General features: G+C 38.3%; 2 protein-coding genes and 1 long non-coding RNA gene across 5 annotated transcripts; 2 read left to right on the top strand and 1 right to left on the bottom strand.

The window, feature by feature from the left end:
- The first annotated feature begins 16,794 nt into the window (after positions 1–16,794).
- Positions 16,795–20,799, top strand: LOC118723165. Its single transcript, XR_004989182.2, has 2 exons — positions 16,795–17,077; positions 20,125–20,799. It is a non-coding gene; the product is annotated as an uncharacterized LOC118723165 (long non-coding RNA).
- CLDND1 (claudin domain containing 1) lies at positions 20,308–28,293 on the bottom strand. Of its 3 annotated transcripts, none has more exons than XM_036445210.2 (6): positions 28,158–28,242; positions 26,948–26,991; positions 26,401–26,707; positions 23,654–23,764; positions 21,838–21,975; positions 20,308–21,667 (listed from the first exon to the last, which is right to left on the bottom strand). In XM_036445210.2, the coding sequence occupies exons 1-6, from the start codon at positions 28,162–28,164 to the stop codon at positions 21,447–21,449; spliced, it is 828 nt and encodes a 275-aa protein (XP_036301103.1). In that variant the 5' UTR covers positions 28,165–28,242; the 3' UTR covers positions 20,308–21,446. The 3 variants fall into 3 exon arrangements, with proteins under 3 accessions (XP_036301103.1, XP_036301105.1, XP_036301104.1); XM_036445212.2 differs by having other exon boundaries at positions 26,948–26,998; positions 28,158–28,231; XM_036445211.2 differs by lacking the exon at positions 26,948–26,991 and having other exon boundaries at positions 28,158–28,293.
- A 6,656-nt stretch (positions 28,294–34,949) lies between these two features.
- Positions 34,950–37,427, top strand: GPR15 (G protein-coupled receptor 15). The gene has a single exon (XM_036445209.2). The coding sequence runs from the start codon at positions 35,062–35,064 to the stop codon at positions 36,148–36,150; it is 1,089 nt and encodes a 362-aa protein (XP_036301102.1). The 5' UTR covers positions 34,950–35,061; the 3' UTR covers positions 36,151–37,427.
- Positions 37,428–72,089: the final 34,662 nt, after the last annotated feature.

A 72,089-nucleotide genomic window follows, 5' to 3' on the forward strand; every position in this document is an offset into this window, starting at 1 on the left:
TTCCCTAGTGGGAGGGAGTCGGAAGCTCATGACTGCACTGAACCCCAGTTCCAACTGCACTGAACCCCAGTTCTGGGTGAGCCCCTGTGGACCCAGGCTCATACATGGGGAGTCTGGACTGTCAGATAGAGAGAAAGGCACATGAAGACTCTGGGGAGCCACGGAGGGCAGGGATCTGGAGGCGTGTGTGTGAGTGCATGCAGAGAAAACTGACTGCTGCGGTTGCCACTGGCTTTCCCTAGTGGGAGGGAGTCGGAAGCTCATGACTGCACTGAACCCCAGTTCCAACTGCACTGAACCCCAGTTCTGGGTGAGCCCCTGGGACCCAGGCTCTTACAGGGGGAATCTGGATGGTCAGGTGGAAACTCAGGGGAGCAGTAAAAGGCAAAAGTCTGGAGGCTCGCATGCAAGTGTGCACAGAAAGGACTGACTGCTGAATGTGCCACTGGCTTTCTCTAGTTGGAGGGAACTACAAGCTCCCGACTGTGCTGAACTCCAGTTCCAGATGAGAATCTGGGAATCCAGATTCATTGGGGGAGAAATTGAACTATCTGGCTGTGGGTGAAACTCGAGGGCAGCTTTCTCTCAGAGGTGCTTGCAACAATTACCGAGAAACATTGAGACCCAGGGGCTTCATAGGGCAAGGTTGATGGGAAGCCAAGACTGTCTGCTCAGCCCTGAGACTCTGCCCCATCCAAGCTGAGCACAGAGGCTTTTGCAATTTTGCAAGATAGTGTAAGAAGCCTCTGGGACAACTTCAAGTGAACCAATATCAGAATTATGGGGGTGCCAGAAGAGAGAGAGAGGAAGACACTGAAAACCTATTTGAAGAAATAATGATTGAATATTTCCTCCACCTGGTGAAAGAAATAGACTTACAAGTCCAGGAAGTGCAGAGATCCCCAAACAAAAGAAATTCAAAGAGGACCACACCAAGACACATCATAATTAAAATGCCAAGGGCAAAAGACAAAGAGAGAATATTAAGCAGCAAGAGAAAAGCAGTTTTCTACAAAGGAGTACTCATACATGCATTCCATGATTCATAGAGGCATTCTATTCAGGTTAGTTTTCTATGGATCTAACAACATCAACCACTTTTATTGTGATAGTGTTCCTTTAAACAGACTCTCCTGTGTTGACCCTTAGGTCAATGAACTGGTACTATTTGTCTTTTCAGGCTCAATTCAAGTCTTCACCATAGGTAGTGTCTTAATATCTTACCACTACGTTCTCTTTACTATTGTCAAAATGAAATCCAAAGAGGGAAAAGTTAAAGCCTTTTCTATCTGTGCATCCCACTTTCTGTCTGTTTCATTATTCTAAAGATCTCTCTTTTTTTTCATGTACATTAGACCAAATTTGATTGAAGAAGGAGAGAAAGATATACAAAGCTGCTATTTTGTTTAAAATAGTAGTTCCATTACTAAATCCTTTAACTTATAACCTGAGAAATAAAAAAATAACAAGTGTCTTGAGAAAAATTCTGGAGGAAAAAGGATCTCAAGAAAGTTTTTTTAAAAATGGCATCTACTGTAGCATAATGACAAGTGCGGAAAAAAACTTCCAGGTGGAATTGCACAGAGAAAATGCACAAATTGTATATAAAATTAAAGAAGCAGCAATGCATAAAGAAAAAAAAAAAATACATGCTAAGGAGTAACTGTGCTAAATCTTAACTAAAAAATAATAAATAAAAAAAAACAAGAATCAAACTGAATTCATTCAAGAAACAACTTAGTATGTTGCCAAGCTCATAGAATGTCAGCATTAGGGACTTATCAGAATCCAGAAGAACAATAAAATGGAGAGAGAAAAAATTAAAAAAAAATTTTGTCAAAAAAAAAGAAAAAGAAAAGAAAAGCAACAAAACTAGTGATTGGAAATATAAAAAAGAATTCTAGCAAACATTTGTACCCAACCCACATTAATATCTTGGAGCAAGAACACTCCAAAATCGAGGGTTTACTGTACTTGTAATTTTAACCCCAGGCAAACTACAAAACCTAAACTCTTGATTTTCGCATGAACATTCACAAAAGGTCATCCAGGATTGCACAGAAGTGGTTAGTTTAGCTCATGCAGTGCAGCACAGCAAAGTAGTTTTTTAAAATTAATTTTTAAAGTTTATCTTTATTTTTGAAAATATTACAGATGTCCCCCATTGCCCTCCTCCTCCCTCACTTGCACCCCCTTCCCTAGGCCTTCACTGAACTATTGTCTGTGTCCATCGGTTATGCATATCTATACTAATAAAAGGGTAATATGCTAATTAGATCTGGTCAACCGGCCATCTTCTGGATGTCCAGTTTCCTTCCGGACAAAGCCATGGTGGTGGGGGCCAAGGTAGAGGCAGTTAGGAGTGATCAGGCCAGCAAGGGAGAGCAGTTAGGGGTGAGATCAGGCTGGCAGGGGGTTAAGGGTGATCAGGTCAGCAGGGTAGGGCAGTTAGGGGCAACCAGTCTGGCAGGTGAGGGCAGTTGGGGTGACCAGGTTGGCAGGGGAGGGCAATTGGGGGAATAAAGCAGTCAGGCAAGTGAGTGGTTAGGAGTCAGTGGTCCTGGATTGTGAGAGGGATGTCTGACTGCCAATTTAATCCATGACCAAGAGGGTGCAGGTCGGGCCGAGGGAAACCATTCCTCCCCCACCCCCCATCTTGTGCACAAATTTTGTGTACTGGGCCTCTAGTCTATACTAATAAATGGGTAACATGCTAATTGGACTGGACATCTTTTGGATGTCCTTCCAGACAAAGCCAGGCAGAAGCGGTTAGGAGTGATCAGGCTGGAGGGGAGGGCAGTTAGGGGCAATGAGGCCAGCACGGGAGGGCAGTTAGGGGCCGCAGGGATTGGGCCTAAACCAGCAGTTGGACATCTCCTGAGAGGTCTCAGATTGGAGAAGGTACAGGCTGGTATGTGGGACCCCCTCCCCGTGCAAGAATTTCATGCACCAGGCCGTTAGTATGCATATAAATTCTTTGGTTAATTTTTCCCTGTTTGCCATACCTCCCTTCCCCTGGCTTCCCTCTGAGAATGGTCAATCTGTTTTCATGTTTCCATGTCTCAGAGTCTGTTTTTGTTTTTCAGTTTATTTTTTCATTAGATTCCACATATAAATGTGATCATGTGATATTTATCTTTCTCTGACCAGCTTATTTCACTTAGCATAATCCTCTCTAAGTCCCTCCATGTTGTCTCAAAGGTAGGAGATCCTTTTTTTTTTTTTTTTTTTTTACTGTGTCATAGTATTTATTGTATAAATGTACCACATCTTTTTTATCCACTCATCTACTAATGGGCACTTGGGCAGTATAGTACTTTTAAAAAATTAATTTAAAAATCAGGAGAATATTTATAAAAGCAAGTTTTAAGTTCTCTTAAAAAGTAGGAAGATCTGGCAACAATTAAATGTTTGTTTTTTTAATGCCACCTGCTTGGCCCCTCAGAGCATTTAAATATCTAAACTTATGTGATAGAATATTGCCTCTCATCATTCTTCATTATTTCAATACTCAGTTGTAGTAAAAACATTTACAAAATTGCTATTAGAAACTATAAAATAAGCTGATTTAAAAAATGTCTTACTGTCTCAGCTCTAAGCAATGTCTCAATACTAAGCAATGAAAGAAATGATCAAAATAGCATAGAAGGAGATAAATACATTAAGTTTTTAAAAGAAAAATCTTATACAGTAGACAGTTGACAACTGAATGTCAGTTTTTGAAAAAACAGTATTAAAAAGCTATTTCAGTTTTACTGGGCAGGAGGTTTAGGAATGAACTTCATAGAAATATGGTGGGACAATAGTTAATATAATTTATCTTAAATATTATCACTTTATTACTTATGAACTTACTAGTACTATTTTACCCAGTTTAAATTATCTTCATCTCTTTGTATTATAATTTTATGTTTTGTTTTTCTTGGTGAATTAATTTAATCCCAGGAGACAGAGAACAAAACTAGTCAGTCCTATTTACAGCATTAACAGAAAAGGCAATACTTTTTCATACAGAAACAAAAGCCAAACCCTAATGTGGGAAAGAGTGTATTATCAAATTAATATGCGAGTTTTGAAGAAATGCTACTATTAGGTCTAGTAATAATTAATGTCGTTTTCTAATACTTTTTTAAATCGAATTTATTTAAACAATACAACAAAATTTAATCAACAATATAGTTGCCGTTGTTTTCTACTACTTGTGCCCAATGCTCAGGAAGCATTTTAATCCCTCTGTTGTAAAATTCTTGTGATTTTGATGCAAAAAATTCGGTCAATGCATTTTTGAGGCATTCTTCATTATTAAATTTTTTTCCAAGAAGAAAGTTTTGCAAAGAACGAAACAAATGGTAAACGGAAGGGGCAATATCAGGAGAATGTGCAGGTTGAGGGAGAACTTCCCATTCCAACTGGCGCAGTTTTTCAGCAGTGATTTTTGCAGTATGCGGTCGTGCGTTATCGTGGTGAAGAATTACACCCTTCCGATTAATCAGCACGGGTTCTTTTTCTCTTAAAGCTTGGGCTAACCTTTCCAAATGGGCACTATACACTGCACTTGTAATGGTTTGGTTAGATGGTAAAAGTTCATAATGAAGAATTCCTTTAAAATTCCACTAAACACACAACATCACTTTTTTCGCATGCAAGTCAGGTTTTGGCATGGGCTGTGGAGCCTCATTTTTGTCCAACCATTGAGGCCCCCTTTTCAAATTAACATACAGCACCCATTGTTCATCTCCGGTAACAATTTGCTCTAAAAACGGCAAACGGTTTTGACGAGAGAGGAGCAAACTGCAAATTGTGACTCTTTGATTACGGTTGTTGTCTGTCAACTCATGAGGAACCCATTTTCCAAACTTTTGGACTTTGCCAAGTGCACGCAATTGATTGGAAATTGTTTTTTGTGAACAATTTAAAGTTGTCGCAAGCTCTTGTTGGGTAATTTGAGGATTTTGTACCAAAAGAGCTTGAAGAGTTTCTTGATCAAAATTGGACACACGGCCTCGACCACTCTTGTCATCTAACGAAAAATTTCCCTTGCGAAATTTCTCAAACCAACGCTGGCATTTTCTGGCGCTAACTGCATCTTGACCAAGAGCACTACAGATGTTTTTTGCAGCCTCACTTGCTTTTCTTCCTAATTGGAACTCATAAAGCATGCAGTGCCGAATATGCTCTTCATCCGCCATCTTCTTAGCCCTAGTTTGGCAACAAAAACCAAACCAAACACAAACTTTTTCAAGCAAAACTTGTTAATTGCACTTCACACGTTCTGTAGATACCACGTGTTTGAAGGTTATGTCAATACAAGTCAATGCCAAGCAAGATTTTAAATGAATGTTAAAAACGACATTAATTATTACTAGACCCGATATTACATAATTATATTACTTACATATAGTTTTCCTTTAATACTTCCTTTAGAAGATAAGGATAAAAGAAGATATATGAAATAAAGGAAAATTGACCAAGATAAAAATCCAAAATTTTCTATGAAGAGAAAAAAACCTTCTGGAAATAAAAATAAATAAATAAATAAATAACCCACAAAAACAAAATAGGATATCATGCAGATATATGTACCTGTGTTGAACTAGTTCCTCATAAAGCCAGAGAAGGAACATGAGAAAAAAACAAAACCCTTTGGTTGTGACATCCTGACAGGGCAGGTTAGGACATCTAAGTACAGGTACCTACATTTACTGGTATGGCATCTACATGTAGGGTAGGGGACAGAAGTTGGGCATGCTTACAATAAATCTGGAACATAAATGAGTTACTTGAAATTACAACAACAGGATAATGAAAAAAATAAATAAAAAACAGGACAAAATTGATCTATTCATCCCTGGAAGACAATTATATTTAGATAAGCTCTATGAGTAGATAAAGTATTGTGATTTGAGGGGCCCCAAACTATTCTCCTAGTCAAAATATTTCTTCATCTCTATAGCAACGACATACTCCATCATTAGAATGTTGAAACAAACATGTTGAATAGATTTTATTTTTCTTGCCAAATTAGCAAGAGCATGACTGATGACTAAGTGTATTATTCATAGACTAAAAAAAAAAAAAAAAAAAAAAAAAAAAAAAAAAATGAAATGTGTTACTCTCTCATATTAAAGAAAATGATTTGCTGTGTTTTGAGTGGCAGCCTATGTTCCACATGACTCTCTTGATGGCAGGGATCCGATGTGCATTCCTAGGGCCTATACAATTCCTGACACCAACTGAGATGTTCAAACTGTATGCTGAGAAAAAAAAGAAGGGAGAAGAACAAGAAAAGAAAAAAAAAAAAAAAAGATTAAGGACTTAAAAGTCCAGGTGTTAAAACAGAAACAACTTACTTGGAAGGTATGACTCCTTATCTCAGTAGTACAAATCAGTTCAATAGCTGTTTTGCCAGCTATTCACAGGAAATAGCCCAGAGGAATGAGGCACAAATCTAGGAAGCCATTACTCTCTCACACACACTAAAGGCCAGATCATGCCCTAAATATGAATCTAGAAATCTATGGGCATTAGACTGAGAATCCTGAGCTGTACAGGAAGAAGCAGAACTAAAAGTGGGAGGGTCCCAACACAAGTTGTCTGCTCAGTTTGATGTTGACTAAACTAAGAGCGTGACTCTCCAAAGAATGTGTCACCTGAGCACTCTCTAAGACTTATACGGGGACAAGAAACAAATGTGAAGACTGAAATTTCTCATGACAAGAACTCTTGGAGAAGCAAACTCTGAGCACCAAAGAGATGAAATCTTTGGCATGATTTCCTCATTCACCTGAGGGCTGTCCTCCTTTGTAACATTCTCCCCCGCGTACTCCTCATCCTCCTGCAAAGCGAGTCACCTTTTTTCCTGTCATCCCAGAAAAGTATGTACTGGGTTTTGTTCTTCTTAGTGTAAGAAATGACATGGGGTAACACAGTAAAAAGAATTGCATAAGCTTCTTAGAAATTCATCTAATATAATATATTAAAAAGAAAAGAAAATTACATAGAATATTTATAGTGCATGAAATATAATTGGCATAGTGAACTAAACAGAGCTTCATTCGCCACAGTATTCCTCACTTTCATAATTGTTGTTTATTTAACTTTATATTTAAACATGAAGTCCCTGTATATAGGAAAATACTAAATTTTTTTAGCTATAGTACTCTCCTCCTGAGGAAATATACATCAAGAAAATAACTTATTTCTTTGAAGCTCAAAATATATTAGAGATGTGTATATGCATGTATTTGCATCTGAAAAATAAGTATTGTGGGTAATCATACTTAAAAGATTAGCTCCTACAGCCAACAAAATATTCAATGAGCGAATCTAAAACCATTTTCCCCAAGAACAGGAACAAGACTGGGATGTCCACTTTCACCACTTTTGTTCAACATAGTTCTGGAAGTTCTAGGGGTCAGACAAGAAGAGGAAATAGAAGGCATTCAAACTGGAAAGGAAGAAGTAGAACTCTCATTATTCACAGATGATATGATATTGAACATAGAAAACCCTAAAGACTCCATAAAAACTACTATATTTAAGCAATGAATTCAGAAAAATAGCAGGATACAAAATTAACACACCCAAATCCATCGCATTTTTGTACACCAATAGTGAACTCTCAGAAAGAGAAAGCCAAAACAATTTCCTTTACCATTGCATCAATTAACCAAGGAGGTAAAAGATTTACACTCAGAAAACTATAGGATGTTGAAAAAAGAGATAGAGGATGATATAAACAAGTGGAAGAATATACCGTATTTATGGATTGGTAGAATCAATATCATTAAAATGTTGTACACAAAGCAATTCATAGATTCAATGCAATCGCTATTAAAATAGCAATGGCATATTTCACAGACCTACAACAAACACTCCAAAAATTTATATGGAACCCAAAATGACCTTGAATAGCTGCAGCAATCTTGATAAAAAGAACAAAGTTGGAAGAATAACAATACAGTGGCTTTATACTATAAAGCTACTGTGCAAAAAAGAGCCTGGTATGCCACAAGAACAGGCATATAGATCAATGGAACAGAACTGAGAACCCAGAAATCGACCCAAGCCACTATACTCAATTAATACTTGACATAGGAGGCAAAAACATACATTGGAGCAGAGACAGTCTCTTCAATAAATTGTGTTGGAAAAATTGGACAGGTATATGGAAAAAATAAAACTAAAAACCAATTTACATCATTCACAAGAATAAACTCAAAATGGATAAAAGACTTACATGTAATATGTGAAACTATAAAGTTCTTAGGAAAACCATAGGCACCAAAATTTCAGACGTCTCTTGTAGCACTATGCTCATTAATACATCTCCTAGGACATTGAAACTAAGGAGAAAATAAACAAATGGGACTACATCAAAATAAAAAGCTTCTTCACTGCAAAATAAACCATCAACAAAATGTAAAGTAAGTCCACTACATGGGAGAAAATATTTGCCAATGATACATGTGATAAAAGGTTAATATCCAAAGTATATAGGGAACTCATACAACTTAACAAAAGGAAGATAAACAACCCAATTAAGAAATGGGCAAAGGACCTAAATTGACACCTCTCCAAAGTGGATATACAGAAAGCCAAGAGACATATGAAAAAATGCTCAGTCACTAATCATCTGAGAGATGCAAATCAAAACAACAATGAGATATCACCTCACACCTGTCAGAATCACTATCATCAACAAATCAACCAACAAGTGTTGATGAGGTGGTGGAGAAAGGGGAACACTAGTACATTGCAGGTGGAAATGCAGACTGGTGCAGCCACTAAGGAAAACAGTATGGGTTTCCTTAAAAAATTAAAAATGGAACTCCCATTTGACCCAGTCATCCCACTTCTAGGAATATATCCTAAAAAACCTGAAACACTCATCAGAAAGAATATCTGCATCCCTATTATCATAGCAGTGGAATTTACAATAACTGACTTGGAAACAGCCTAAGTGCCCATTAGCAGATGAGTGGATAAAAAAAAATATGGTACATTTACACAGTGGGATTTAAAAAAAAAAAAAATCCCAAGAAACTAGAAACACCAATCAGAAAGGATATATGCAACCTATGTTCATAGCAGCACAATTCATTATAGCTATGTGGCTGCTACTACAGCTATAGGCACAGTGACCCAGCACTAACTGCTGAGGGGATTGCAAATTAGGCCTGGAGAGAGGCCTGAAGAGAGAAGCAGGGTCTGATCCATAGCTTTTGTGGTAGATGTTGATCAGCACTTGCCTCTCTTTTTCTCTCTGGGCCTGACCAGGAGCTGCTCCTCCATTTCTTTTCAGGTCTCCACCATGGCTGCTGATCAGTCCCGCCTTTCTGATCAGGCCTCAATGATAGGCCCAGAGATGCTGACTGGCATAGAAACTGGCCAATCAAAACCAAATCTGGGTGAACTGCGAGAAGCCAAAGGCTGCCTACGAGGTGGAGCTTTTGATGCTGACTGGCATAGAAACTGACCAATCAAAACCAAATTGGCTGGCAGAGGAGGGTAGTTGGGGGTGAGATCATGCCAGCAGAGGAGGGCAGTTGGGTGATCAGACTGGCAGGGGAGGGCAGTTGGGGGCCATCATGCCAATAAGGGAAGGCAGTTGGGGGGAATCAGGCTGGCAGGGGAGGGCAGTTGGGGGTGGCAAGGCCAGCAGGGGTGGGCAGTTGGGGGCCATATCAAGCCAGCAGTGGAGGGCAATTGGAGGTGAGATCAGGCCAGCAGGGGAGGACTGTTAGGAGGGACCAGACTTGCAGGGGAGGGCTTTTGGGGGCAATAGGGCTGGCAGGGGAGCAGTTAGATGTCAAAAAGGCTGGCAGGGGAGCAGTTCAAGGGTAATCAAGCTGGCAGGCAGGCGAGCAGTTAGGAGCCAGCAGACCCAGATTGTGGGATCTGGCCTAAACTGGCAGTTGGACATTCCCTGAGGGGTCCTAGATTGGAGAGGGTGCAGGCTGGGCTGAGGAATCCCCACCACCACCAGTGCACAAATTTCATGCACCAGTCCTCTAATTGATTATATAAATAAGGCAAAGGGCCAGGAGGAGTCAAAGATGATGTCACTATTGAAAGTCTAGCTGATGGGAGAAACATAAAGAAAATGGGGATTGGAGAAACTATGAGAAGATGTGGCCATATCAAGTTTTGGGTATCATGAGAATATTCAAAAGGAACTGTTTTGAAGGCAGTTAGAAACTTAGGTATTAAGTTTAGAAGAGAAGGCAGGGATGGGGATTTGAAATCATCTGCAGATTAATATCAGCATTTATTGAAAGCTTAAGTTGTGCTGGACACGGTGCTAAGTACTTTCCATGCATTATCTTATTTAAGCCTTACAGTAAACAAGTGAACATTATATCCCACTGAGACCTAAAGAAGTGATATAACTTGCCCAAAGTTTCTAAACCAGTAAAAGGAAGAGCTGGGGTTGCAAACAAGGTATGACTAAATCTAGAGCAGATCTGTTGAATGCTATCTAGTCCATGATGGTGCCCATACCTCCCTTCGGTGATGGAGGAGAGGGAGAGGTCACAGCACCCTCCACTCAAATATTCAGTTTTATTCTTCCTTCCCTTTCTCCAGTCATCTTATTTCAAACTAGAGTCCCAGTGCATAAAATTCGTGTACTCAGGAGGGTCCCTCAATCTGGCCTGCACTCTCTCACAATCCAGGAGCCCTTTGGGGATATCTGATTGCTGGCTTAGGCCCACTCCCTGTGGCTCCCACCACTGCTGCTGCACTTGCCAGCTGTGAGCCTGGCTTCTGGCTGAGTGGCGCTCCCCCTGTGGGAGTGCACTGACCACCAGGAGGCAGCTCCTGTGTTGAGCATCTGCCCCCTGGTGGTCAGTGCATGTCATTGCGATTGGTCGTTTGCAGTTCAGTTGATTTTCATATTAGCTTTTTATTATATAGGAAGGATGGGGAGGGAAGGGAAGCACTGTCTGGAGTGATAGTTGGGTAGTTAGATTAAAATTGCCCCCAAATGAGTCCTGAAAGGGTTTTAGTCCCATGTGTTAGAATTCACTCTGGAATTTTAAAAGATCACTTTTTACCTTTTATATCTTTGAATCCTCCAGAGCAACAAAAGTGCCACTGTACATCTTATAGATCATGAGTAATATCCAGTGGTTGAACTTATGGTGTGCATCCCTGAAATCTCCTGCCAAAGCCTGCCAAAGACTCACAGATACAGAGAACAAACTGATGGTTGCCCCGGGTGTGTGTGTGTGTGTGTGTGTGTGTGAGAGAGAGAGAGAGAGAGAGAGAGAGAGAGATTGGGTAGCTGCGTAAAAAAGGTGAAAGGGAATGAGAAGTACAAATTTCCAGTTATAAAATAAATAAGTCATGGGGATAAAATGAACGGCATAAGGAATATAGTCAATAATATTGTAATAACTAGAGGCCTGGTGCAGGAAAATTCATTTGTGTGTGGGGGGCGGGAGGGTCCCTCAGCCCGGCCTGCGCCCTCTCGCAGTCCGGGACCTGTCGGGGAATGTCTTATGGCTTAGGCTCACTCCCCAGGGGATCGGGCCTAAGCTGGCAGTCAGACATTTCTCTGGCAGCCGGAGAGTCCTCGGGGAATGTCCAACTAACAGCTTAGTCGGACATTCTTAGTGCTGCTGCAGCAGAATAGGCTCTGGCAAACCATAAGCCAACTTCTGGCTGAGAGGCACTCTCCCTATGGAAGCGCACTGACCACCAGGGGGAAACTCCTGCAGGGAGCGTCTCCCTGATGGTTAGTGCGCATCATAGCGACTTGTTGTTCCCACTCCTTCAGCCATTAGGGTCAATTTGCATATTACCTTTTTATTATATAGGATTGTGTATGGTGACAGTGCTCACATCGTAAGTTATATAAATGCTGAATCACTATGTTGTACACCTGAAACTACTATTATGTCAACTACTATAATTTCTAAAAAATTAACCGTCCAAATCAAAATTGCATGTGGAAGTAGTTGATTTCAGGAGCCAGAGAACAAGCCATAGGAATCCTGGTTCCTCCCATCCCTCAATGGAGCTGAATCCAATTTAAACAGAATAAAGACAGATTTTTTTTTATGCAGCTCATCTTGAATAATCAACTGACCCTTAGCAAAACTATCAAAAGACCCAAAATCCCACACTTGTATGGTCCTGTTTGAGAAAAAGGGTAAAAACGCAAGCTTTAAAAAAAACATAAAAAGCACGTGTAGCAAGTTTGATTAAAAATCCTATGTAATTAAGCTGTCTGTTTTGACATTAACCTTAAGTAGAAACTAGACTCACCCAATAATGTAGCACCAGCCCTGGCTCTAATCCCCGTGGGTGTGTAGCCACACAAGCCACCACAGCTCAATCCCTGTATTTACTGATCACACAGGCCAGGCAAAGGCCGGCTCCTCCCTGTGAGCCGTCTTAGCCTCTGCATTACAAAACCCAACATTTATTGAGCTCTTCCGGTTCAGGATCTGTGTACCTTCTTATTTAACCCTCACAATAACCTATCAAGGCAGATACTGGCTATCGCATTATCTATGTCCATTCTCAGAAAATTTCTGGCTCGTGTAGAGGTTTATGTTAATCACTTATGCATCTGTCCTTACTGGTTCAAACCAAAAGAGTAGGAATGCAATGTACCAATAAGCAGTCAGGGATCAACGTTTTCATGTACTTTATGGAGGCTAATTACACCGCTATAGGGTCCCTACAAATGCTGGGTTAGAGAAATTTGGAATTGAAACCAAAACAAACAAGGCTTCCTATTCCCTCCTGCCAAATCTGAACCTTCAGACCAGCCACTGGAGTGTAGACTCTTCAACACATCTCCAGCCAGCAGGGTGTGATGGATGGGGCCGACTCACACAACCCATCACCAGCAGCAGAGAATGTGCTGGGTCTATCTACTTGTGTTAGAACTCACTCTAACAATATGCCTGGGAGAGAAACTATAAAGCAATTCTGATTTTAAATAAAGCTTTCATGCATATTTTTCAAACATAATATCCCACTGGCATCATTTAGATAACCTATTCCCTCTTTATGCCTCCAGTCATAAGTAGCATTTTTTTGAGTGGCTTCTTTTACCTAAGCTGACAAAATCTCCATCGTAACAAGGCAGATATAATAACATTTCACAGATGGGAAGAGTGGAGCTCAGAAAAGCTAAGTGACAGACCTGGGATTGCAAATGTAGTATTGTCTCCTGAGCTGGATATTTAACCACTATACACTTTTTTTTTATTTTTTATTTTTTTTGTCGCTTTTTCTGGATGCCCTGATCCCAGCAATCTCTCCAATCAGATCATACAATTTTTCCTTTTGTAGGGAGGAGCAAGTCAGATTTGGAGAAACTGGAACAGTTCATTCCAATACTCCCTCATTAAAGAATACACTCCTTGGGAAGTTTCAATCAAGCAAGTTTCCATCAGTGTGGGCAGGCTCCCACCAATAGCACCCAGCAACCAACATGACCACCACAAGCCAGTCCCTTTTCCCTGTGCTCAGTCATTTTGATTCCTAGTCTAAGATCCACTGACCCCACAAAACCTCATCATGAGAGTAATAAACTTATTCATACTCTCCTGGTATGTGGTGAGTCACCAACAGTGTGAACATCTGAAACCAATTTTGGGTGGCTCCACCCTGACTATGCAAGCTGGTCACCACCATTGACATTGTGAGCAATTTCCCAGATATGAAGTGCACCCACCAGAGCGTCCTCTGGCTTTATGTGGTAACACACCCTGGCTCCTTGCAGTGTGTGCTGCATTTTCCAAGTTCTATGGTGTCTGTGTTATAGATTTAACTTCCTTTGGTCAAGTTTCTACAAGAAAAACATATTTACTATTTATTATCTCCCATGTAATTTTTTGGGAATTCTAGTTGTCTTGATTTTGTCTCATGTTTTACAAAAATTTAATGTAAGGGCTGAGCTAACTCTGGTTGACAGTAGTGTTATAAATATGTACAGTAATTATAGGAACAAGTAATACAAGATAAACTTTTGCCTGCTAACTGTAAACATATTTTTTAATTTTCACCTGATGATGTTTATTGATAGAGAGAGGAAGGGAGACAGAGACAGACAGAGAGAAACATCAATGTGAAAGAGAAGCATCCATCAGATGCTTCCCATACTTACCTTGACCAGGGATTGAACCTGAAACCTTTGTATCCTGACTGGAATGAAATTTGCAAACATTTTGGTGAATGACCAGACATTCCAATGAACTGAGGCCCCTGGCCAGGGCTGTAAACCTGCCTTTGACAATCACTGTATGACCTCCAAAGGCCACATACTCATTTTTGACATTATGTGAAATTGTCAACCTTTGAAACATGCTTCTGTATGAATGTCTGTATGATATTGTTTACAATGTTTGGAAATAAAGTAGTTTGCATATCTCTAAAAGAAAGAAAGAAACAAAAGAAGGAAGGAAGGAAGGAAGGAAGGAAGGAAGGAAGGAAGGAAGGAAGGAAGGAAGGAAGGAAGGAAGGAAGGAAGGAAGGAAAGAAGGAAAATTTTCACATAGTGAATTTGCAGGACATTAGCATGTCATGTGATCCAAGGGGAATATGTGTGGTCAGGAGAATCTCATGACAATATGTATTGGAACAGACAGAAAGAAAGAATACACTCTTTTTGTGGAAGTTAAGGAAGAACTCTAGATTCTACTAGCGATTTTGGAAAATGTGTGGTAGGGAGTACTAATCAATAGTCAGAGATGGTTACAATTGTCAAGCAGCTAACACCAAACAGCACAATCTTTTAACAGAATTGCTTTGTATTTTTCAACAGCCATTCTTGATATCTTCAGACTGAAAATAAGAAAACTGGATAGCACATATGAAGATAAGGCTAAGAATCCTAAAAAAGAGGCCAAGGGAAATTATGGGGATAAAAGAATCAAAGTTCCTTGTGAACTACCAATGACCTTACAAGCTGAGTTGAGAAAACCAAGAAAAGAAGCCTAAAAGACTGAGAGGGGCTGAAAGGCTGCGGAAGAGGTAAGGTAAAGTTCACAGTCTGAGGCAGAGTCAGAAGAGGAAAGGTCATGCATTACCCAATATCTCAGATATTTTAAAAGGCAGAGATAAAATAATTAATTTTTCTCTCCTTTTTTTTATATTTTTAAACTCAGCAAAAATAAATATATAAATTGGATCTCTTTATACAAGCTTGCTGAAAGTATGTACAGGAAATGCTAATTTCAAATAATGCATTAATTTTTCTAAGAGAAATTCTAGCACTGAAGATTTACTAGTAAGTAATGTTTAGGGTAACTTCTGTATTGCAAACAATCATTCTAACTTATTCTTTTTGCAAGTTAGAATTTTCACATAGTGAATTTGCAGGACATTGGCATGTCATGTGATCCAAGGGGAATATGTGTGGTCAGGAGAATCTCATGACAATATGTATTGGAACAGTTGATGAGCAACAGACAACAGAATTCCTGTCCATAGATGTGCTTCCTTGTTTTAATTCTTTCTTTCTAAGCTATGAATCCTTATTCCTGAATGAGTAGAAAGCTGAAAGGAGGACAAGACTCCATCTGTGCCAGGACAAAGCTGCATCCAGCTTGGGAAATCATCTGCATCTGCAGGACTGCACCCATTACCTGCTCCTTTGCTGCTAGGAAACGCCGGGAAGTGTTACAACTGGAAAATCGGGTTAATTCAACAGGCTGTTTTCATTTCTGATGAAAGCCAACACAGGGTTACATTTTAAAATGCCCTCACATTATGTATTTTATAGTCAATTGAAGATGAATGGATCTATATTTTAAGTTTTAACTGCCAATCTACAATTTGATGTCATCTTTGGGATAGGAAAACAAACTAAAATTGATTTGTTGTATGATCATATCCTTCTTCTCACTTGTGTGACTAAAGCAGATCACCTATAAATGACTTATCAAGTCTATCCTCCCCCCAACACACACACACACACACACACACACACACACACACACACCAGACATACACTAAAATTTAGAGCAGGTAAAACTTTAACTCATTACTATTAAATTCTTGAGACTCTGGTGTATTATGACATGGATAGCAAGCACTTAGTTAACTGAACAAGTAAATTCTTCTAAAATAATGCCATTTTGTTGTTTTAACTTTTACTATTTTTATGGCTAACCCTAAGACATTTTGAAAAGAGTCTTTTGCTAAAAAGCATATAGAACATATTCACATCATTTAGTTATTAGGTTAGAAACCATAAAATTAAGATTTTTAAAACAGGTTTCTTAAGTTGCCATAAAGCTCATGTTCTGAAAAATCTGAAATTTATTTTTTTACTTTGGGCGTTAATTTCAAAGATTAGGTGAAAAGAGATCAATAGGACTTTATTTGCCACTCACTTTATGTATTAGTTTAACTTTAAAAGTAGTCAAATATCAGTAATTCATATGATTCTACCTCTTTAGAATCACGGGGCAGCTGAAAAACTGTAGTTTTCATATAAAATGAAACGACATGGCACTATGTATTCCACAGAATAAAGTCCTCACAGGAGAGGATGACCTCAGCTACTCTGCAATGGGCTTCAAGTATCAACTACCACACACAGTTAGCACTAGGGCTTGTGGTGCTAGCTTTCCATATTACAGGATGCTACTGGTGAGGCTGAGGCACAGAAGGCCAGTTCTGACTGAGTTTCCAGACTCCAATGACAGTCACAGGTAACTTTGGAGTGACAAGAAGCAAGGACCACTGTTTAAAATAATTCCCAACACAAAAATGCCCTGTTATTCAACAATGTAAAAAACCTATTCCCAAAAGTGTTTTGTTTGCTCAGTTAGCTTTTCTGCTGTCTATAGGACTGAAGGGCAATGACACTTCAAGAGTTAGGAAGAGAGAGGGGAGTGAGCAGCAAGTCATTTCATAGGCAACAATCAGCTGCAGAGCAATACTGGCTTTACTGGAAATCCAAAGCTGACTTGATTATTTCTTTAATATACAACACAAATCCACAGCCATTAAGGGAACTTATGAAAAACTAGCCACACTAAGTATGATAGAAGTCACAATACTACTTTGAAAACATGTTTTAAATCTGTGAAATAGAAACCAAGAGTTGGTTCTTTTGAAAGGATAAATGAGATTGATGAATCTCTAGCCAGTCTCACCAAGAAGCAAAGAGAGAGGACCCAAATAAACAAAATCAGAAACGAAAAGAGGCAAGATAACAACAGACCCCACAGAAATACGAAGAACCGTAAAAAAATAAAATGAGCAAGTACTCCACCAAACTGATCAACCTAGAAAAAATGGACATATACCTAAAAAAATATGACCTTCCAAAACTCAACCAGGAGGAATAAAAAAATCTGACCAGGCCAATAACCATGGAGGAAATTGAAGCAGTAATCAAAAAACTTCCAACAAACAAAAGCCCTAGACTAGAAGAAATAAAACCTGTCTTCCTCAGACTATTCCAAAAAAATTCAAGAGGAAGGAGCAATTCAAGCTCATTCTATGAAACCAGCATTACCCTAATCCCATAACCAGATCAAGACAATACAAAGAAAATTACAGGCCAATATCCCCCATGAACACAGACACCAAAATCCTCAACAAAATTCTAGCAAATCGAATCCAGCATTACATTAAAAAGATCATATGATACACCATATAAACCAACTGAGATAAAAATCATATAATCATCTTACCTAATAATAGACAAACATGTAAATACTATGCCCACAGTGAAACAGAGTATGCAAATTAACCCAACAAAAATGGGTTAATTTGTATATACAGGCACAGACCAGCCGGGAGGGGCAGGACTCCTGCTACGAGGGGGAGGGCGGTGGAGGGAGCTGCAGAAGCGGTGCTCCGTGCAGAAGCGAGGACAGAATCGAGGGCGTGCTGGTTCCCAGGCGACTGGGAGTGAAGCCAGGAGAAGGAAGGCTGATTCTTGCACAAATATCATGCAACGGGCCTCTAATATAATCATATCCATTGATGCAGAAAAAAATTTGACAAAATCCAATACCCTTTCTTGATACAAACCCTCAGCAAGACAGGAATAGAAGGATCATACCTCAACATAATAAAAACCATACATGATAAACTCACAGCCATTATCATACTCAATGGGCAAAAACTAAAACTATTTCCCCTAAGAAAAGAAATAAGACAGGAATGCCCACTCTCACCACTCCTGTTTGACATAGTACTGGAAGTACTAGCCATTGCTATCAGACAAGAAGACATAAAAGGCATCCAAATAGGAAAAGAAGTAAAACTGTCCTTATTCGCAGATGACATGATATTGTACAAGAAAATCCCAAAGACTCCATCAAAAAAACTACGAGACTTAATAAATGAATTTGGCAATGTAGCAGGATACAAAATTAACACGCGGAAGTCTATAGTTTTTCTATTGTATATACCAATAATGATCTCACAGAAAAATTAAAAAAGCAATCCCATTTTCCATTGCAACAAAAAATTAAGATACCTAGGAATAAACTTAACCAAGGAGATAAAGGGCCTGTACTCAGAAAATTTTGTAACACTGAAAAGAGAGCTAGAGGAAGACATAAACAAATGGAAGAATATACCATGTTCATGGATTGGTAGAATCAACATCATTAAAATGTCCATACTATCCAAAGCAATCTATAGATTTAATGCATCCCCCATTAAAATACCAACAGCATACTTCAAAGACATAGAACAAATTCTCCAAAAATTCATCTGGAATAAAAAAAGACCCTGAATGGCTGCAGCAATCTTGAGAAAGAAGAACAACGATGGAAGGATTATAATACCAGATATCAAGCTAAACTACAAAATCACTGTTCTCAAAACTGCCTGGTACTGGCATAAGAACAGACATATAGATCAATAGAACAAACAGAGAACCCAGAAATCAACACAAGCCATTATGCTCAATTAATAATTGGCAAAGGAGGCAAGACCATACAATGTAGTCAAGACACTCTCTTCAATAAATGGTGTTGGGAAAACTGGACAGATATTTGCAAAAAAATGAAACTAGACTACTAGCTTACACCATACACAAAAATAAACTCATAATGGATAAAGGACTTAAACATAAGATGGGAAACCATAAAAATCTTAGAAGAAGCCATAGGCAGCAAAATAGCAGATATTTGCTGTAGCAATATATTTAACAATACAGCTCTTAGGGCAATGCAAACTAAGGAGAAAATAAACAAATGGGACTACATAAAAATAAAAAGCTTCTACACAGCAAAATAAACCACCAACAAAACAGCAAAAATACTCACTGCAAGGGAGGAAATATTTGTCAAAGTTATCTCCGATAAGGATTTAATCTCCAACATTTACAGGGAACTCATACAGCTTAACAAAAAGAAGAACAACCCAATCAAAAAATGGGCGAAAGACCTAAATAGAAAGCCAAGAGACATATGTAAACATGCTCAAAGTCACTAATCATCCGAGATGCAAATCAAAACGAGATACCACCTTACACCTGCCGGAATGGCTATCATCAACAAATCAACAAACAACAGTGCTGGGGAGGATGCAGAGAAAAAGGAATCTTCCTGCACTGCTGGTGGGAATGCAGACTGGTGCAGCTACTGTGGAAAACAGTATGGCATTTCCTCAAAAAATTAAAAATGGAATTTGACCCAGTACTATCACTTCTAGGAATATATTTTTTTTAAAAAAGAAAAGAAAACTGTGGTACATCTACACAATGGAATACTACATTGCTATAAAAAAGAAGGAATTCTTACCATTTGCAACAGTATGGATGGATCTGGAGATCATTATGCTAAGTGAAATAAGCCAGTCAGTGAAAGAAAAATACCACTCATTTATGGATAATAAAGAACATTATAACCTGATAAACAAAAAGATAGATACAGAGGCAGAAAAGCATCAAACAAACTATCAAACTACAGTGGGAAAGCTGGGGAAGGTTGGCAGGCGGGATAAAAGATCAACTGAAGGACTTGTATGCATGTATAGAAGCATAACCAATGGATGCAAGACACTGGGCGTGGGGTGAGGGCATGTACTGGGGGTAGAGAAGGCTGGGGGAAGATCAATGGAAAAAAAAGAAGACATATGTACTACTATTTGTAATACTTTAAATAAAAAATATAAAACTGTGAGACATAGACATAGAGTCTCTTATTTTCTAGTAGGTGTTAGGTTCCCACAGTTCTTGGAAGATAAAAGAGACCCAAACACTGGGCATAAAGATAGGCCTAGAAAGCAACAAAGCATTTTCCACGGAAATGCTCATTCAGAATCTTGTATTTCTTTATCCAAATGTATTGAGATTTAAATCAACTGAGTCTCTTCTCATTTTTAATTTTATTTTATATAAAAGACAGATTTAGGATATTGTAAGAAATCACTAAGTTACATTTTTCAAAAAATCTGTCAAGTGCTACAGTAATGAAATAAATAAATAAGATTTTTCAAAGTTCAATGTTTATAGACATATTTATAAAAAAAATGACTGAATTAGAAGACATTAAATAATGCTGATACACACCAGGAAGGGACTTAGGCAAGGAAAGGCACATCATTTCACCACAAGAAATAAAGACCATGTTTGGAAGTTAACGACCAGGTGGTTGTGGTAGTTTTTCTAACTCCAGAGGGTCTTTATGGTGGAACGTTCTTTATGGTACTTAGTTGAAATAAAGAGATAGGAGTTGAAGAATTTTACTCTGTGAACCCAACGTAGTATTAAAAAGAAAGCATTCTTGTATTAAGGGAGAAGAAGCAAAAATCCAAATGTTTTGGTGGTACCGAAAATCCTATGACACACTACGGAGATTTTTTTTAAAAAGTAAAATAAGGTTAATCTTCTTATCTGGCTGAATTGGAATTCCTGTCATTCCAAAGTTAAAATTTCAAGTAAGTAAGATTATTTTCACCTCTTTTCTTATAGATAGACACGGTGTAGATCAACAGCTGCCATATTTCATCTTAATGAAGTTATATGCCAATATTTAGGAAAAAATATCTTACATAATTTCCCTATATATGTAGCTTAAGTTTTTTAAAACAGAATAACTCAGCAAAGTGAACATAAGTTTTGACAATAATGAGGTTTCCCAATGAAAATAAAATTTCCAGTTCAGTGAATATAATTACTTTACTGAAAAGTCTAACAGACATCAGCAGAACTTGTTCTAGGTCAATTTCCCACTATCAGTTATCTTTCACAATATTGTGCCAAGTATCTACCCATTTCCTTTAGTCAAGACTCTGACCCTAGATTAGTCTGAAATATGAAATCACTCAGAGTAATGCATATAAATTTTAGTTGTATCAAAAAACAAATGTGTGAATAAATAAAATGGATTTTCAAGATAGAGTGATATATTTGCAAAAAAAAATAGTTAAATTAAAAAAAATTGGGGGAGAGAAAATATTACTCTTAAAAAATAATAAAAATGGCAATTGTACAGCAGCTAGTTTCCCACTCATGCCACACGGTATGCCTTCATTAAGGTGTACTCTTTCTGGTTGGTATGAGCTGCCCAGATGAAGAGAGCAGAAGCCATGAACTGTAAGGGAGCTGAGACGCAGGCCAGGCAGAAGGACCATCCAAATTCACCGGACACATTCTCAGGCAGCTTCAGTTTCTGGTGGAGTAGCTCAATTCCAGCAACATAGCAACTCACCGAGCCCAATGTGCACAAACCTTGGAGGAAAATGGAGAAAACAAAACAAAACACTGCTAGATAAGACATCATGAGAATTTCTCAGGCAATGTGACAGAGCAGTAATATATGAATGTTTAAGAATTATAACACTTTGGTTTCTAAGGAGACAGAAAGAAGATAAAATGTTGAGTCTGATGACAAGACCTACCTGCAAGGAGATGGAGAATGCCTGTGGCAATGGCAGGGTACAAGCTTCGGCAGATACAAGCACAAAGTCCAATCAAAGCCCCAAAGCACATCAAACCTAGACTCACAAAAGGTAAAAGGAACTGGCAGCGCCAAAGATCTGGAAGAAAAGAAGAGAGGAAAAACATGTTACCAGGATTCCAGAAGTTTTCCCACAATGGAAATTTCTTTCCTCTTCTATGTAGATCTTTTCTCAAAAAATGAGAAAGGGATATTGAACTTTGTTTTGTAAAGCACTGTTCAAAAAAAATGCTCACTTTGTCCTGATAAATGTAAAAGTAAAAAGACACTAAAAGTTAACAACTACTGACCTCAGCAGGACAGGTCTTACTAAGTGTCAGACACTGTTCCATTAGATGCTCTGTGTATTAACCCTCCCAACATCCCTACAAACTAGTAGAGCTAGCATTTGAGGCAAAGCATTCTGGCTCTACATACAAGCAAATCTAAGTTCTTAGAGGACCTATGGCAGTTATAACAAGTCAACGAATGGTGAGGATAAAAGAAATAACACAAAAAAACCTGTTGAAAGAGTATACATAAAGCGCAAAATAGAGGATCTGGTATATACCAGGCATACAATAAAATGGGAGATTTGTTAGTGGTGGTGTTTGTTTGTTTTTTAAATCCTCACCTAAGGATATTTTTCCTACTGATTTTTAGAGAGAGTAAAAGGGAGGGAAGAAGGAGGTGGAAAGAGAGAGAAACAATACCAGAGAGAGACATCAGCTGAGAGAAACATTGATGTGAGAGACACACATTGAATGGTTGCCTCCTGCATGTGCCCTGACCAGGGCCAGGGATGAACCTGCAACCAAGGCACATGCCTTAACCAGAAATCAAACCCATGACTCTTCAGTCCTCTGGCAGGTGTTCCAACCAGTGAGCCAAAATGGTCAGGGTGATACATGGCAGTTTAATTATCATAAATCCCTTCAACTACATGGGAAGAAAGCTGTGATTTTACAAAACATCCTATTCCATTTTAAAATTATTTTAATTATTAGCAATGTATCAATATCAATATTAAACCACATCTACCTTCTAATCTAGCTTTACTTCTAGAACTACATAAAAGTCTTTTCTCTTTGCTTCAAACTGTTAGCAATAAATAGAATAAACTTGTTCCTATGCATTTGCAGGGCAAAATTAAATATTTGCCATTTTATTCAATGTTTCTTCTCATGACATGGTCATTCTTCCAGGCAAGCTCTAATAAGTCTTTATAGATTGGAAACTAGGTTCAAATCTAAAGACAGTATTTCCTGGGTAGTATGACCCCCAAATAAACACTCCTAATAAATACTTTCATTTATTTTTATCATCTACAGTTCTGTTACTATCACCTAAGACTGGATTAACACCTGGGGCAGGCCTGACATTCAACTGACTCATATAGAATTTGCAGTCAACTGTGTTCACACATCCCTAACTGAACTCCGGGAGCTGAAGTGTTTAATTCAAATATAGGAATCTATTATTTATCCCTATTAAATTTCCTCTTGAAATGGGCTTACTAAAAATACCTTTTGAAGGGTCTGGATTTTGTCATCCAATGTGTTATTTTGCCTCTCTCAACTTTCTATTTGCAATTTGCTAAGTATGCACCTAAAATGTGTTATGGAACAGATCAGTTTGTTGAGATACTGTTAGAGATCTTATTTTGAGTTGACACAATATAATAACTCATCTTGTTTCAAAATCAGAGTTCATAAAAAGGCAAACTTATTATCTATTGTATTTTCCCCTAATTGTCCTGCTGATATCAAAGTACTCACAGGTTCGAAGTAGATCAATCCCAGAATTGTGGTTTCCAGGATCAACATATTTTGCCATGAACTGCTCAGTTAGCGTTAAACTCATGCATCTTGTGACCACATCAAATGATTCTGGAACAAGAATAACAATGATTGCTTGCTGTTTTAATACTAAGCATTTAACGAAAAATCTCTTTCTAGTAACTATTCTCTGAAATAAAAAAGATACAGAGAGATGTTCCCAGAGGAGACAGCAACATCTTTAGCTTTAGCATGTAGGATCAATGCCCAATAGATACCAATAGTTCTCAGTGGCAGGCTTAAGACCTGGGCACAAGAAAGGGGGGGGGAAAGGAATAAGAGCAGTGAAATGAATGAGAATAGATATGTAAGAAGACTAGGAAGGAGAAGGGGACAAAAACAAATTAACAGGAACTTTGATCCTTCTTCCCTCCCTTACACTGCCAGCCACCTTCCCCATTTCAGGTAATGACAATTCTACCCTTCTCGTTCCTCAGCCTATAGATTTTAGTCATCCTTGTCCACATGCATTCCATCAGACACTCCTAGAGGCTCTACCTTCAAAATATATCTAGAATCCAGGCAATACTCAGTACTACCACCCTGGTCTGAGTCACAATCATCTCTCACCTGAATTAGTATATAAGCCTAACTTGCCTCCTGGCTTCCACCTTTGCCTGACACCTGTATTCAACGTATCAGCCTAGGTGAGCAGATCATCTCTCCTCTGCTCAAAGATCCCCAATGACTCCATCACATTCGAAGTAAAAGCCAAAGTCCTCTTCATGCCTAGAGAATCCTGCATGGTTTGCTCTACTCTCATCCCAAGAGCACATCTCTGGTAGAATACCACTCTCCCTCTCCCTCCATTCCAGTCAAGTGGCTTCCTCACTGGTTCTTGACTATTTTAGGCATGCTCCCAAAGTAGGGCTTTTGTAGTAGTTTCTTCCAACCTAAACGGTCTCCTCTGGCTCCACAATGACCTATCTGGCCAACACCTTCACCTATGTCAAGTCTTTACTCAAGGGGCGTCTTTCATTGGAGCCTATACTACTGAATATCATAACTTACTCCCAGCAGCATCATGTTTTTCCAACTCCCCTTTATTTTGCTATATTTTAGCAAAATATAGCATGTGTCATCTTCTAACATTTTATATAATTATTTATTGCTTATATTGTTATAGCTATGTTTATTGCCTGTCACACCTTATTAGAATGTATGTAGTTTCTCCAGAGTAAGAATTGTTATTTTTATTTTTCCTGATGTACTCCTAGCTTCTAGGCCCTGGAATATGGAGACATATGATAAATAGTTGCTAAGATTCAAATATCAAGTACTCCCATGCTCTCATAGTTAAATGTTTTACAATAAACTTTAACCTACTTTCCCCTCTTACAAACCACTTTTTTCCCCCCATATAAAATCACAGCAACCATTTTCTGATGTATGGCAACTCAAGAATTTGTGCTGGGATCTGAATACAGTGATTCCCACCAACAGGCCAACAGAAGTAGTCACAAGTTAAAAAAACAAAAACAAAAACATAAAATGTAAAGCTGACACAAAATGTAAAGTTGTTTCTTACAAAGAGCTCTACAGTTTAATTTCCAATAACTGGAAATTAAAATTTTTAAATGTTAAGGATGCTTGCAAAATAAACGTGAGAGATAATTTCTTAGGTTATTTCTCTTCTGTACATCTTTCATCTGTAAGGTATATTTTATATTTATATTTTTTGAGAGGAATTAATTTAATATTTTTTATTGAGAGGATTTTTTACAGAGAGGAAGGGAGAGAGATAGAGTTAGAAACATCGATGAGAGAGAGTCATCGATCAGCTGTCTCTTGCACACACCCCACTGGGGATGTGCCCGCAACCAAGGTATATGCCCTTGACTGGAATCGAACCCGGGTCCTTTCAGACCACAGGCTGATGCTCTATCCACTGAGCCAAACCGGTTTCGGCTAATCTGTGAGGTATATTAAGATTGTTGTAAAACAGTCCTGACTGGTGTGGTTCGGTTGGTTGGGCGTTGTCCAAGGCACAGAAGTGTTGCTGGTTCAATTCCTGGTCAGAGCACATGACCAAGTTTCGGGCTTGATCCCTGGTAGGGGATGTGCAAGAGGCAGCTGGTTGATGTTCCATTCTCACGTTAATGGTTCTCTCTCCCCCCCCCCGCCCCTTCCTTTCCCTTTCACTAAATATCAATTTTAAAAATATTTTTAAAGATTATTGCAAAACTGTTTCAAATATGCACAGATATAAATGTAGAGCTGGTCATATTATACCCTCTAAGATTTAGAGGAAAAATGATAATATCTACTAAAACACAGCTAACATATAAAAGAACTATCAATTCATATTTGTTGACCTGATTTTGAATACGAGTTGTTTTTACTAGTTACCAAGTGTTTAAAGTCTTATTTGTACTTTTCCATTTATTTCCTCATGATGTGTGAGATGAATAAAAAGGCTTTTAATCTTTGTAAATAGGTAAATAAGTACAAAGATTTAAAATGTCTTTCTCAAATAATGACAGTTACTCACCCAATCAATATTTATGAGTACAATGGTAACTCATGAGAGGTGGAGGTAGAAGGTGGTATGGAGAGAAGAAACACAGATTTATTTCTTTGAGGAGAGAAAGAACTTACAAATCAGTTTATACATAATTGGGTCATCATCATATCACCTTGTTCCTATTTGAACAGGTAAAGGAGACAGAAATTAAAAAGAGAAATACCTGTCCTTTCTTGGTTATTCCAATATACGTTTTGGGGTATACTGATACACCGTCTCCACAATCCCATTGTGCCATTATATCGAAAAAGTGCATCACTGTAAGTCTTTTCGTCTGCTTCGTCACTAGCAAAGTCGCTCCAGAGGCTTTTGTTCAAATCACTGGAATTTTCTAGAACTGGACTTCGATATTCATACCAGAAGTCTGTGCCAATCGAGGCTGCCATGTAGATGGTGGAAATGAGGCTAAGCACACAGGCAATTACAAATGCTGTAGCAAAACGGTTATCCATCCTGGCATTCACACTGCTCTGTATGAAAATTGAAGAAAAGTTAGAGGACAAATAAAGATCACTTTGAAAGAAATTCTCTCAAATAAAGATCACTTTGAAAGAAATTATCTCAAAATCGCCCTTTACTCTATTTCCCAACCGTTGGCTATTGAAAGTAATGTGTAATCATGAAGAAGTTTTTTGTTTTTTTTAAACCATGTTTTAAATTAAGTTCAAAACAAAAGTCATCATGAAAGTACTTATTGAAAGTTCACCTACCCAGGACGCTATGGAGACAGAGGTCTTGTTCTCTAGTCTATCACCTGCACACTAAAACAGACAACACTGAAAAGGACATACACATTACAGATAGAGACCATAGACATACCCAGAGTCAGCAATGCACCACCATAGGGGTCAATGTTTAATTTCAGACTGAGTTTTTATACGAGCTGCAGGGCATTAAGTGTCCCCCGGTCTGAGTGTGAAAAGGGCACAGGAAAGGGAAGCAGAAGAAATCCGCTCCTCCCGGTTTCCTCTGAAGAGGGAAACCTGAAAACAGCATTTAGAATCAGAAACACGGAGTGGGAGATATTTGTGAACCCGCAGAGAAGGGTGGTTTAGGCGCGCAGAGAACAGCAAGGAGAACGCAATTACACACAATGCCAGGTGTCAAGCTGCCCTAACCCATTCACGCCGAGCCATGCTCCCTCACCCTGACACATTTCTTCGTTCCTAGGTACTCTCCCCATTCCCGGTACTTTGGAACCTCCTCCTCTGCAAACTAAGTGAACTCTCCTGAGCCATAAAGAAAAGTATGCATTATGCAAAACGTGCACACTGGGAAGGCGTGCACCGGGCTCCCCGGCGGTAGTAAAAGGCCGCAGTAAAATGACTCAGGGCGCACCCAGCGGAGGCAAACCCAGCCCGCGCACACCGTGACCCCGGCACTCGCCCTACAAAGGGGTTCAGGCACAGGCTCGCCAGCCGCGGCGGTGGCTGAGTCTGGAGGCTGGGGGTGACTCAGGAGAGAGAGAGATCAGGGCAATTACAGGAATGCATGGTAACTCTGAGAGTCGGGTTTGTGTCTGTATTCCTCGCAGCCTTCTTTCATCCCGGATGACCTTAGGAGTCCCGGCCCCGGAGGGCGCTCCCCCCAGGCCGGGCGCCGGGCGCCGGGCGCGGGCACCTCGCAGGGAGCACTCAGGGGCCGGGGGAGGCCGACGCGGGAAGGGTCGGGTCGGGATGGGGGATCCCAGCGCGGACCCGGCCAGGGGCCCCGGGTACCCCACCAGGCCCCGCCCCAGACCCCTTGGCCGAGGGACAAACCCCCCCCCCCCCGCCCCATCCCCGGCCCAGCTGCGCCGCTCAGAACCCGCCCACCCCAGCGGCGCAGAGGGAGGGGAGGGGAGGGGACCCTCCCTAAACCGCTGGCAACGTCGCACGGCTACGCGACCCCCGCCCGGCGACGCCGGCCCGGCTCACTCACCGCCCATCCTCCTGCTCCGCCAGCTTCACCCTTAAGCTCTGACCACAGCACCCCGCTCCCCCCGCGCCTCCTCTGACGCACTTCCCTGCAGAGCCCGCCCCCGCCACAACTCCCGCGCCTCCGCCTCCGCCCCCAGCCCGGGTCCGGCCCGGGCCCGGAGCCGAGGGGGCTTGTGGGAGTTGTAGGAGGGACGGAGGGACAGCTGAGAGAGGAGGAGGAGGACGGCATCCGCGGCGCAGCGCGCGCGGCGCCTTGTGGGGGATGTAGTTCGGCTCCCGAGGGACCGCAGCGCGCAAACGGAAGGTCTGGACTGACTGATGGATTCTTCTGTTTTACAAGGGAAGGTCTAGGCGGGTTGAGGCGGACTGTCTCCGGTCACGGCTAGTCATCGATTGTGACCTGTAGAACTGAGGTTTTTACAATTTAAAGAGGAAGATACCACCTCAAATTCAAAGGCAAGGGACCTGAGCCCCGGGTGAATAACTGACTTATCAAACTTGAATGTTGGAGTGAGACGACTCGTTTTGTGACATTAGACAATTTACTTCTTTAAGTTTCAGGTTTATTTTCTCCAAAATATGGATGTTCCCCAAAATATGGATGTTGCCCATAGCCCCTATCCAAAGCAATCATTGTGAGGACTGAATGAGAAAAAAAAATAAAACGCCCGGCACAGGGTCTGAGGCATAGTAAACAATTATTAACTTATTAGTATTGGAAAATATATGTTGAACATCTAAAATGTTTAAGTAGGGTCATTAAATACAGCCTCTAAAAGCTCCTGATTCCTCTGGGGGAAATAAGCCATTTATAGAGGTAGGAGTCTGTTCATTTCCATAGGTTTTATGAACCTCTGGACTGTCAGATGACTAGGGAAGACTTACCAGGACCGGATTTCAGGCATCCTTATTGAGCTCTGTTCAAGCAGACACAGTGTTCATGATTCAGGGTGGTTGTTTTGGGGGAGACGTGCCAGGGAGGATGTCGCTTTCATCCATCAAGTCTGCAGAATGCTTAGAAAACACACAAAACGCATGCCACTCAGACATTTGGAGTGGACCTAGAAGCGTAGAGGCTGTGACCATCCTGCCCAGTCAGCACAGAGGACTTGCACTGTCCCATCATATGCAGCAACTCCAAGCACACAGCCATATTTCTGATTTATCTGCATCGTGGGCGTTTTCTGTTTATTCTTATTTGTGTGGGTAGGCAATATAAATCCTTAATATGATGGAGTTAAATGTCTGCTTCCATTTCTTACTCTGTTGTTTTGGAAAACAGTAGCTGGTCTGAAATGTTTTTATAAAATATTAAAGATAATTTAAGATTATGCAATTTACATTTAAAACCAAAGTTGAACTAGGCCTCTGCCTTAATTTGTTAAGGGTGGTTCCAGTTTCAGCAGGAAGGTTTTGCAGTTACATTACAGTTTAAATAAGCCAACAACTGAAAATATAGCTATGCAGATAGTATTTGCTTATATTATCTATTTATAAAACAATTCTTAATATGAGAATTTCTTTCATACCAAATTCCCTAATCTGCTTAAATATTAATTTTTAATTGCACATATTTTAGGAACTAGAAAATTATGTTGAGTAAAATATATCTACATTATATTGTTCTCAAAAAATTTTGTTGTTTTCTTGTGAACCTAGTAGTACTGAAAAGAGAAAAATAGGAAAATGTGCAAACTCTCAGTTTCAATAAACAACCACCCTAAAAAAAAATCATTTAAAAATTTTTCTTGTATCAATTCACTATAGAAAAATAGTTATATTAACCAAGAACAAGGTAAATAGAAAAGTGCATCTAAAATGGATCTTTCCTCAAGATGGCAGAGTAGAATGGAGGGTAGACTTGACTTGGGGTGGTGAATACACAATACAGTGTACAATGTGTTGTGGAATTGTGCACTTGAAACCTATGTAATTTTGTTAAACAGTGTCACCCCAATAAATTAAAAGGTAGTAGAGTAGGAAAATGCTGTGCTCACCTCCTCTCACAACCACATCAAAATTACAACTGCCCTAGTCAGTTTGGCTCAGTGGATAGAGCAGTGAACTAAAGGGTCCTGGGTTCGATTCTGATCTAGAGCACCTATCTTGGTTGCAGGCTCCTCCCTGACCTGGGCTCTGGTCGGAGGCAACCGATCAATTTGTTACTCTCATATCGATGTTTCTGTCTTTCCTCTCTCCTCCACTCTCTCCAAAATTCAATGGAAAAATATTCTCAGGTGAGTATTTAAAAAAAAAAAAATTACAACTAAATGCCCTAGCCAGGTTGCTCAGTTGATTAGAACATCATCCTGAAATAACAAGGTTGTGGGTTCAATCCCCAGTCAGGGCACATATAAGAATCAACCAATGAATGAATAAATAATTGGAATAAATCAATAAACATGTCATCAAATAACTCATGAAAATTTTAAAAACAAGTACTAATTGACAGTTATAAAATTAATCATGGGGATATAAAGTACATCACAGGAAATTCTAGATTAGGGGTGTCGAACTCAATCAGAGAAGGGGCCAAAATCTAAAATCCAGCCTAAATCGCGGGCCGAATGGTTTACTGAACAGTCATAAACTGTCATTGTGATGGAAACGCAGCAGAGTGCAGTGATGACAGCGAGGTGCGGGCCACATTGCAAGGCCTGGCGGGACGGATTTGGCCCTCGGGCCTTGTGTTTGACACGTGTTCTAGATAATAAAAATGTAGTATGAAAATTGTCCTCTCAGCTGTGAGTTCGACCGGGGGATGGGGCCTGCTGGGGGAAGAGGGAGGCCCGCTGGCAGATGGCAGCTGCTAGGGACCCTACCAGTGCATGACTTTTGTGCACTGGGCCTCTAGTTTAGTATGTAATATTGTAATAACCATAATATAGGGTATCAGATGTGTACTAGATTTATATGGGCGATCACTTGGTAATGTATATAAATATCTAATCACTATGTTGTACACCTGATGCTAATATAATATTGTATGTCAACTGTAATCTAAAAATAAAAATTAAATAAATACAATGCTCTATATTCCCTGTGATGGACCCTGATAACACTTAATTTGGTAGGATATATTACATTATATTACAGAAAACTCTCCAAGAAACTGTCAAAGTAAAAATAAATCAGTGTACAAACAGATCTCTTAAACTGGACTACTTAAATTGTTATACACTTTATAATACTCAAGTAAGAAATGGACAAGAGTGGGTTTTTTCCTAATAAAACATATCATCATCTGATAATATTAATAAAAAGCAATTTGCTTAATGATATTTTCCATTATTACAGGGCTCATCAGGAGAGCATATATGAGCAGAGACTTCTTTCTGCTGTGCTATATGCTACATAATCTGACGAGTCCCTATTTAATATGGGACCAGAGTGGTTGACAGAGAAGAAATATATCAGAATGCCAGTTGGGGTGGCTGTATTCACAGAAAACCTCGGCCCACCTGTGAAGCAGAGGATGAAGCTATGGCCACATGATACGTGATAATAGATTTTCTGTGGAGAAAACCTTACTCTCTCCTCATCTTCAATATCTGACCCAATTCTGAACATATCTCAGGAAGTGGGACACAGAATAGAAAGAGCTCCAAAGTCTAAATTTCTAAAATTTTGTGATGTCCAAAGTAGAAGACTTCTAATAAATTCAAATTTATAGGTAATTTTTAAACTTTTTTTTTTAAGTTAGCCAAAGTAATAACAAAGCATAACATATGAAGTTGGTTAAGATGAATGAATGAGAATAGTGATTCTAAAATTTAGTGTGTATAAAAATCACCTTGGATGTTTGTTAAATATAAAGTCCTAGACTCCACTCCTAATGATGTTGGTTCAATAGATCTGGAATGGGTTCAGAAAGCTACAGTTTAGTAGGCACCCACATGTGGGTAATGTGGTTTGACACCCATAGGTTCAAAACAATGGCTTTGAGAGTCTATAAAAGTCTTTAATTGGAGAGCTACTTGAGGCCAGTGGGGAGAGAAGGGATGGTCTCTCCCTTCAATTTGCTCATGATCAGCTCAGGAGGTCAGACACCAAAAGAACAAATCGTGTGGAACGAGGTAATAAGCAGTGTTGTAAAAGGTCTCAGAGAACATTAAGCTGGAAGCGATTATCTGCCAGGGATGGGGGAGAAAAGTTGAGCCGCTTGAGGGATAACCATTCTTGAGATGGCATACACACTATAATTCAGTTACTAATATTCACATCTTACTCTTTTTTTTTTAATCATCTTGTTCAGACTGCCTTTTTTTATAGGCTGTATATACGGTGTTGTTTTGAGTTTTTGGTCTGTGTACACTGGTTATTTTATTGTTAATTAACTCATGTTTATGTCAAAGATCATTTGAAGCCTGAAAATGACCATTGCACCCAAGCTTATTTAAAGCAATGTCCTTCCCTACTTTGTCTACTCAGCTTCTATCATGGGTTCTGTCTTATAATAGCTTTGTATTCGTTGAGTTATTAAAAGCTCAGAACAATTCTATTTGTTTCCTTTTGTGGCTCAAAACACTTAATTTGTCTTCTAACTTGGGTCCCAAGATACTGTTGATCCATGTTGGATATTCTCACATCACAGCATTCAACTACTAATATTATATTTCAAGTGACCATGTATTGTTAAAAAAAAATCATTTTGTCTTAAAATTTACTGAGAAATTCAGATTTGTTTGACATAGTTTACATCAGCAGGCCAACAATTTTGAGTGCTGGAAGAAAATTTAAGACCTACAGAATAATTTTACAGCCAGATATTTTTCTCTAGAGTACGAGCATCAACTCTTTTCCATTTTATAACTTTTATATGGAATTTCTGAGACATATCTAAAAATATTTTTAAAAATATTTTAGGACCCAAATCAATCTTATCTTCTCACATGCTAAAAGAACTTCTGTTTGCATAATTTAAAATTCTAACAGTACAATTAAAGTACAAATATACATATTAATTTAAGACACATACGCATAGATATAGTGGTTGAATAGTCTGTGTTTACCCCATCAATCATTTTCAAGTTAATACTATTCTGCTTCCAACTATTTGACAAAAATATCATAAATCATTCTGTTGAATATTTAAGGCTTACCCATGGCAAAGACTTTCATCCCAGAAATGTCAAAACATTAGTTCTTCTCATTTGCAGCCTGTCCTTAGTAAAGGATGTGTCCCCCGCCCCCTGCCCACCTTCCATGAATAACACGGGACAGCCAGGGACACAGATGAAGGCAGGCCCAGAGCAAAACACAACTTGTAGGTGACTTCCCGGGGCTGCCCCAGATCAGGGGAGCCTCATCTTCCCCTGCCTTAGACTGACGCCTAAGGCTGAGGTGACACTCAAGGAATGAAGGAGGGAATACAGCAGGCAGGATCATTCTTTTCAACACATTAAGTCTGAAAGGAATAAAAATTCAGTAGAAAGAACTTCAAATGTTTAACAACTGTATTTTCATCCGCAGGCATACGTTCTTCCATGTATTTGTAATATCAATCTGAAACTAATTTTGGCGATGAAATGAGATAGAGGGAAAGAGGGAAGGAGAGAAGAGTGTGAGAGAAGCTTGAGCCACTTCAGCCAGTAAAAAGTTGAAATAAATGAAGTCAGTTTCAGAATTTGTTATATTTTGCTATGGTCTTTCTAATATAAAAGAGACTAGATAAGAAAATAGGATAGGATCTTTCCTATGTCAGCCTATTTCTCAAGAGTTTTGAATGAACCAAAAATCTTCCTTTTATAGTGCCTATGCTGGCAATTTCATTATAATGTCACTTAATATAGGTCTCTCTGTTGCCAGGCCAATAATTTCCAAAGTGTAGCTCACTGATGTGTGGAGGTACTCAAGGAAAAGTCACAGCTCAAAAGCTAAACAATCACTGCTATAAAGGTGAGGGGATCTAAAGTCTGATGGAACATAGGTATTTAAGGGTTAGTAGGAGAAAATCTTTCAAACAAGAATGTTAATCTTAACAAAGGGAATGTTATTGGTTGAATTATAATGGCAGAGAAGTTGAAAATATCAATTTGGAATAAGAATGCCTGCAGTTAAACCCAATGAATTCACTATTGCTACTAACACTGAATCACAAAAATAAGAGCTTTTCTAATCAACTCAAATAAACTAACATCCCCAAAGCACCCGCTATGTGCAAGGTGTTGTGCTAATCATAGTGGAATATTGTTTTCCAAATAATAAAAACACAAGATATGGCCTCAGCTTTTTGAAGATTAAAAAAAAAAAAGCAAACACACAACTTATTGAGTGAGACAGGATTGATTATATATGAACTAAAAGAGTCAAATAATTGGAACCATCATATTTGCCAAAGATGCAGACTGGCATGGTTTAGATTTTCAGTTCACTCTTCCTGCAACAGAAGACTATTTTCTTCACATTTCACCAATGATGTAAATAAAAACAGTATCTTCACCATCATCACCTTAAAATTCTAATAGTAAAACAGTATCCTATATGTGAAACAGAAGGCTAGATCAAAAGGATTCTCGGTGTTAGAAAAGCAAAATATGTCTTTCACATAGGTAAGGAAAAAAAAATGTTTATTTTCTAATTTCTGGGTTTAAAGAAACAAGTTCAAAACCTTGAAGAAAGAAGCTAAAAAGCAGCTTAGTTTCCTGGGCAAATGTAAATTTAAAAAACCACAACCACCCAGCACCAATCAGGGTGATGTTCCTGGAGGGCCCTTTCTGAAGAGTGGTAGAAACTGCTTTTTAAAATCTCTGTTTTTATGCTTGCCGCACCATCTTTTAAGGGAGGGGTGAGGTGGGGGAAGAGGTGGCACTGCATAAAAGAAGCTGCCTTGAGATTTCTAACATTCACACAGGCACTTCCTAGGTAAGGAAACTTCCCCAGGTGTTGCCACCTGATCTTTGGCGATGGACCCAGAAGCAACCTCTGATTATTGGGATTATTCCTCCGGGACAAGCCCAAACCCTGATGACGTGGAGGAGACCCGCTTCCAGGCTCCTTACACATCCCTTTTCCTGCCCGCCTTTTACACAGCCGTGTTCCTGATCGGGGTGCTGGGGAACCTCCTCCTCATGGGCGTGCTGCACTTCAAACCGGGCAGCCGGAGGCTGATCGACATCTTCATCGTGAACCTGGCCGCCTCCGACTTCATCTTCCTCATCACGCTGCCTCTCTGGGTGGACAAGGAAGCCTCCTCAGGGCTGTGGAGGACAGGCTCCTTCCTGTGCAAAGGCAGCTCCTACATGATCTCGGTCAACATGCACTGCAGCGTCTTCCTGCTCACCTGCATGAGCGCGGACCGCTACCTGGCCATCGTGTGGCCGGCCGCGTCCAGGAAACTCAGAAGGAGGGACTGTGCCTACGGGGTCTGTGCCAGCGTCTGGTGTGTCTCTTGCCTCCTGGGGCTGCCTACTCTTCTGTCCAGGGAGCTCACCCTGATCCAAGATAAGCCATACTGTGCAGAGAAGAGGGCCACTTCGGTTAAACTGACCTGGGCCCTGGTGTCCTTACTTTTTACCTTCTTCGCGCCTTTGGTGAGCATCGTGACCTGCTACTGCTGTATCATCAGGAAGCTGTGCGCCCAGTACCAGCGGACGGGAAAGCACAACAAGAAGCTGAGGAAATCCATCAAGATCATATTTATTGTCGTGTCCGCCTTTGTGATCTCCTGGCTGCCCTTCAACACGTTCAAGCTCCTGGCCATTGTGTCTGGGCTGCAGCAAGAGCACTACGTCTCCGTGTCTGTCCTCCAGCGGGGCATGGAAGTGAGCGGGCCCTTAGCCTTTGCCAACAGCTGTGTCAACCCTTTCATTTACTACATCTTTGACAGCTACATCCGCAGGGCCACGGTGCAGTGCTTGTGCCCTGGCCTCAAGAGTGCTGCTGACTTTGGGAGCAGCACGGAGACATCCGATAGTCACCTCACGAAGGCTCTCTCCAACTTCATTCAAGCCGGGGATTTTGCCAGGAGGAGAAAGAGGTCTGTGTCCCTCTAAAAGGAACGGTGACTTTTCAAGCTCTGTTGGTGGATTGGACAGTTCACTTGGGTCATTGACAAAGAAAGAAGAGTATTGCTAAACGTATGCATATTGCTTCATAAATGCAAGAAAGATAATTTTTATGAAAAAGACAATTGAAAAGTCTTTGTGTTTGTGGATATAATTAGGCTATCTGCTGGTGCTTTTTTCTTCTTCTTTTTTTTTTTTTTTCTTCCAGCAGATTGGCTTTATTTGACCCTTGCCAATCCAGTTCACTGGGCAAAATACAACTCCTTTACAACCTTGAACTCTGAGATAAAGGCTCCTGCTTGGACTAGTTTCTTTCTTCATGATTCTTAATGCACATTCAGGCTTTTTCCTCTCAAGAACCATGGTATCTTGCCCCACATCACCCTTCATACTGGGCTTCACAGTGGACTACGATTAAAGGATTCTGCCCACTTTCATCTGGTGAGACATGTGGTGTCAACGTAGGTAGCAGAAGATATAATAAATCTGTGCTCTGAAATTAATTGTTCCTGAGTAATGAAGTAAGATTCTGGTCTTGTTATTTAAAACCTTGTATGGTGATTCTTTACCATCTCCCAATATTGGCTTTCATCCTGTGCCATTCAAAATAACTTTAGACTTGTGGCAAAAGCTCATGGGGGTGAATCATTTTGTATTATGTTTATGACTTGAGACTTACATAATTATCTCATCTTCTAGAGTATTTTAACAAGAAAGCATAAGGCAAAGTTTGACCTTTATTTCCTTTGTACGATATATCAGTAAAATTGTATCTCATTATAATGGTGCAGTAACTATTTTTCAATGGGGTTTTGCTATGCTTTTTTGTTTTTATTGTCTTTATAAATTAGGACATGACTTTGCTTTAATTATATGTTTCTAATTTATCTAGTTATCTAGCTATCAAATAAAATGTTACTAATAACATAATTAGGGGGTCATCAAATGCTTAGCTACAAATGCTAAGCTATAATTGTGCAGATTATGCTTTTATAATTTAATTAAAATGTTAGTGCTATACATTCTTCATAGTATCATTTGCTGGAGTATATAATTTCAAGATTTGATCCAATAATATAGAAAGGCAGAATACTTTGAAATAAAAAAAATCATAACAATGTTGATGTTGGTGTTTTATATAGATTTTTTTCAAACCCAGAGACTATCCTGAATTTCTTCACCCAAATATATATTTATTTAGATGATTTGTACCTAATATCCTTTTTAAAGACTTTGGAGTAAAAAACTAGCAATGTAGTTAGCAAACAAACTTTTAATTTAAGAAGTGTTATATTTTTCACTCACTGTTTACTCGAATTATTGTTTTACTTGTAAGTGTTAAGTTTGAAAATCAGAGAAAGCTTATAATTTTTTCAGAGATGAAGTAACTCAAGTTCATTGTATGTCTGTATCTTTCACATTAAAAAATATCAAATATTGGTCATCTTATAATCCATTTAAAAGTTGAAAATATAGTTTTTTATTTTATAAATTGGTTAATTTCTCTTAAGCTTTTATTAAATAAAAATATAATGCCCTTATATAAGTATTCTCTTATATTAATTTTTATCAACACATTAATATTAATATTCTTAGTATTTTTGTAATTAATCATAGATACAGAAAAAAATGACAATGTAAATAATAAAAAATAAAGATTCTTGGAATACTTCAAAACTTAATTCAAAACAATTAAATAGCTCTCCAAAGGTTAGATGAAAACAAAATATGGAAGGTAGAGACATTCACATTTTTAGAACATACCAATAAAAACACTATTACTAATCATGAAAATCATTCTATTTAAGAAATGCTACCTATAAAACATAGCCCAATTACTTAGCTAAGGTATTTGTTAGGAAATGAGAAAACAGATTATTAGGTTTAACTTCATCTTTAATATTGGAACATTGAGCAAATAATTTTCATCTTTCATACTTAAATTTAGTTGGTACTATATATGTATAGAATTCTCAAGAATATTATAAGACTAATATAATGGTTTTTAAAAATACTGAGTAACAAATTATTGTATAAAGCTTTGGGTTTCTATTATTAATTATTGAATGTTGCTTAGAAATTTCCAAACTAAAATATCATATGACAATCACTCTTATTTAACAAATATTAAGAATCTAACTTCTGTTTTATCCTTTTAGTTTTGATGGGAATGTTTAAAATAACATAAAAGAAGACATATTTTTGTACTTTCTAATACTTTAAATAGACACGCTAATTTTATGCCTTTAAAAAATCTTAGTGTATTTTATATTCATAATATAAAATGTATGGAAAAATACATAATTTTATAGATGGCATAACTGTCATCTAAAGAAGTTTAAAACTTGTTTAAATTGGTAAGTTACTACATCATATGTGGATTCCTCTGGTATAAAATATAATTTATATTATAATAGCAGTAAAGGTTTTATTATAAATTATTTGGTTAGATCTCATTTTGCATAGTTTTAAACTATAATATTTCCACATTTTTAATATGAACAAATTCTATGTATATATGTAGATAAAAATATACTCAGAAATCAGACATATATTAATTACTTTTCAAGATTTTTGTTATCTGAGGGATACTTTGTGGTAATTTAAAGTTATTATACAACAAATCAACACACATTGCCATAAGTTCTGGAAAATTAATCCTTAACAGAATCATGTCTTGATTTTTATAGCCAAAGTTAGAAAAACAGACAATTTAGTAAGAGTAAATCTATAAGGAAATCTTTGCAGATTAACATTACCTATTGTTTACTTAAGCAGTCCAAAGCTATTGGCAAATGTCACTGGCAAATATATGACAGAAATCTCCAACCATTTCTCAAGAAATTTTTCTTGAACTTAACACAGAAAAGCTCTCCATTATAAAGCCTGAGTAAAATGTCATCTATAACTTAGAATTAATTTAAAAATAGATATACTCATGGCGCACATAGTCACAAATACATATTTACTCCATTTCGGTCATATTTAAACACTAAAACCTACCTGATATGCCTGGGAGTACCTTCCTTTGTCCCCTTTAACGAGTCAAAATCACTTCTGAGTGAGAATACAGTTTAAAAGGGAAGCTATGTGCGTGACTACTACTCAGAGGTCACAAGAAAATTTTTAGATAGATGAAGAAATGCACAGTGTGATGGTAAGCTGAGTGAAAGAAATCTTCCTTTATGATTCATTTTGACTCCTCAAATCATTCTCTATTCTTTCCCCTCAGCAATCTCAGAGGTGAGAAATGACTCGTCAAATGTGTGTCCCAGAGAATGTGTATCATTTTACTACTTGCAGAACTCATTCACAAAAGTCAAGCAATATTAAAAGAATTACAAACTTATTTTAAACATGCCACTGGTATAGCCTGTTAGCAAGATGATGCTTCCAGTGCCTTGAGAGAGAGAAGCACCACCAGGGAAAAAAAGCCTAAGGATAATTCTACCAGAATATTTTGTAAATGCTTACTTGATTTTGCTTTCCACAGAGATTGGTAAGGATTGGATTGTCCCTTGCAAATGTCTGTTCTTATTTTAAGTTCTTTTCTTAACATCTACGTTTTTTATTTTTGTCAATTCTATGAATAAACAATTATGACTAGATGTTACATATATGTGTACAGGGAAAAAATTGTACTAGTGACTTGATTTCATACTGTAGATGTAAAAATCCACCTTTGAATGAATTACTCTGTCTCTTGCTTTCTTTGCCAATTCTTTAATAGAGCTGTATTTCCTAAATGTATTCAGTAAATGGATTGTATCCTAAGATCAACCTACAGATACGCAACAACAACAACAAAAAACTTATTTAAAATATCCAGTGTGCCAAACTGTTAATAAAGGTTTGCCAGCCAGTGTGGTTCAGTGGTTAAGCATCAACCCATGAACCAGGAGGTCAGGGTTTGATTCTTGATCAGGGCACAGACTCAATCCCCAATGGGGAGCATGCACAAAGTAGCCAATCGATGATTCTCTCTCATCATTGATGTTTCTATCTCTCTCTCTCTCCCTCTCCCTTCCTCTCTAAAATCAATTAAAAAATATTTTTTAAAAAGTGAAGGTTTTTTAAAAATCTTCACCTGAGGATATTTTCCTCCATTGATTTCCAGAGAGTGGACAGGATGGGGAGAGACAGGAGAGAGAAACATCTATGTGAGAGAGACACATCAATTGACTGTATTGGCTGGGGATGAGCCTGCAACTAGAATTGAACTCATGAACCTTCAGTCACTGGCTAATGCTTTAACCACTGAGCAACTGGCTAGGGCAAGGTGAATTCTTTTGACAAGGACAATCATAGTGAAATATAAACTCACATGAAACTTCCATTTATTTACCTAAAAGTGTTTTCGGGGAGAACTAAATAAATAAAAGTGGTGGGAAGTATTCTTCAGTTGGACATTACTAAACTAAAAATTCTTCATTTAAATATATAAGTAAACTAGAGGCAGGGTCCCTAGGCCTGTGATTTGCTGATTGGCTGCTGGCTGCCAGCTGGGGCCTTCCTTCCTTCCATGCTGCCTCCTGGTGGTCAACGCAAGTCATAGTGAGTGATCGAACTCCCTGTCTCCTGGTCGAACTTCTGAGGGGACACTTCGCATAATACAGACACCAAATTTTTGAAATACTTATGAAATACAAAAACACAGTGTACAAATAAAGCTGATAAGCACCTAATGAATCTTGTTGCTAATATTCAGACTAAAGTATTGTACTTGACAGAATACAAGAATGGAGAAAATAAAGCAAGGAAAAGTATAAACATATCTATCAGCAATTACAATAAAAACACAAATGGATTAAAATTCCCTATTAAAAGGTTGAACAAGATGTCTGCTGCATAATCATCTACTGTACAAGGTCGGGCAAAAGTAGATTTACAGTCATTTGTATGAAAAATAGTACAATAATTAATGAATAATAACACAAAAGTTAACTATGTTCCCTAGACTCACAACTGTAAACCTACTTTAACCTCACCCTATATATATATATATATATATATATATATATATATATATATATATATATATGTATATATGGTACTATTAGACTCTGCAGGATTTTAAAAGATAGATGTGGCATTTGTTTCTTCATCCAGTTTACAGTCTCCATAGTTACTTACTGTTTGACTCAAACAATGAAGTACTGGCACGCAAGAAGAGCTTGACAGATAAAAAGAAAATTACAAGTCAAATCACTTTCTTTGATCTCTTCCAATGTTAAGGGAAAAGCCCATGCTTAGTCCATATTCAAGTCACTTCATATAACTGCCATTTTGACATGGTTATTTCCTAAATATTACACATTTCCCTAAAGAAATGTTCATATTGGTATCTCCAAATGAAAATATTTTTGTTGTTCTTAAAGATTGTTAAGTGTAAAAGATTATTTTTTAATATAAGAACACTTCTTGAATAGTGTTATGTTTGAATTTATTTTCAAACAACAAACTAAAGAAGATATGTAAAGTAGATAGCCCTGCTGGAACCTGGTCCAGAGACAGTGATTTAATGAGATGCCCTCTCACTTACCCTGAGTTTAGACCAAAAACAAAACTGACAACTCAGGTGGAAAGTGGTAAATGAGAAATGAAACTTGGCCTGTGGTGTTATGTTAAAGCAAAAAATAGAAGATTCAAAAGAATGGAGGGTAGGTGGAAATGGCTACTCTATTTTTAATAAAAAGGATGCTTATTTACTAACTCGGTGTGCATTAATAAATATAGTTTAAAATTAGAAAATCAGTAAAGAATTGGAAACAAGTCAATGCAACACTGCATAACAGATAGTCTTTACCATTTTGAATAACAATAATTTTACATCTATAACTCGAACATAAAAAATACTGCCTCCCTGGCCAGTTTGGCTCAGTGGATAGAGCGTTGGCCTGTGAACTGAGAGGTCCCAGGTTTAATTCCGGTCAGGGGCACATTCCCAGGTTGCAGGCTGGATCCCCAGTCGCGGGGTGTGCGGGAGGCAGCAGATCAGTGTTTCTCTCTCATCATTGACATTTCTATCTATCTCTCTCTCCCCCTTCCTCTCTGAAAGCAATAAAAATATATTTTTAAAAATACTGCCAATAAACAAGAAAATATTTAGCATTATAAATAATCAAAGATGGCCAAATCAAAAGAACAAAAATATAAGTTTTACCTATTCAGTTGATAAGGTTTTAAATATTAAATACTAAGATTGACCAGGATTGGGGGTGTGGAGTCTGGGGGAGACCTCGTGGACTATTGAGTATAATTTGATTAAGCTTTTTAGAGGGATTTAGAATATTTTACTATAAAATGTAATTATGGTTGAGGTTACAGATGTTTTTTAAATTTTTATTACTATCTGTGTTTTCCAAAAAAGAAATGCATTAATTTTGTATAAGAAAAAAACTGTACTTTTAAATTAAGTACACAAAATAAAAATAAGAACCAAATTAAATTTGTTGTAACACATCAATTCTGAATCATAGGTCCTCTGGTTTTTAATTGTTCATTGTATTTCTCATTTCTGAGTGAGTGTAACTCACTCAGAGGAAGGCCTTGGGCTCTTTCTGATTTTTTTGAAGATGGCCTTTCTATTCCTTGTACAGGTGCCTGACTCCTTAAGAGTAACATTTCCAGAACTATTATATATTTAAATATCTTAAATGGTCATGAGAGGTTGACTATTCCAGCATTCAAACAAGAGCCCATTCTTCCCCTGAAGCATAGCAGCTAATGCAACCTGCATATGGACACATTTGATGGACCAGGGAGAGAGCTCCCTGGAGAGAGAGGGAGAGCCCTGTCTTCATTGCTGTATGTCCATATCCTTGTTTCAAGTAAGGCACACATGATTGTTGAACTAAACTGAATGTGCTAGAAATATCACACTACTGGCTAAAATGAATATGAAAAATATTTACAAATGTTGAATATTAAAGTTTTGTATTTTATCTTCCTTTGCTTTTACTATGTTGCAACTATGGGGTTCTAGAACCCTATACCATTTATACTTCATTTAGGAACAGTAATTTGCCACTGTCCTTTAACTTTTAATAAAATTTAAGTATAACTTGGTATATAATATTATCTTCATTTCCGGTGTACAACATAGTGATGCAACACATGTATCTTATGATGTGATCACCATAGTAAATCTAGTAATCATCTGTCACCATGTGAAGTTATCATACTACTAGAGGCCCAGTGCACGAGTTCATGCACCAGTGGGGTCCCTCAGCCTGGCCAGTGGGATCGGGCCAAAACCATCCCCTGAGGGGTCCCAGATTGTGAGAGGGCACAGGCCAGATCAAGGGACCCCACCAGTGCACGATCAGGGCCAGGGAGGGATTTGTGAGGTTGTCCCAGATGGGGAGGGACTGTAGGGAGGGCTCCAGAGTGTGTCCCACCCATCTCTCTCAGTCCCAATTGGGCAGACCCCAGCAGCAAGCTAACCTACCAGTTGGAGCGTCTGCCCTTATGGTCAGTGCACATCATAGTGAGTGGTCAAGCAGCCTTAGCATATCATTAGCATATTAGGCTTTGATTGAACAGCCCACCCGTCGTCAACCAGACACTCAGCATATTAGACTTTTATTATATACGATATTCCTCTTCACCTTTTCTCCCATATCCTCATACTTCTCCCCTCTGGCAACATCAGTTTGATCTTTATTTCTATGAGACTGTTTTTGTTTTGTTTTATTTGTTTGTTTGTTTGTTTGTTTTCTTTTGGGATTCTACACATAAATGAAATTATATGTATTTGTCTTTCTCTGTTTGGCTTATTTCACTTAGCATAATAACCTCTAAGTCCATTTTGTTGTAAAAAATGAATTCAGTAAAGTAGCAGGATAAAAAATTAATATACAGAAATTCATTATGTTTCTATCACTAAAATGAATGATGAGAAGTAGAAATTAAGAAAACAATCTTGCCAAAGCCGGTTTGGCTCAGTGGTAGAGCGTCAGTCTGTGGACTGAAAGGTCCCAGGTTCGATTCCGGTCAAGGGCATGTACCTTGGTTGCGGGCACATCCCCGTAGGGGGTGTGCAAGAGGCAGCTGGTCGATGTTTCTCTCTCGTTGACATTTCTAACTCTCTATCTCCCTTTCTCTCTGTTAAAAATCAATAAAATAGATTTTAATTTAAAAATAAAGAAAGAAAGCAATATTGTTTACAATAGCATCATAAAGAATAAAATACCTAGGAATAAATTTAACCTAGTAGATGAAAGACTTGTACTTTAAAAACTAAGACACTAAAGAAAGAAATTGAAGAGGATGCGTATAAGTGGAAGGTTATGCAGTACTCAAGAATTAGAAGAAATAATATTGTTAAAATGTCCATACTACCCAAAGCAATGTCTATCAAAATACCAATTACATTCTTCCCCAAATTCTAAAAGTAATCCTAAAATTTATACAGAATCACAAAACATCCCAAATGGCCCCAGAAATTCTAAGAAAGGACAAAATTGGATGGAGCATGTGCCTAGGTTTCAAACTAGATTACAAAGGTATAGTAATCAAAACAGCATGGTGCTGTCATAAAAACAGACACATCAATGGAACAGAATAGAAAGCCCAGAAGTAAACCCTTGCTTACATGGATAATTAATCTATGACAAAGGAGGTGAAAATATACAGTGTCTTCAATAAGCAGTGTTGGAAAAACTAGACAGATACATACTTTAACTTTTTAGGCAATTATACTTGTATTATGATTTGAGAAATAAGAAAGCAGTGACTTTCACTCGATTCCTATTCAGCTTTTTATCTCCGTGACATTAATTTCTCATTTAAATGGTAGACTTTTCTTAATGTAAATCCAATATGATTTGAAATTTAAAAAATAGTGACTATTAATTATAAGCATGTAATAATCAAAACTTTTTCCAGTTATTACCAGACTATTATGTCTTTTCAAAAACTCCAAGCCTATATAACTCTGCACTTTGGAGAGGAAGTCCAAATAACATATGGGTCAAATAATTGATTGAAGATAAACTGCATAAAAACTATGAAAAATACTACACCGGTTAACAGTCTATTTCTAGCACTGCCTGAGAGAACACAGCTAACTTAAACACTCTCATATAAAATGTTTAAATCATTGGTTTGTAATTTTCATTATGATGTAGCTCTTCCACGGCAGGATAGTATAGCATTGTGGCTAAAGAACACAGACTTGAATGTACTATTATTGTCTCTGGGGGGTGAAAAAGTTTCCTAACTCTCCTGAAACTATTTCTCCCTATGAACTGGCGACAGTTATACCCTAGCCAGGCGTCTTCAAACTATGGCCCGCAGGCCACATGCGGCCCGCAGAGGAATCTGATCCGGCCCGCCAGGTTTTTTGGGCAGTGAGCGCAGCCGAGGTGTTAAAGTAGGAATTAGTAGTTCATATAGTCCGGCCCTCCAGCTCTCTGAGGGACCGTGATCTGGCCCCCACTTTAAAAAGTTTGAGGACGCCTGCGCCTAGACAGTGGCAGCTCTAACTAATTGAAGTGGGAGTTTAAGGAGTTTGTACCAAAGTACTTAGTACATATTAAGAGCCTGATAAATGATATTTGAGAAACAATTTCATTTTTTTTATGAAAACAATAGGATTCAAAGAAATGAGATTTCACGTAATTCTTAATGAATTGAACTAAAAATTAAACTCTGATGCCAATTAAACCCAGGCCTAAATAATTCCAAAACTCATGCTTTTTTATTTTATTTCATCATATATATATATATTTTCTGATACCAAGATTCTTTAATAGCTTGTTAAAACCCTTGGGTTAGTTCTCTCTCATTCTCTCTCTCTCTCTCTCTCTCTCTCTCTCTCTCTCTCTCTCTCTCTCTCTCTCTCTCTCTCTCTCTCCCTCTCTCCCTCCCTCCCAATAATTTCTCAAATTCAAACTATATTTCTTATTTTTCCCAGTGAAAATTTCTCAATATTCAAACCCTTTGCCTATTCATGACTAACAGAAAGAAGATGTTTCTTGAGGGAGGGGAAGTCCATTTTATAAAAATATAATTTTTTTCTAAAGACAAATGTTTTCTTGTAACATGTTTTCTTATAAGGAGATCTCTTACTTTTGATCTATCAGAAGTGGTATCTTCTGTATCTTCCGGTGGTCACTAAAAATATTTATCTAGAAAATCAAGTGTATGTTGCATGTAAGAAATGGATTGTTTTTTTTTATTTCACTCCCCTCACACCCAATCCCACATTAAAGGATAGTAGCCCTCACAGAAAAACTATTTTAAAAAGAGAGAGAGAGAGAGAGAGAGAGAGAGAGAGAGAGAGAGAGAGAGAGAGCGCGAGCGCATATACGGTATCTACTAAGAATTATAGTCTCACTTTCTTTGTCCCTCAAATTTTTCTAGTCACAGATTTCTTATATAATGAACCTATAGCAAGAAGAAAAAGTACATCTAATGCCCCAGCTCACCCAACAGACTGTTGTTATTAGAAAGTTAAACTTCTACCACCTCTCTTATGAAATGCTACTTGTTATGACAAAAAGCTGTGCTGTCTGTGTTCAAAAGAGATTCATTAGATTACTTTCAGTCCTGGTGGGTTAGGCTCAGTGGACGGAGCATCAGCCTGCAGACTGAAAGGTCCTGGGTTTGATTCCAGTCAGGAACATGTACCTTGGTTGCAGGCTTAATTCCTGGCCCTGGTCAGAAAGCATGCCCGGGGCAACCAATCAATGTGTCTCTCTCACATTGATATTTGTCTCCTTCCCTCCCTTCCACTCACTCTAAAAATCAATGGAAAATATCTTTGGGTTAGGATTAACAAGCCAAAAATAAACAATAAAAATTTTAAAAACAGATTACTTTCAGAAACTTTGTACATTTCAGAAGGTAAATTTATATAAGTGACTTACTAATTTTAAAAGAGATTTCCAAATGTAGTTTTAAGAAACAGAGGGGTTTTGCAAATTAGAAATATTATAAACTGCCCCAAATATAAAGCAAAGATTTGATTTAAATTTACTTTATATAAGATATAATATTTTCCATGCAGCATTTTTAGAAGGGGGTGGTGAAGGCTGTTATGAAGTAAAATAATAATAAGGTTCATAATTACTGACTCACAATCAAGGATAAAAGGAAACATAATTTTTAATAATAAGAGAACTTGGCATTTGAGTATTAAACCTGTTACTTTAAAAAATATTTATTGTTGTAAGTATTATTATACATATGTCTCCCTCTTTCCCCATGTTACTTATTTTTTAACATCTAAGATAATTTTCTTAGGGAGTACATTGAAATGTTAACAATAGTTGTTTTAGGTAGTAAAACCAAGGAAAAACTAACTTTTAATTTATTTTTCTTTATAGTTTATGAGTATTTTATATCTTCGATTATGAATGTATATTTCTTTTTTAACTTTTAGATAAAGAATGCCAAAATAAATGTCACATATGGTAAAAAAACAACAACACATTTTAGTATAATTTTTCCCTATCCTCTAAAGTCAAAATAAGAATTTCTTTGTCATGTTAAATTTTACATCCATATATTTGGGGTGATTAAACTTTGGAAAAAGCCTCATCAAATTAACAATTAAATCTTATTTGAATGTAGACATTTATTGGTTCAAAGCTTCCAATTTACTTTTAGCATATTGATTTATCCATTAAGCCCAAGGTCACACTACTTTGTGTATATAGAAGCAGTTTTTATCTTATTTTGAATTTGCCAACTTTTCAATTAAGTACAAGTTGGAATTGGTTAGATAGGATAATAGATGACTATGATTTTACCATTTATTACAAATGCTGTATCTAAACTATTTACAAATAACATTTCTAGAACAGTACAAATATTTCCAAGGGAAAATTTTTTAAATTTTTTCTAAAATAAAAGTAATGAGTTTTTTATATGTATATATGCCTGCACATACAGGTTTAATAAATAATATGAAAACAAATGCTACTCTTTTATTTAATCCTTAATAATTCCAAGGAAAATAGTGTTATCTTCATATATATATATATATATATATATATATATATATATAAATTAAAAACAAATTTTAATGTAAAATAATTGTGGAGACTGAAGATTCATTAAGTCGTTATTGGAGTATACAGAATATAAACCATTATAAGGTTATATATTGGACATACTGTATACATATCCAAACATGCAGATCCAAAGAACCAGGGTCCTCATTCATGGTTCATAAATTTATTTTAACCTTTGGGCAGCAAGTTTTATAAATCATGTTTGAGAATTATTTTTGTTCAAAGTATTAGAATACATTTATTTACCCAGCCATGGCTACCGCTGTAACAGAAAACACCATTAAAGGGATAAGACGATAAGTTTCTCTCCCTGTGACTCTGTCTATTCTTACAAGTCTCTGTAAGTAGTTTTCAGCTGGATTAATGAACACATATGTGTGTGTACACATGTACCTATCAGAAATTCTATATAAAGAGGGAGGGAGGGACTTAAGAACCTAACAAGTCATGATTTTGCTCTGAAGACAGGAGAAAATGCTAGCTGTAGGCAAGAACTTTTCTCTTTGAAAGTCAAAGCTGTGCTTAGCTTTGCCATTTCTGACATCTTAAAGTGCAGAAAGATTTATACTGTATAGATCTACAAATGTTTAAAATACTCCAGACAGACCAAACATTTAAAATATCACAAACATTTCATGCATGCCTGTATATAGAAGAAAAAAAAGATATTCTTCCCTCTTGCCTATAATTCTGGTGCCTACAACAGCGGCCTCTGGAACCATCACTAGGTTTAGGGGCTGAAGTGGGGTAGGGGAGGAAGAAGAAGAGGGTGGGAGATAAGAAGCAGCATCATTGTTGTTGCTGATTTTCCACTTATTTAGGAAACAATGACATCCTCTGCGGTATTTTGTATCTAAGTCCTCTGAGAACCTAAGGGGTTTGGAAGGCTCCTCGGGGAGTGTTGTTAGAGCAGGCTGGCAAAGCCCTGGAGAAGATTCATGTTCTCTACCCGGCTTCCGCTCTGCCCTGCCAGGGCACTCACAAGGTAGGAGAGGGAAATGGCTTGTGGCCACTCACCCAGCCCTGTCTGCCCTCCGCCTTGGGTAGATGCGACAACGGAGGCTGCTGTGCCTGAATTCCTTCAGCCACTGCACCATCTTCAGATGAACGCCTGGCTTTCATCCCAACTCCAGTTTTTCTTAAACCATCTTTGTCTTGTGTCTCTACTTCCCCCTAAGGTCAAAACAACATTCATGTGTGTAGTATGTTTGTTTGTTGTTGTTGTTGTTGTTTTTTAAAAAAACAAACAAACACCAACATGTATTTTCCCTTGTTTTACTGCAAAACACAGAAAATGAGAAACTCCTCATGGTCTTCAGAAATAATGTATTTGTAAATTTTCATGTAAAGATCTAGTTAAATTCAGACTTAAATTCAGTTATATTTAATGTGCCAAATTTCAAAGGGAGTTTTTGCATTTTAAATTTCATAACAAATGGTTACAATATCCTAGTCAATGCAAACATATCACCATGTACATAACAGATTAAGGCTTATTTATATACATTGTTCTGGAGTAGGACACAAACATTGCTGCCAAGCAACTGTAAAATCATCTCATTCAACCCATTTATTTTTCAAATCAGGAAATTAAGTGCAAGTCTTTCAGAAGGAAAAAAAAATCCTTTTTGTTTATTTTTTAAAAAATCATTGAGCCTGTATACATGGGTACAATTTTAACCATGTTAAAGTAATGATATGTTTCTGTTCCAGCTGGCATACAGTCACTTCCCCGAGTCCTCTGAGTGCCCACCTTTGACAGCCTTCTCTCACCTTCCCTAGGAGCTCCTGGACCTTAAACATCAATCAGCAAAAGGGTCAACACTTTGCAAGCAAGAAGCCTTTGGCAGCCTCCGGCACTGGCAGTGTGTCCTTTCAGATTGCTTGGTGCCCATGAGGGTGCAGGTTTCATGCACCATTTGAATCTACATGAAGTGATTATAGTTTGCAATAGTTCCCAAATGTGTTTGACTATGTAACCTTTTTCCTTTCTTCTTTATTTTTCAGGAGCTTTGAATAAAATTGGTGTTCTGGCCACTGACTTTGGATTTTTTAGTGAATAAGAGTAGGAGTTGTGAGTCCAACTTTTGAATTCTAATTTGGCTATTTACAGTGCAATGTTAGGCTCTGTGCCTTTGTTTCTTTAATTATAAATAAAGGTATCTACCTCACTGAATTATTGTGGGAGTGAAACTAGTCAAAATGGAACAGTGCCTGGCACAGAATATGGGCTTAATAATCATCAGCTGTTATTATTACTAGTAACAGGTTCAGCATTGGTAGCAGCAAAAGTATCTGGTATAGTAATAATTAATGTCGTTTTTAAACATTCGTTTAAAATCTTGCTTGGCGTTGACTTATATTGACATAACCTTCAAACACGTGGTATCTACAGAACGTGTGAAGTGCAATTAACAAGTTTTGCTTGAAAAAGTTTGTGTTTGGTTTGGTTTTTGTTGCAAAACTAGGGCTAAGAAGATGGCGGATGAAGAGCATATTCGGCACTGCATGCTTTACGAGTTCCAATTAGGAAGAAAAGCAAGTGAGGCTGCAAAAAACATCTGTAGTGCTCTTGGTCAAGATGCAGTTAGCGCCAGAAAATGCCAGCATTGGTTTGAGAAATTTCGCAAGGGAAATTTTTCGTTAGATGACAAGAGTGGTCGAGGCCGTGTGTCCAATTTTGATCAAGAAGCTCTTCAAGCTCTTTTGGTGCAAAATCCTCAAATTACCCAACAAGAGCTTGCGACAACTTTAAATTGTTCACAAAAAACAATTTCCAATCAATTGCGTGCACTTGGCAAAGTCCAAAAGTTTGGAAAATGGGTTCCTCATGAGTTGACAGACAACAACCGTAATCAAAGAGTCACAATTTGCAGTTCGCTCCTCTCTCATCAAAACCGTTTGCCGTTTTTAGAGCAAATTGTTACCGGAGATGAAGAATGGGTGCTGTATGTTAATTTGAAAAGGCGGCCTCAATGGTTGGACAAAAATGAGGCTCCACAGCCCACGCCAAAACCTGACTTGCATGCGAAAAAAGTGATGTTGTGTGTTTGGTGGAATTTTAAAGGAATTCTTCATTATGAACTTTTACCATCTAACCAAACCATTACAAGTGCAGTGTATAGAGCCCAATTGGAAAGGTTAGCCCAAGCTTTAAGAGAAAAAGAACCCGCGCTGATTAATCGGAAGGGCGTAATTCTTCACCACGATAACGCATGACCGCATACTGCAAAAATCACTGTGCCAGTTGGAATGGGAAGTTCTCCCTCAACCTGCATATTCTCCTGATAGTGCCCCTTCCGATTACCATTTGTTTCATTCTTTGCAAAACTTTCTTCTTGGAAAAAAATTTAATAATGAAGAATGCCTCAAAAATGCATTGACCGAATTTTTTGCATCAAAATCACAAGAATTTTACAACAGAGGGATTAAAATGCTTCTTGAGCGTTGGGCACAAGTAGTAGAAAACAACGGCAACTATATTGTTGATTAAATTTTGTTGTATTGTTTAAATAAATTCGATTTTAAAAAGTATTAGAAAACGACATTAATTATTACTAGACCTAATAGTAGGTCTGGGCTGCTTGGGTAATAACGATAAAATGGTAAAAAGAATTTTAATTACATGGCCTGGAAAGGCAGATATTTATATATTTGAATATAAATAAATAAATCAAAATGCACCCAGAGTCTTTTCAATACTGTAATCTTTATATGTCCTTATATTTAATCATATAAAATGTATTTCAAAATGTTGAACATAATTTTTATAGAGATAGGAGATTTATAATTAGGAATTACCTTTATAGTAATCATTAAGTAACTTTTAGTGAAACAAAGATGCCTAATCCGAAAGAAGAAAATATCATTAGCAATTTTGTGTCAGAACCCAATAACTGCAAAGCACAACATCGTCTGTTTTATAACCAAGTTTTCCAAAATGTGCAATCATTTTTGTGTTGTGATTTTTTTCAACAAGTACAACTCTGCCAGAAGCCACAGTCGTGTGACTTAGGGTGTGGGACATGCACACCACTGCCATTACTTCTGAATAGTATCTCACTCACCCATGAGACTTGGGGCAGAGAGAACATAGCAAGCCCGACCGGCACACACCTCCACACCACTCATGTTAAACACTCAGTTGCATCCTCACTTGTGGTTAGCAGCACATCAAGCCAAGATGCACCCTGGATGAGCTGAGGCAAAGTCCCAATCACAACGTTTGGTTCTGTGTAGCTCTAAAACCTGAGTAGTAATTCCACTCCTAGTTTCAACAGACTATATTTTTATGGGTCAAACTGCATCTCCTCAAAAATATATGTTGAAATCCTAACCTCTAATGTCTTAAAGGGGTATTGTATCTACACGGTATGAAAAGACACAGGGAGAAGATGGCCATCTAAAGCCAAGGAACTCCTGAAGCAAACAGAAACTAAGAGAGAGGCCCAGAACTGATCTTTCTCCAGAGACTTCAGAGGGAACATGGCCTTGCGGATACCTTGCTCTCAGAGTTGTTCTGACCTCTATTGGGCTAAGCCACCCAGTTTGTGGCACTTTGTTACAGCAGTTGTAAGAAACTAATACACTGTATAGACGTATGTCCCTCCAAACACACATATATTTCTAAAAGCAACTGCCCCATACTTTTTCCTGCTCACTTCCAATGGTTCATCAAACTCGAGGACCTCCTGCTTGAAGTTAGTAGAAATTTATACATAGAAGAACCTTACAACATGAAGATACAAAGGAGGTAAAATTAAACTGACAAGACTATAATTTCAGTATTCTCAATTTTATTTCAATTGGTTAAGGAAGCATCACTTTTATGGAAGGGGTAACTTCAGAGTATATGCCGATTCTGAGGGTTTCCACATTTAAAAGTAAAACGTTAGTGTTAGAATACAGCCACATTACATTAAGAATAAATTTTAATTATAGTGAGTAATCCCGGAATCCAAGGAATGAGAACGACCCTAGATTTACTGGGTCCACTTAGATTATTCCCAGTAACAGGTCAAAACTCCATGCAGCCCAGCTCTGTCCCCACCAACCTTCTGCGCCACCATGGGGCCCTCACTTACCCAGCTTGTTTAAAGCAGAGCAGAGGGAGGAAGTGAGATGCTTTTCTGGGCTCCCTGCCTCATACATGATCCTGACCCCTGGCTATTTGCTGAACATATCCTCTCTTTTAAAAAATATATATATGGCAGAACATATATATATATATTGGTAGCCGAGTTATTGTAGGATTCCTGGTAAAACACAGTCCTCCAAGCATACCTCAAAAATTCCCACAGTAGTTAAAAACATTTTCCCTTTTTTTGTATTGCTAATTTCTACTCATTCATTCTGCAAAACTCCCCAGGCCTCTAATCTGAATAGTGGCACGTGTCAAGTCCAAAGCTTCTAGACAGAAAGAGCAGGCCAGGGAAAACAAGGGCGGGATTTCACAGCATCTGACACTCGCAGTAACTACTCTCCATGGGGCTTTGCATAAGGGCCTTCATGTCTGGTTACAGACACCTCATGTGAAAGGTCAAGGCTGGAAACAGTCCTTGCAACTTGAAAATCCTATGACTTTGACTCTAAACTCACAAAGGAGTAGTTCATGGACGCTGCGATGAGCTCACACCTTAAGTTAATTTTAGGAAGATCAAAAAGAATAACCTTCACCGAGAAGATGGCAACATTACCAAAGGAAAGCAGAGGGCTTTGTGGTAGATTCCTAAGGAAAGTGTTCAAGTTTTAATGATCCCACATGGAAACAGAGAAGTAAGACTTCTCACTGCAATAGACTGAGCCATTCCCAGGCAGTGGGTCCCACGGGGCAAGAAGACCTGGTAGCCCCCACTCTACCAGGACCACTTTCTGCACTCCACATTCTACCAGGTTGGAGTCCAAAGCCCTGTCATAAGTTGGGTGACCCATGAGGGGACTGTCTCGCTCTGTCTCTCTCATTGGATTGCATGAAACTCCTACTTCACACTGAAGATGCCTCTTATATTCTTTCATGATATTAGGGGATGTGGCCCAGGAGGGAAAGGATGGCTTGCCAAAATTATGCCAATTCAAGGGGAGGTGGTTAATGTCCATGGCATGGGACAGTGTAATCGCCTGGGGTTGGTAACAACAAAGCTTGAATTTATTTCCAAAAGGAAGAGGAGATAGAAGGGTTGCCAGCCCCCTAAGCTATCTCTAGAGAGGGCTGCCGGCCTAAAGCAACCCAACAGGGAGAGAGAGGGAACAAATACGCTTAAAGCCGATACAAAGCATTTTGAAGTATTTCCTGAAGTAATTCTCTTAATGTCCCCAATCTATTGGAAATGGATCCTCACTGAGGAGAAACCAGAGGAGGGAAATTATTTTACCACTCTCAAAGCAATGCGTTTTTGGTGTGGTATAGGTTTAAGTATACAAATCTAAAGTGATTCCTTAGTCCCTGAATATGCACTTTTTCCAGAGATTAAAAATTTGCGCGCACACCCCCCCATCCCCACGCCTCCTCGTAAAAAAGGTTCTAAAAGTTTGATACTTGTTATTCTTTAATTAAATACAGGAGAGGCTGGTTATTCTTTGGATACACTCAGTGTAAATATACTTCACCCATGAGTAAACTCCTACGTTCAGAACTGGAGGGCTGTCATCGAGAGCCCTCCCGTAAACTCGCAGTGTTTTTTCAGAAGTCCACTGGGGCCAAACTCCGGCAGTTGTAATATTAGTTGTAGAGCTATTTCAATCTGAGAATATTAAACCGTGTCCTGCTTTATCTGGTATATTTCTTAATTAAAACTTCGCAGTTAGAGCTATACTTTGAATTGAATGTCTACTCCAAAGAATAAGCCAAATTCTCCGCAGCATCTGACCTAGAGTAACAAATGTAAGGCAAAGTCTTCTGATCTTCACTCGTACATTCATAGCAGATGTGACTAATCAACCCTTCTCAGTTCTTAGAAATGGTAAAATAATGGTAGTGAGTGTCTCTGACAATAAATTCTCTGTTGGCTAAAGGGATTCTGCTTTCTTCCTGTGTTAGTCCCTGCAGGCCTCTCAAAATGCTATTAATATACCCACTAAAAGCATTGTCAGGATCTATTGCAATGAATTATTACCATGTAATAATAGTTCACTCCCCTGTAATTAACCACCTGCAGCTTTACTTGTAAATCATGCTTCTCTTTCCTACCTGCTTCTGTTAATCTTGTTACACCCCTGGTGTTAAGAAGTAGTCATAAGTAATTAACATTTATCCTTTCGGTAGGCCATAGTTTGTTTACTTACGGGTTTGGTTTACAACCTAAGCCAGAATTCCTCCACTTCTGGGGTTCAGCTGAGGCAGGGGGTATAACAACTAGGGGATATATCATTTCTTGTCTTTTTTATGCTTCAAGACCAATCAAATCAAATCCTGGAATAGCAGAGTTGGAAAAAAACAAGCCCACTTTTCTGAATGCCGAAGACGGGTGATTTTTAAGATAATGCAAGACACTTAAAACAAAACAAAAAAAATACTTGTCATATACAGTTGGTATCATAAACTAAGATTAGCTTTAAGGGAGTGTAGGTAATTATATGATGGTTGGTTCATCATTTATTCATCAAATATTAATTATTACCAAGCCAAATATTTGTCAGGCACAGTTATCAGCATTGTTTATAAGGTCTTTCTAAACTTTAGAAGTTGTCTGGAGGGCAACCAGCAGAGCACTACACATATTACCTGTGAATCAGTCTGAAACGGGTAGGATTAGTGGGTGGATGATAGATATGAACAAGTTTGGCATCTCTTTTAATCTTATAACATTTTTATCAAAGCTGTTGATTTACCCAAATACAGAAACATGATGTTCTCTAGCCCAAACTCTTTGATCTGAGTGATTGTAACAAATGTGAATACATTTTTACTGAAACCCTACCTATTCCCTTAAACTCTACTTTGGCCCAATAGTTGACTTTTTCTATCCTGTGTATTGGGCTAAATCAGTCTTCCCGTTTGATCAAAGTTTTCTTTTGCACCAACTTTAGCTCTCTTGCTGCCCAAAGTCCTTATCTCCACAGCCCACTTTACCCAGTGTGATGATAACACAATGAATTCTTGCAAACAAGAAAGACTGCTCATGGTATCAATGACTAGTGAGTAAACAATTTTAAAATGTTATTGGTTTTCTTTATTTCTAGAGGATACACATACAGAAACAAAAATAAAAGTTCAGAAGAACCCAAACCCTTTTACCCCCTCCCACCAATAAATTACCATCTCCTTTATATAAACAGGTGATTATTTACAAAACTGATTTAAAAAGTAGCTTAGATTTTAGGTTTCATTTAGAATTTCTCGCTCACATATTTTGCTTTTTTCCCCCTCCTATAATTTAAGAATAATTTTGTTTTACGTACTACTTATTCCAAGTACATAACACAAAAACTATGATTTTTTTTTTAAATGTGGTTAGGAAAACAACAGAGCAGAAAACAGGGTACCAGTTATCAAAGCGTCACTGAAACACAATTTATCTCAGGAACAAAAGGACACCAACAATGCAGCATAAGCAAAACGATCTTTCTCATACCTCTAATAGTGTTGGCTAGCAGGTGACAAATGATTTGGAGAATAGACACACCCTCCCTCTCCCACTATTCAATATACCTTCTATTTACAAATAATTATGCAGAATCTTACCTGAAGGGAAAGATCACAGGCTATATCACTGCTTTTTTTTTTTTTTTAAACTAAAAATCATACTTTGATTTCTAAAAAGTTAAATGAAATCTAGAAAGCTGAATAAGAGGCAAATTGAATTAGAAGAGAAGGAAGCCAGATGTGTGCCTGTGTTGCTGGAAGAAGAGTGTTGAGGGCTTTCTGTGAAGTCTCGTTCCTTACAGATAAGGCCGAGGTTAGCCTGAGCATCGCGTGCTGTTCTTGAAGGGCCCTCGAAGCTGACTCATTTGCTTCACCATTTCTTGTGAAAACGAGAGGTGGCAGCCATCCCTGGAGCGCACAGGGTGACTCGGTGACTGATCTCGTTACTAATCTGAGCAAAGCAATTACACGCGAGGTTCAGAACCTCCCTGCTCCCAGCGGCGTGGTAGAAGGGGGTTATTTCTATCCAAGAAGACGGATGGCAACTGAAAATGCAAACATGAAGAAAAGAGGGACAAACATCTCTTTCAGACACAGAGCAACAGTAACCTACAATCAGGATTATTCTAGTGCTCACCTATACTGATCCTCTCAACTATATGCTGCAAGTTAAAATAGAATTGGCCGCTGTTCTATGGTTTAAAAATTCTCTCCCCTTCTAAATGCATCACTTCACTTTTCACTGTCCAGAGAATGCTTTCTAAGTTCACTTCCTCTAAAACAAGTATAATTTTAGTAGAAGGGTGGGGACAAAAGCCACATGCTCACCCAAAGGGTTGAGGAGTGAGCAATGGGAGCCATGAGCAAAGGGAGGTAGAGAGTGATACATGACTATAGGAAAGTAAGGGTTCCTTTTTTTCTTTTTTTCCTGGGACAGGGGGGCATGAGTTGGGATGGAGCTGAACTTCAGCGTCAGACACTATTTATTGTCCTTTCTGTGGATTTGGAAAGGAATTAACTTTTCTTGAGTATTTACTGGGGTGGGAGTGGTGAGCAACAGACACTTTTTAAAATAGGTTACAAGCATATATCTACTTAAATCCTTACAACAACCCAGAAAAGTAAATATTGCTATCCCAATTGATGAGAAAGGAGGGACGCTTGATTAATGGAGAAGGAGAGTAAAACTGATAGAATCCAGGGAGACCGCTCCCCACTGTCAGTGTGGAGTCTAAATGTCGCAGACACACACCTGTGTTCTTTGGAACAGTCCGCATTTTAGTGTTACTTCAATTAACGAAGCATGTCCTCATGTACTATCTCAGTTTATCTTCATTCAGCACTGATAGGATGCTCTATTTTCAGGCTTGTTGTTCAGGTGAGAAAAATTAGTCTCAGGGAGTTCTCAAGATCACTCAGCTGGGAAGTGACTGAGTCATGACCAGAACCCAAATCTTGTGCCCTCAATTCTTCGGCTCTTTCGTTTTGGCTCTTGCCTTTCATCTCTGTCCTCTCCTCCCCTCTTGCCATCATCTCTCACAGCCACCTGAGCCAGAACCAAAGCTTTAGCTCATCAGCATTATAGCCCTGTTAAAACACAAAGACCCGGGGGAGAGGCAGCACTTAAATCTTTCACGGGTCATGTGCACATTACTATCACAAAGGTTCTGAGATATTTTTTTTTAATAGACTTTATTTTTAGAGAAGTTTAGGTTCACAGTAAAATTAAGTGGAAGGCACAGCGGTTTCCCATATACTCCCCCGCCCTACTCCTCACACACACCCTCCTCCATGTTCAATGTCCCGCACCACAGTAGTACATTCACCACAGAATTAATGCACCCTGGTCATACAAAATCTATAGTTTACATAGGGTTCACTTTTGGTGTGGTATATGTTATGGGCTTGAACAAATGTATAATGACATGGATCTGCCATTATAATGTCATACAGAGCAGTTTCACGGCACTAAGAGTCCTCGGTGCGCTACCTATTCCTCTCCACCCTTACCCAAACCCCCGGCAACCCCTTCTCTTCATCCGGTGAGGTCAGTTTTTGATGGGGGAGTGGGGAAGGGAATGGAAATTAGAATAACAAACAATCAATGTGAACTATAATTGAAAATGATAATTAAAAAATACCAATGCAAGGAAAAAAAGCAAACAAAAAGCGTAGAAGATGAGGGAATACAGCACCTAAGGCAGATGGGGTTGTTCATGGGGAACTGAAGCACTAATGAGAAATTAACTTTTTCAGTGAGCTAGAGAGGCACCTCTCTTTGCCGCACCCTTCCCCACATTTTTGTGAAAACTCAGCTCAGTAGATTTCAAACATTTCTAACAGTGGAAACTTATGTTGCTGTAAAAGCTTGCACTTATATACACAACATCTTAAGAAATTTAAATTAGACAATTTAGATATTTTAATGAAAGTTATAGTGTTATATACACCTTAGCACCTACCTCAACTGGCAGCATGCAATCTATTTTTATTTCATTTAATGCACTGAGAAAAAGCCAATTTGCAATAATAAATATTCACAAATGGTTCTTTAAAGTAACTCACATTACAGTCTACTCCCATTAAAAGGAATGAAAAGTTTTGAAGGGCATTAACAACTTGCTTACATTCTTTAGTATATATATGAAAGTTTGACACACACCTAAAATATACAGTCAGCATTAACATAATTTATATTAAAATATTAGCAAAGTATGATTCGGTGATATGTTCAATTGTCTCTATCCAACTGAGTATTGGTGCCTGAGGAAAGCATTCACCAAAAAGCATTCCTGAGTCTTGCCAGGAATGTGATCATATAACCATTAATATAGCATACTTTTAATTGTGCACATGTATAGGTTAAAGCTATAAATCTTTCTAAATCAATGGCACATCTGTACAAGCAATATGTGAACAGAGCCAGGTAAAGCTCTGGAAAAGAAGACTATTGGAAGGGATAACCTTGTCAGACATTAAAAGTAATTGAAACTGTTTGTGTGCTGGTATAGATAGATAACCAATGAATGAGACTTCAGGGTAGAGAAATAGACCCAAATACACTACAACATATGAATGTGATAAAGTTGAGCACTTCAGTATAAAAAAAAATGGATTTGCCATATCTGGGGGAAAGCCATTCTAAAGCTGCATCTCTGTCTCTCTCATGTCGGAATCCAGTTCCGGTGCACTGATGTGCTGGAGCTGGTGCGAGCCAGCGTGGCAAGAGCCAACTGTGCACATCCTTTCCTAGCTCACTATGTGCTCAGGGAAGCCACTTTGGTAGCTTGCAACTGGGCATGGTGGGAGTGTTTACACTTCAGAAATGGACATTTGTTTCTGTTTCTGAGAGCCCATTTTCCAGGCACCACTGCTGGTAGGAAAAAATACATAAGAAATGAACCAGGAGATAATATGAAAGTTTTTCTTTTAATAATTTTAGAGGTGGTACAGAGAGCTTTTTAAAGAATCCAACAAACTCTTAAAATGCATTTTTCTACAAAAAGTAAAAATTTTCTACTCTGAAAAAATCATAAATAATATTAAAATAAAAACTTCAAAATGGTGAAAAATATGTTCACATTTTTTAAAGAGCTATTTTTTCTTATATAAAAACTTCTAACAAATTAAGAGGGAAAAGGAAAGCAATTCAGTATAAAGATGAGCAAAAGATATTAATTGATAGATATATACATATTACTGGCCAATACATATATGGGAGAAAATGCTCAACCTCATGCATAAAGAAGAAATTCAAATTGAAAAAGAAATGTTTTTAAACCTATAAAGTAGCAAAAATTTAGAGTGTGGTGCAAAGTTGAGATGGATGTAGGAAAGCCCATTCATTTACTAGGGGACATTGTTAAATTAAATTAGACATTATTAAATGAAATCTAAAATTAATATTCTTTTCAATTCAGGAATTTGTCTTATAGACTTTCATAATCTCACAAAAGTGAGCAGACATGGGTGATTATTGTGGCATTATTTGTAGAAGTTAACAATTGCTGCTTAAGAAATTACCCCAAAACTTAAAACTTTAATGTTATAATAAAGCTTATTATTTTTACAGTCTCTGTGTTTCAAAGAGTTAGAAAACAGCTTAGCTGAGTGGGTGTGTCCTGAAGCTGTAGTCAAGGTTGTTGGCAGAGGCTGCAGTTGTTTGAAGATCTGACTGGGGCTGAATATCCAGTTCCAAAGTGACTCACTCAAGTGACAAGTTCCTTACTTCACAGACCTCACTCAGGTACATTGCTGTGTTCCCATGACATGGCTTCCACCAGCGTGAGTGATCCCAGGGAGAGCAAGGCAGAGACAACAATGCTTTTTACCACGTAGTCCTGGAAGTCATACTCCCCATTGCCACAATATCATCATTTACACAGGCCAGCACAATGCAGAGAGGGAAGGGAATACACAAGGGCATGAATGCCTGGAGAGGAGACTCAATGGAGGCCAGCTTTTGAGGCTAGTTAACACATTGCTAAGGTATTGGTTAAATAAAAATTTTAACTTACTGAAGTGCTACAGAACCATTGAAAAGAAAGAAGCAACCTATATGTGTTACTATGAGAAAATTCCCAAAATACATAATAAAGCATGTGAAACACATATTTATATGTTTATAATAAATTTCCTTGGTTTCTTATAAAAGTAGGCATAGATGCATAATTACTAGTATATGTATAAGAGCATGACATTTCTGCAACAATGAATAAAAATTTATCAAATGGGCAATGGAATTGGGGTGATGGTGGTTAGGTTTATATAAATTACTTTATGTTCTATACCTATACTAGTAATGTTTGAAAAAAAATGTTGGTATGAACATATATTACATTTATAATTTTAAAATAGTTTAAAATATGCTGCACAGATATTTACAGAACAGACAGCCAAAGAGGGTATCATTTTAGCCAAGCTCAGTCAGACTTCCTCCTCACTCTTGTCTTCTGTCCAGGGGAACTGAGTGGTAAGCAGGAGAAACATAAGATAGTTTTCTGAATTGAGGACTGAGTGCTATCAGGTCTCTATACCCTCCAGGTCTCCAGGCTCTGCAAAGCTGGATTAACATAAGACAAGCATTACCCACAAAGCAGAAATCTGTTGTGATGGGTTTCTTCCTATTCTGAGGCCACAGGATTCTTTGGAGAGTCTGGTAGCTGGGACTGTGCAGGAAGGGCAGGGGTCCCTGAACCACGGGAAGCCTCTCGGGACTGGGTTAGCGGTGCTCCTGTGGATCCCGCACCTGGAGGGCTGCGGCATACGAACACCTGTCTTAGAAGATATTCAGGCACTGCGGCTGCTGAAGGTGAGTCATCAGTCTTGATGGATTATCTTGAAGAGATGTGGATCCAGGAAACCTCAAACTTAGTTCACAAGGCCAAGTTTGGGGTTTAAATCCTTGGAAGAAGTCCTTCACTGGGTTAAGGAAGAAGATAGCTGAGAACTATCTGTAGCAAGAACAAGATAGAATCACAGAGCTTTAAGGAAGCTTTACCAAAATGCCAATAATGCAATGATAATAATAAAGAGGCAACCAATATTTATTCAGTGTGATTTATTCATTTACTGATTATCTATAATAATAAAGCTTATTATTTTTTCAGTCTGTGTTTCAAAGAATTAGAAAACTGAGAATTAAAAAAAAAGAAAGAAAAATAAAGCTGAGAATTAGAAAAGCTAAGCAATCTTCCAAAGGATATGACATCCTCTTATTATTATTTTTTTAATTTCAGTTTTCACAATGAATTAAAAATGTATTTAAAAAATAAGATTTGAATCAAACATGTTAATGGCTCCTGAAGCACTTCTGCCCAAGAGGTAAGAAAACTGCTGCTTTACTGATCCACCACTGGCACCACAGTGTGGAATTTACAAAAGGATAACTTTCCATTCAATACACAGCACAAACCATCTGATCCTGAAATGAAATTTCCTGCAAGGTGGTAAGCTCCGCATCGCTGGAAATATTCAAACAGAATCACAATGACCACATGTTAGGAATATTGCCATTTCTGCCTTGCTCTCTCTGGGATCACTCATGCTGGTGGGAGCCATTGCCATGTATAAGGAACACAACAGTGTACTTGAGTGAGGGGTCTGTGAGGTAAGGAACTGGTTAGCCACTTGAATGCATTGGAACTGGATCTTCAGCCCCCGTCAGATCTTCAAACAACTACAGCTTCTACCGACAATATATTGAGCAGCATGCTGTTGGGTTTCTTTACAAATCTAAGTTCTTATGTTCTTATTAGAGTAAAGGTTTCATTTTCTTATTCTTCAGGTTGAACTGAGTTGAAGCTTCTGAATACAGAAGGCTGGGCTAAGCATGCTTGCCAACATTGTGGGGGTTTAAGAATAACAATAATAAAAATAAACACTTTAAAAGCACTTAATATTTGCTTGAAACTCTTTTAAGTGTCTTACATATATTAATATAGGTAATCCTTCCTACTGCTCTAGTGAGGTATTCTAATACAGGCTTCTAACCTCTAAATCTAAACCTCTAAGTCCATGATTTTCTATATCTGAGATATTTATGCTTCAGGTAGTAAGACAGTTGCAGTTATATGACACTGCAAGTAAAGACAGGTTTATCTAAAACACTGCAGATAAATAAATAAACAAACAACGGAAGTGGTTTGTTGCATAACAGGGAGTTTCTATCCATGTTTCTACAGTTAAGTCAGCAAACCACAGGATGATACTTAGAAAAAAATCAGTGCCAGAAAAGCCTTATACCATTAACACTCCTTGATTCTGAACTCATTACAAGTCAGCTTACCCTAAATTTTTAAATTCAATCTATAATAATAAAAGTGTGATATGCTAACTAGACCAGACATCCTTCTGATGCCCTTCCAGATGACCAGGGAGGGAAGCCCGGGTCCTGGGTGCCAGAGGGAAGCTGGTGCCAGCAGCTGAGGGAAGGAAGGCCTATTCTTGCACTTATTTCGTGCACCAGGCCTCTAGTATAGAAATAAAAGTGGCTCCAGGAGCCACAGTCTTTGGTGCAGATATGCCAGATTCCAAGAACCACACCATGCACAACCAGTCCCCAAAATGGCACAGAAATGGCATCAAGAAACCCCAATCACAAAGATATGAACTTCTTTTTTTAAAAGAAAAATTATTTTTCAAAATATATTTTTTTATTTATTTCAGAGAGAAAGGGAGAAGGAGAAAGAGATAGAAACATTAATGATGAGAGAGAAACATCCATTGGCTGCCTCCTGCACACCCCCTGCTGGGGATGTAGCCCAACTTAGGCATGTGCCCTGATGGGAACTGAACCATGACCTCCTAGTTCATGGGTTAGTGCTCAACCACTGAGCCACGCCAGCCAGGAGATATGAATCTCTTAAGGGGCAGACCCCACGGTGCTGAGGAGCATGTGCTTTGCCAAGAAGCACAAGAAAGGCCTGAAAGAAGATGCAGGGCAACAAGGCCAAGGCTGTGAGTGCATTTGCAGAGGCTATCCAGGCCCTCAGAAAGCCCAAGGAGGTCAAAACCAAGATCTCAAATGGTGGCAGCCACAAGCTCAGTCAGCTTGCTTACATCACTGACCCCAAGCTTGGGGTCATCATCCCCAAGGGTCTCAGGCTCTGCCAGCCGAAGGCCACGGCCAAAGCTCAAACCAAGTCCTGGGTTGCAGCTGCAGCTCTGGCTCATGCTTAGGCTCCCAAAGGTGCCCAGGCCTTCACGCAGGCTCTGCAATAGAGGCTCTGTCTGCCATGTGAGTGAGGATGGAAGACTGGTGTGGTTTCTGGGCTGCTGCCTGCATGGGGCAGGTTTCCTTCTGTGCCATCTGTACAAATAAACCTGAGGCAGAATCGGAGAGAAAGAAAGAAAAGATAAGGGGAAAACCCCCATAAAAAATAGCTTTAGTAGAGTCAAAGTTGACTATCTTCCCTCCCCCCCTACCCCCCCTACCCCCCCTACCCACCCCTCCATACCCCCTCACGCTGGTCCCATATCATTAGGATTTGTTTTCACAGAGCAATATGCACAAAACATTTCAGGTCCCTACAGAATGCAAATCATGGTTAGGCGCTAGAGTTTCCTGAGCCGTGAGGCAGTGTTGATTTCTACCAAACTTTTGTAACTCAGTAGTTCAGGGTGTGGCCTTGGCTCTGTGGTGCTGAGCAAATAGTTCATCCATCTACCACTCAGTTTTCCTTTTCTATGCAACGGGGATAACGGTACTTCTCTTATGGGAGTACTTCAAATGTTGAATAAGTTAACTCATATAATTTTAGAACAGTGCCTGGTACATAGTAAATTTCTGACCAGCATCAGCTACTAATATTAGCTGGTATGAGTGGAAATGGAGCATTTAAGTGGTAATCTAAATTTTCAAAGAGATAAGTAATGTTGCTGGGTGGTATATGAGAATCAGATGAGAGTTACAGATACTAAATACTCCGAAGTTCAAAGTGGGGTGAGATGGTTATGGTTGGGAGCAACTGGGGGACAGACTCTCAAGGTGAGGAGACTGGAGCAGGGCCAGGAAACAAATTCTTTTGCCCACCTTTGATGTGGGATCCTTCAAAATGCTGTTGCAAGTATGATGCTCTCAGCTAAGCTAAGGGGGTCGATGATATGAACTTGACCACAAAGGTAAAAAAAAGAAAATATTTAAACCGTTAAACAACAGGTAGAAGATCAATGGTAAATACAAGAATTAAAATGCACAGAGGGTAACATGTTATTTCCTTCCTAAATAAAACATATATTTTTACATTTGACTAAATACCTATAACTCAATTGTTTTCCACTTTTTTAGCAAAATTCCTCCATCAGAATACTTGAATTTCTTAGCTTAAAAAATATTCTTGTTATTGATGTTGGTCAGAGAAAGTGAAAAGCAATTTACTGATGCACTTATCCACATAATGTACACATACACACACCTTTATATTCTCCATAGGGAGGGGAGCAAGCATAATGTGCAAATGACTAAATTCTTCTTTCTCACTAGTCATGTCTGTTCTTCACCCCAATTTTACATTGAGGTAACTGAAGAGTAGAGTGTATGTGTCCTTTCCTGGGTCACACAGGTGCGACTGGTCTGAAATGTGGGCATGGATCATGTAGGAGCATTCCATGTGGTTTCAGAACTGAATGTTATGCCTTTTAGGGTTCTCCAATGGCTGGTGAAATAAAGAAAAGAGATCGCAATACGGACTCATATTTGAGTCTCTGCCTGTTACATTTCTTGTGCTGTCACTTATTTGCCTACTTTTTATTTCATTGTTGTTTTTGTTCTCCCTGTTGAAAGAGAGTTAGCGAGTTGTTCCTCACAAACTTCAGAACCTTGCCAGGAAGAGCAATGAATTCCCCAAGCTCCTGACTGTGGTTGACTCTATTCTTCAGAGGAGCTAAGAGGTGGAGAAACGGAACAAGAGCACCTCTAGCAGCAGAGACACTGGACCTCTCGGTCCTGGGGAATTTTTCTCAGGCATGTGCTATTGCTTCAGCCTTATTAGGGATTGAAGTACAATAAATTGTTAAAGCCACAACCCCGTGTACTGGCTTCTTTAGCACCCAGAAAATGTGAGCCAGGCTAGCAAAGCTACTGTCTACTGTGAACCCCTTTAGAAGAGGAGGTGGTTCATGTTAGATGGTGACAATGTAAATAAAGGGCAAGAGGGCGGGGCAGGCCCAGCTACCCTGAGCAGGGTTGTTGGAGGAGAGGTTAGAAAGAAACCCAAGATAACCCCTGTGCCTGTTCATTAACAGTCAGTGGCCACCAAAAAGGTGAGACTTCCACCAGCCTTGAAATATGAACTTATGCCCTCATGGCCTCTTTAAAATCTTCAGTGTGAGAAGAAAAGATTAAGAGAAGCTTTGTGGATTAGGGAAAAATAGTAAAGGGAGGGGGGGATGGGGGCAGTAAGCAAATGTAGGGTTAAGGCAAAGTGCAGGCTTCAGTGGTTAATTGTATGTGTGAAGTTGGCTGTGTCTGTGCCTAGACATGGAGTTAAAAATTATTCTGGATGTTTCTCTGAGGGTGGTTTTCAATGATATTAACATATTGCCTTCTCCAACCAGCTAAAGGCCCAAAAAGGGCAAAAGGCCCATCTCCCCTGAGCAAGAAGGAATGCTGCAGCAGGTGCCTTCACTGGAACTCGTACTGCCATGTGGGCTCCTCCCTAGGTCTCCAGCCTGACTCAACATCAGGCCTTGAACTGCCAACCTCCATAACTGTGTGAGCTAATTCCTTAATGTAAACAAACAGACAGACAGAGAACCTATTTGTCCAGTTTTTCTGGAGAACCCTGACTAATACAATTAAGTTGTAGTATCCAGGCTACAGGGAGGGGACTGAAAGCTGGTAAACAAAAATCAGAGATATAACCCTACACCAAACTGTGGCTTTATTTGGAAAGCATTTGAGTACTGACCTCACTCCTAATTTTGTCTACATTGCTAACTTTTCTTTAATTGAATTCATCCCCTTATATTGTATGTGTTATTACAAATCACCATAATTCCTCTTTAGGATATGTTAGAAGTACAAATCAATAAATAGTTTCTCATCATTTGAAGCAATTACATAAGGCTAGATTTAGATTTCCACATATAAGGAAGGGACATAAGAATTATCCAAAGCTAAGAAGAAAATGCTGGGAGGATATAGATAATAAGTGACATGGAATTTAAAAAGATGTGTAATAGCCCTAGCTGGTTTGGCTCTATCAAGCATCAACTTGCAGACAGAAGGGTCCTGAGTTCAATTCCAATCAAGGGCATGCAGTCTTCTTCCCTGGCATGGACTCTGGGTTGGGGCAATTGCAGGAGGCAACCAATAGAATGTTTCTCTCACGTCGATATTTCTCTCTCTCTCTTTCCCTCTCTCTTCCACTCTCTCTGAAAATCAATGGAAAAATATCCTAAGGTGAGGATTTGAAAAAAATAGTATAAAAAATAAAAAGAGCCGAAACCGGTTTAGCTCAGTGGATAGAGTGTCAGCCTGCGGACTCAAGGGTCCTGGGTTCGATTCCGGTCAAGGGCTTGTACCTTGGTTGTGGGCACATCCCCAGTGGGGGGGGGGGGGGGCGGAGTTTGCAGGAGGCAGCTGATCGATGTTTCTCTCTCATCGATTTTTCTAACTCTCTATCCCTCTCCCTTCCTCTCTGTAAAAAATCAATAAAATACATTTTTTAAAATAAAAAAATAAAAAGATGTGCAATAAAAGTTCAAGTGTGTGTGCAAAGAAAAGTATTTTAGTAACAGAACAAAACACATTAAAATGAATCCAGAGGATCAAACATCAAACAACAGAATGTAAGCAAGAACCAAAGACTGTACACTAAAAAAATCACAACAAACAAAACACACACACACACACACACACACACACACACACACACACATATACACACACAAAATGGTGTTATATAAAAAGGGGAAAGGAGTTTTGTTTTAATATGGCTACCTAAATTTTTATGATTATATAATTATGTAATTTAAAATCTTTTCTGATAAGAAAAAATTAAGAGGTTCAAGGATTAGAAATATAAGTAATGAAAATATGATGCTATGTTGTCTTTCTACATATAGATGGGACAAAAGTAGGTTTATAGCAGAAACCGGTTTGGCTCAGTGGTAGAGCATCGGTCTGCGGACTGAAAGGTCCCAGGTTTGATTCAGGTCAGGGGCATGTACGTTGGTTGCGGGCACATCCCCAGTAGGGGGTGTACAAGAGGCAGCTGGTCAATGTTTCTCTCTCCTTGACGTTTCTAGCTCTCTGTCTCTCTCCCTTCCTCTCTGTAAAAAATCAATAAAATATATAAAACAAAAGTAGGTTTATAATTGTGAGTACTTGAAACACAGTTTATTGCATTACTATTTATTAGTTGCTTTCCATATGAACTGTAAATCTATTTTTGCCCCATTCTGTATAATTTTCAAAATGTGTATGCTTCTAACTCAATTTTTTTAATTAATAAAAATTCGGTTACAATTTCATGCTATGTCAACAGGAGGAATTATTCCATTTTTGATTATTGAAGATTATCACTAAAAATTATGAGTAACAAACAACAGTGATCTCAGAAAGTATACCACAAAGAGCCGGGACCGGTTTGGCTCAGTGGATAGAGCGTCGGCCTGCGGACTGAAAGGTCCCGGGTTCGATTCCGGTCAAGGGCATGTACCTTGGTTGCGGGCACATCCCCAGAAGGAGGTGTGCAAGAGGCAGCTGATCGATGATTCTCTCTCATCGATGTTTCTAACTCTCTATCCCTCTCTCTTCCTCTCTGTAAAAAATCAATAAATATATTAAAAAAAAAAAAAAAAAAAAGAAAAAAAAAAAAAAAAGAAAGTATACCACAAAGGTAGAGTAAGAATGAGAGGACTCCACCCTACCTGCCCACACTGGAACCTGTCAGGGTGAAAACCAAACCATGCAACAACATTAAGGAAGAAGCATTCTTCAACTTGTAACTAATTTTTCCAGAAAATGTCTTTCAGTCTTATCTCTCTGCTCACCTGGGTCACATCGCCACCAGTCTGACCTTGAAGCAATGACCCTGCAGTGGCAGCACATAGATTGTGTGATCACCCAGGGAGGAGGCCAGATATCTTCTCCAAGCATCAGGTTGGCTCATCCTTCCACCAAACTTCCTCTAATTTTGTGGGACCAAAGGGAAACAGTGAGGGGCTGTGGAGTTTGGTTCTTTAACTGGGTAACTTTCCTTTCATTTCCCTAGTCTAGTGATTTCCAAGCCACATGGAGGTTCTCCAGTCATCAGTAGCTAGTCCTTCAGATTGTCACTAAAATATCATTTGAGGGAAACATAAAGAAGAGCTATAAAACTGGAATTTTTTTTTTTTTTTTTTTTTTTTTAGTTTCTTCACAAGCACAAATATGCTCAAGTTCCTCTATAACTCATGAGATGTCTCTGTGGCTGAGCTAGAGGGCTGCTATGTTGAAAAGTCATAACGCAAGAAATAGTGGTCAACCGTTAGAGGGTCATTGATCTCCATGCAATTTCTAAATTGCCAAATAAGAACTTTGAAGAGGTCACACACGGAACATCATCCAGCACCCACCCTCAGGAATACCTTCCTCATGTACCTTGATGTGTATGACATCTCTGATTAAACAGTTTGCATTTTATGAACAATTATTTTACTTATTAGCTATAGGCAGAAAAAATACTTAAGTGCCACACATAAAGTTCTATGGACCTTGAAGAATTTATTTTAATAAATTATTTCCTCTGAGCAACTCTAATCTCTTCAAGGTAGAACTATTATAATTAAAAGGTAACCTGCATTTAATTAATCTTAACAATGTGGTTAAAAACAGGAAGAGGTTTTTAGAAACAGTGATAAAGTAATGGCAACTCATGATAAAAGGTTAATGTGACAAAATGGAAAATTCTTTCTGATTAAAAAACAACCAATGTGATGTGGAAATGTGCATAATGAAAACAATATTTTGAGATCTTAAAAAAAAATCCATGGCCTTTACTTTCTAATATTTTATTAACCTAATAAATGCCTGCAGTTTTAAAAAAAAAATCAAACAGTGGTAAAGGCTTATAATGAAAACCAATAATTATCTGTCCCATTTCTATCCACCCCCAGTCCTTCTCCCCAAAAACAACCATTTAAAAATGTATTAGGTCTATCTTCTGTTTACCTCTGTATTTCTAAATAACAAGTTTAATCTACTATCTATCTAAGGATATTAACTAAAGGTCTGTCTGTTCTCTCATTCATATTTGGAGATTTTTCCTTCAAATATCTGATGATACATTCTCCTAAAGAGACAGTAATAATTGGATTGAAAGCTCTGGGGGTTGAAGTGGATGAGAGGGGAGCAAAGAGCTACTCATTTTATGGTAAAAACACCAAAGCTCTCAGTGGTAAAGAAGTTTTGTTTTGTTTTGTTTTGTTTTGTTTTGTTTTGTTTTGTTTTTCTCTCTCTCTAGAACTATTCTGGAAAATAGTTTTCTAGAAAATATCCCTTGCATCTCCTGCCCATCCAGAGGACAAATTCCCTTGGAGGAATGGGATGGGGGATGGTGTAGAGCCCCCAGTAAGAGCTCATTTTCAGGAAACCCCCTATTTTCAGTCCCATCCTGTCCTCTGCCTTTGGAGGTTTTAAATAACAGGGGAAATTCTTAAGATAGAAATTTATGGGGAGGGGATGAGATCAGCATACAAAATTATATATACAGTATTATTTAATTAGTATAATCAAATATGCATGAAAGAAATTCACCAAAATATTGAGTAGTTATGGTTATTTCTGAGTGGAGGTATAAAATGGGATGGTTATTTCTTTCTTGATACTTTTACTTATTTTCCAAATTTCCACAAAGTATAGGCATTAATTTCACATTAGGGAAAAATACTTGATTTTTAAAGAAATGCATATCGGCATGGCAACAAGAAAACCCATAGAGTTGCATGTAGATAACAGAATAAAGTTTTTCCTGCTCTTAGGTTAAAGGTTTATAGTTAAATATTTAACATATTAATGTTCAGAAAACATGAGTAGGATATTAAGAACTGTTCTATTGAGTAAGAAATGTTGAAAATGCCCCTTGTGTACTAACAACTTTAAAGCCCTACCTCAGTCCTTTACCCACTCACTTGAATTTGCCATTGGTTTTTCTTCAGTTATATTACCTAAAAACACTCTATGACCTAGTTTTGCATTCTTTGAATTTTATACAAATGTAACTATAATATATGTATTATTCTACAGGTTGCTTTTCTTCACATGTTTGTTAGTTTTGTGGTAATCTGGTTTCTGTTACTATTCTTGTGAATACCTGCATTATCACATTTTAAGTTAACATCTTGTTCTCCATTTCTTTAGACAGCATCCTTTAGATCCCTTTAAACCGATGGAAAATAAACATATTTCCATTTCCTCCTCTGTAACTCTAGCAAGAGGTAAGAAGTTCCAGTAATATTGTTATGTTTTCTCTCTTTGATTTATCAAAATATTTAGCTTTCTGATTTCTCTGTTTTCATTTTTAGTCCTTAAAAGTGTAAACAGCCAAAGCCGGTTTGGCTCAGTGAATAGAGTCGGTCTGCGGACTGAAAGGTCCCGGGTTCAATTCTCGTCAAGGGCATGTACCTTGGTTGCGGGCATATCCCCAGTAGGGGGTGTGCAAGAGGCAGCTGATTGATGATTCTTCTCTCATCGATGTTTCTACCTCTCTATCCCTCTCTCTCTTCCTCTCTGTAAAAAATCAATAAAATATATATATATATATATATAAAAAAGTGTAAACATGTTCCCCTGGCCAGATGGGACAGTTGGTTGGAGCATGTTCTCATATACCAAAAGG

Source organism: Pipistrellus kuhlii, unplaced genomic scaffold (genome assembly GCF_014108245.1).
Source record: "Pipistrellus kuhlii isolate mPipKuh1 unplaced genomic scaffold, mPipKuh1.p scaffold_m20_p_2, whole genome shotgun sequence".
In the NCBI taxonomy this organism is placed as follows: Eukaryota; Metazoa; Chordata; class Mammalia; order Chiroptera; family Vespertilionidae; genus Pipistrellus; species Pipistrellus kuhlii.

Coding starts and splice junctions, on each gene's coding strand:
- CLDND1 (XM_036445210.2), bottom strand. Junction 26,708..26,947: donor CTGTCTCCATAGCGTCCTGG/GTAGGTGAACTT, acceptor ATTTTCATACAG/AGCAGTGTGAATGCCAGGAT. Junction 21,976..23,653: donor GATTGATCTACTTCGAACCT/GTGAGTACTTTG, acceptor CTTTTCTTCCAG/ATCTTTGGCGCTGCCAGTTC.
- GPR15 (XM_036445209.2), top strand. CDS start 35,062: ATGGACCCAGAAGCAACCTCTGATTATTGGGATTATTCCTCCGGGACA.